Source organism: Euphorbia lathyris, chromosome 7 (assembly GCF_963576675.1).
Source record: "Euphorbia lathyris chromosome 7, ddEupLath1.1, whole genome shotgun sequence".
Classification (NCBI taxonomy): domain Eukaryota; kingdom Viridiplantae; phylum Streptophyta; class Magnoliopsida; order Malpighiales; family Euphorbiaceae; genus Euphorbia; species Euphorbia lathyris.
In genome coordinates, this window is record NC_088916.1 from 21,307,191 (window position 1) to 21,379,279 (window position 72,089).

Below are 72,089 nucleotides of genomic sequence, written 5' to 3' on the forward strand. Positions count from 1 at the left end.
ATTATATATATTTGAAATTAATATATATTTTTTTAATGATAATTCAAATTAAATTAATTTTAAAAATAATTGACTACTTTTTTTTATAGAATTTTAACTAAAGATGAATAATTTATTTATTTTTACAAAATTCAATGATTTGTACATTTTAGGAATTTTAATAGATTTTCATATTCCAAATATTCCGTGAAACAATAATAATAAAATAGCAAATTAATTAAGAAATATATTAGAATATAATAAAAAACCAAAAATTGAATTAAACTATAATTAAAATTAAATATTATATTTACGATACAAAAGAATTACAATATAGGTTAAACAAAAATTGAATTAAACTACAATTAAAATTAAATATTATATCTACGATACAAAAGAATTACAATCTATGTTAAAGTGGAAGCAACATCAATATATTATTCTATAAGTACAATCAATACTTTTCTAATGTTGCATATGAAGAAACTTTATCAATTCAATATGTTACATATAAAAAAATAAAATTCGTAAGAATTAGTCACAAATTCATCTTGATGATAATTATTTTGGTTGATGGAATTTCATGATCACCAAGTATTCGAATTCAATTATTCATTCTGCTATAATAACCCAATATATCTAATTGAATCAGTTTAAGATGATGATTTCTCATATTTTCATCTCGTAATATCTCATCAAGACATTCGATCAATTTGTTCTTCATTCTTTCACTATATAGAATATCAGCCATACTCGCAGATATCACTTATTTGACTTCATTAATATTTTCTAATAACTATATATTCTTGAATTTTATAAATAAGAAAAACAAACAAAAGAATTGAAAAAAAATGAAGGGATGAAAAAAATAATTAGGAGAGAACCATCTTCCTCTCGGGGGTTTTTTTTTTGAAAATAAGAGAGAATGTCGAGACATAAGCGTATAAAGAGGAGAGTGAAAATATTTTTTTCCCATTAATTAAACATTTTATTTTTTCTTAATGAAGTATTAAGTCCATAAATTAATTTTAGTTAAATAGAATTAAATCGCAATTGTAACCACTCAGTACAAAAAAAAACGTTTTATAATTAATATGTGAAATTAATTATATTAATTAGAATCATTATGCTCAACATTTGAGAATTTGAAGAGATTCAAATAATAATATTTTCTTAATTAATATTTTTCAATAATTTGTCCTATGATCATATTTCATTTTCATTTGTTAAAAACTTTTGAAATACTAACAATTTTGTACGAACCATAATATAATAGTTAAAAATTATATAAGCCAATGTTGCAAAAGCAATTATCTCAATATCCATAATTAATGTACATTTTTAGGATTTTAAGCATATTTACCTTGATTTTGAATTCGTATCTAGCATAATCCACATTCTTCAAGAATAAACATCTTATCATATTTTTCTCAGATGTACTATGGCTCGAGCTATTTGGACTATTTCGCCTATTGGGGATGTGGAAACCCAATTTCAAAACATTTTTTATTATTGGGGTTGGATCTTCTCTAAACCGGTGGAGCTTGTTGAGCTTGTAGCGGTTTTATGGTGGATTATTTGGGGTTATAGAAATGACATTGTGTGGAATCGGAAGGATTCACAAGCTTCGATCATGTATCATTCGGCCGGCTCATTTCTACAGGCCTGGAAGAAAGCGCAGGCGTCTGTTTCTCCTTCTGGAAGTCCGGCTGTGCCAAGCCTGACGGTGTGGCAGCGTCCTCCAATTGGTTTCCTAAAATTTAATGTGGATGGTGCGTCATTTGCAGACGAGAATGTGGCTGGGTTTGGTTGTATTGTTCGGGATGAGTTGGGCCGTTTTGTTGCGGCTAAAAATGGATCCTTGCAGAATTATCAAGATGCATCGTTCATTGAAGCGCTGTCGGTCCGTGAAGCTCTTAGTTGGATCAAAGACCGCGGATGGAAGGATGTAATCATTGAATCAGATTCTTTGATCGTGGTTCAGTCTATGGCCCGCCCGTTAGAGGTTTCATCTCCTTTTAACGCCTTAGCCAATGATTGTCATTTTTCTTTGAACGAGTCTTCTAATTGCTCTATTCGTTTTGTCTGTCGCTCTGCAAACTCTGTTGCTCATTTGTTAGCTAGAAGTAGTATTTTACCTTTACATCGGGGTGAGTGGTTTTCTGTACCCCCTGATTTTATTTGTAATATGCTTCTTCTAGATTCTTAATATATGCTTATTTGGTTGTCAAAAAAAAAACATCTTATCAAGCGTATTAGACGCTTACAATCCCCTTGTCTAGAAAATTGAAAAAAAATAACTTCTTGATAATAATAATAATATAACATAATTTATATTGAAATAAACTTCATTGTAAGTATAATATTCCAATATCTCTTTAATATTTTATTTAATATGTCTCAAACTTTAATGAACAACTATCGTGTGAAACTTTCTATTTATTTGTACCAAAATGCATAAAAATAAAAAAATACAATCCATATCAATTAGCTAAACTCAAACTAAAAAAATGAGCGGATTTCAACATGTTCCGAATTAGAAAAATTAATCTAACTTCAATTAAAACTAAAAATTGAGTTCATAAAAAGCCGAAAATCTAAATTTTAGTTAGAGTTAACAATCAAAACGATAACACCTAGGAACATATACTAAAAAAGAATGCAAATATACAAAATCTTTATTTTAGTCATTTTGAAAAATAAATAAATAAAAAAGAAAACATGGATAAGGTAGCGAGAGGTATGGAATCTGGATAACGACAGAAATGGAATTTCATCTTTGAAAGATGAAACTATAACAACAATTGTTTAATAAAAATAAAACAACAGCACAATTGAGAAAGCCAAAAATTGAGTTAATATGAAGTCGAAAATCTAAATTTTAGTTAAGAGTTAGCAATCGAAATGATAACATCTAGCAACATATACTAAAAAAGAATACAAATTTACAAAATCTTTATTTTAGTCATTTAAAAAAAAGACAAATAAAAAAGAAAACATGGATAAGGTAGCGAGAGGTATGGAACCTGGGTAACGACAGAAATGGAATTTCATCTCTGAAAAATGAAACTATAACAACTATTGTTTAATAAAAAGAAAACAACAACACAATTGAGAACAAAAATAACTACAACATATGAAAAAAAATCGAATAATTACCTTGAGAAACATAAGAATTTCTTGTAATTTTTGACACTTTTGTGTTTTACTGTTTTAGTTGTTCATGCATCTTCTATTTCTGTCGGATTTCTTCAATTGAAGCTATCAGTTTGGAAAAAAAAAGACAAATAAAAAAGAAAGCATGGATAAGATAGCGAGAGGTATAGAACCTGGGTAACAACAGAAATGGATCTGAAAGATGAAACTATAACAACTATTGTTTAATAAAAATAAAACAACAACATAATTGAGAACAAAATAACTACAACATATGAAAAAATCGAATATTTACCTTCAGAAATATAATACTATCTATCGTGACCAATGAATATAATGGTGGAATACTATCTATCATGCTTTATATAGAAGTTTATTTGTGACTTTTGGATTTCCTTTGCTTTGTGTTTTTTCATCTTCCCGTAACTCTTGTTTTCTTTTATTATTTTAATTAATAGGCTAGTAATTATTTAATATATTATAAATATAAATTTGTTATTTTTAATTAATTAAATATTTATTTTTAATTAACTAAATATTTTTAATCTGATTTTTTACTACGTTGACAACTCATCAAAAAGATCTCTAAAATACTTCTTCTCATTTCTCTCTGCTTCCGTAATTATATATATATATATATATATATAAGTTGGAAAAGTCTAACCGTAAAATTTGCAAGGTTTCACTTAGAAATGAGAGAAATGTAAAATTCCAACTACAATGGATGGAAACACATAAGTACGGAGAATAAATTTTCAAAATATTCATTTTACACTTGATAAATTTGATTTTCTGTAATGGGACAAAATGAAAAATTGGTACAAGTACATGGTCAACTGTGTGTTAGCCAACCTACTTGTTACATGCATGAACTAATCCTGTTACAAATTATTTGTAGCAAACCTAATATAAATAGTTTAGTCAATCTGATTTGACAGACTCTATGTAACGCGATTTCATGATGATTGATACAAATAATTGTTTCGTAATGGCGCGCTCTAAAGCACGTTATATATAGAGTGTTGCTAATAATGTTTTCAGCTAGTGTTAAAACCAAAATTCCACTCATTTTGTAGTTGATAACCCTATTTTCGTTAGTCGAGGTTTCTTTGTGATGGATTAGGATCATAATTTATTCCATTGAGATTGTTTTGTTATGTTTCTGCAATTGAGTGTATTTATTTCTTCATAAATGCGTTTTGCAATTAATCTATTTTAAGATGGAATATTGCTATTTGGTGTAGATTTGCAATGACTTTGAAGCTAGAGTTTGTGCAATTTGAGCTGAAAGTTCTTGAGATGCATTGAAACAGATGAAGTTTGTAGATCGGAATTCGAATTGTATGTAAGATTACTGGTTTTTTAGAGATTTGCAGTAAAAGGTTGCTTTACTACTTTATATAGTGTTTTATATTTTAAAAACAATATTTTAGGAATGTTAGGGATATTTTCGGTAATTTAGATTTTTTCATGTGTTTAGTATTTTAAGAATAAGTCATATTTTGGCGGTATTTAGATAAAGTCTCCAAATAAACATTTACTACCTCAATAAATCACATTTTTTATTTCTCTTTTTCTAGAGAGAAAATGAAGTTTTCATTAAAAAGGAATAAGCAAATCCTTGCAAAAAGAATACCCTAACTGACTAGGAATAACAAAAGAAATAAACTCAAAAGTATTGGAAAGAGATTGTCTAGAAACAATGTGAGCAACCTCATTTGATGTCCGAGGGATGAACAACACATAAACGTCTTGTCTGTCACATAGCAAATCCTTAGTAGCGGAATATTAAAGGTAAATTAATTATTTTAATAGTCTAATTGATGTTGCATTGGTTTTGATGAAAAATCTTAAACAACATGTAAAAAAGAACGGAGGGGGTATGGTTTAGCATAGGGGTGAGTACGGTTCGGTACAATTCGGGGATTTGAAAATCTCTAGAATTGTATCTAATAAAGTCAACGGTTCAATCTGGTTCTGGATCTATTTTTTCGGATATTCAGTCCGGTTCTAGAATCTCCAACATATTTACTCGGTAATGTTGGAAACAAATGAGGGTTATAGAAAAACCGAATTGAAATTAAGAACGGAAATCGGAAATCGAACTGTGTCGTGGCGGAGGCCACTGCCTTGAAAGCGATTTCGGCAGACCGAGGTGCAATCTGTAACTCCGGTCGCTCCCCAAGGTTAACACAGAAACCTTCGAACCTGTGCACTCAAAGTCGAAGATTGTAGAACAGCAAAAGAGTATTTTTAATTGCCCGGAAAAAGGATTGAAAGAAAAAGTATGTTTCCAAAGCTGGAAACTGGTTGTATTTATAGCCTTCAGAAATATGAACGTTAGAACGTTCATATATACGTTAGAACGTGGAGCAAGACCAGGAGAAAAATAAGGTTCGGTTTTTTACTAAATAAAAAGTTGAGGAAAAGTTCAAAGAAGTTAAACGGATAAAAAGAAAAATAAAATTCGGGCCCAGTCGGGCCGGTTCGGGTCGGACGTCGCGCGAACGAACGCGCGAGCGCGCGCGTGTGGTATATTTGCTAAAAACCACTTAACACAATTTAAAGGCTTCTAAATCCCAACTCTATATATACCCACTCAAAGAGTTATAAGTTTCCCATGTGTGGTTGTAAAAGTGCTCTTGAGAGCAAAGTGGTTAAAGACAAATATACCCCACACTTTCAAAGCCATTTTTATTCAACACACCAAAGTTTCAAAACCATTTTTCTAACAAGTAATATTAGGAATTTAAAAGTCTCCAGAATTGTACCTAATTAGGTCAACAGTACAATTCAGTTCAGTCCTATAGAAAAAGTCAGTGGTTCAATCCAATTCTGAATCTTTTTTTCGGGTATTTGGTCCGGTTCAAGAATCTCTGAAATCCACGTTCAGTCCTAGTTTAGCATAAGGGCATGTGTGATTTATCTGTTGTTTGTTGTTTATTTTTACAGTTTGTTGTTGGAAAAAAAATTGTTTCCAAAAGGCATAGATTTCATATTTTTTTAGAAAACTAATAGAAAATGTACTCCCTGAATCTGATTATGTTTGTAAACTGTTTTAACTCGATTTATTGTATACATTTCAGGCAAGTTTGAATTGATTAAGAATGCTTTTAAACTTTGCACAATTCAACCTAGGAAAGGGAAAAAATTACCATTTGGCTTGTCCCTGTACTTCGCTTAAAACTTCAATTGTTGTTCTAAATTTTAAAAAGTTTTAAATGATCCATATTTATTGTTTATTGCATCTAATAATTTTATTTTTTTGTCCAATGGAATTCAATAACTATAGCATTTCAATTTTTAAAAGTTGATAATTATTTGTTTATTTGTCATTTTTTAACATGTAAGGAGCATTTTAGTACTTACACAACATATCTTTTTTTAACCCAAAATAAGCATTTCATAAAAGAAAGGGATTTGCATCCTCAACAATAGTGTTTAACAGCCATTCCGGCACAACAGAAGACAAAAAAAATCGCTCGCATTGGAATAGACCTGCCTAGCTACCAAATGAGCAGTCCTATTCGCTAAACGACTAACAAAAGATACTGAAAAGTAGGATTAGAACTTAGGATAACTCGACAATTATTAATAAGCATACCAAACTCCGAGATATCCTGTTTGTTGGAGTGAATTGCATCAATAACAAGCTTAGCATCTGATTCATATTCAACGTTCGTGTAACGCATAAAAGCAAGTCATATCATACTCATTCGGAGTGCTAATGCCTCGACCACCTTAGGTTCTCTAATGCTTGCAACAGCACTGCTGCTACGGAATAGGAAAGTACCTGTGTCATCTCTGATCACCGCCCCCATCCCGCAGCTTCCTGCTTCCTTAAAGATGGCACTGTCGACATTACATTTTGATAACTCGGGGAAAAATCCTTGATCGGAGCACGTCCCTGTGGGGGCGTCGTTGGGTTCGACGGGGGGAAGCTCCGATGCCAAAGTCAGTAAGGAAGAACAAGAGAGCAAACTGAATTGACAAAGGGTAAGTAAAAGTGTACCTTGATAGCCTAGGGATGTAGGCTATATATAGCTAAGAAGTCGTAACTTTCAGCAACTAGAAGGTCTCCATTAATGCTCCATTAATGGCGGTTACTGGTTACCTTTAAGCTGGCAGTTACTGGTTACTTTTAACATGGCGGTTAGCTAATTGATAGCTCATTAATGGTCTTTATGGCCGAGTCGGCGGTTTGCCGTTACTGTGATGAATCAGGTGAAAGAGGAGATTCGCCTCATAGGTTCGCCAGCGGATCTCACTGAGCTGAACCGTGGAGATCCACCATCCGGTTCTTCTTGCGGCGTTCTCAAGGTGAATATCCCTTTTCGTATTCTTTGATCCGTCAAGGCGTATGTACGCTCTCCTTGAGAGCTATGGCGGGTCTCCGCTACTCGCTCTCATCGGGCGTATCTCGTTATGGCGTATCTCGCCATGGTCCATGTGGCGTGGCATAATGCTAGAGACTCCTTCCTTTTCCTCATTATTTGCATATTCTCCCATGCATTAATTATCATTAATTCCACATTAATCATGTATAAATATCTCTTTTAGAAGGAATAATGGTTTGCTATTATTTCTATTAATTTTCCCTTATTCCTTATTCAAGAATAATTTGGGTTGTTATCAGAAGCCCCCCCTAAAGGTATAAAAAGCTCTTTAGGGCTGTCTAAATGGTGTTTTATTTTTCTATCTTGGAGGAAAGTGGACCCGCCCTAGATGGGGGATCATATATGGAAATTATGCGCCTTTTGGGGCTTCCTTATACGGGATCTTATGAACAAGATCCGCCCTATATGGGATCATATATGGATATGATACGCTTTTAGGGGATTTTGCTTCTTCGTGGATAGGTGGCCAACCGTATCCATTGTTAGCCTCTAGGGGCTTCTTGAGAGTTATATTTCCTTTAGAAAGGAATAACCTGCCCTATATGGGACCTTTTGTTCCTACCCTATAGGATTATGATTCGCCTTTAGGGACTTATTTTCTTCAGTTCTGCCATATTGAGGAGAATGACCCGCCCTTAGGGATCAGTAAGAATGATCAGCCATTTAGGGACTTTTGTGCATTTTGTGGAGGCGAGACTTTGTTATTTCTATGATGAAGATGAGGATTCATTACTTTGATGAAAATGAGACTTCATTGTTTGGATAAAGACGAGGCTTCATTGATTGGATGAAGACGAGGCTTCATTGATTGGATGAAGACGAGGCTTCATTGTTTGGAGATGAAGACGAGGCTTCATTACTTGGAGATGAAGACGAGGCTTCATTATTTGGAGATGAAGACGAGGCTTCATTATTTGGAGATGAAGACGAGGCTTCATTATTTGGAGATGAAGACGAGGCTTCATTACTTGGAGATGAAGACGAGGCTTCATTACTTGGAGATGAAGATGAGGCTTCATTACTTGGAGATGAAGACGAGGCTTCATTACTTGGAGATGAAGACGAGGCTTCATTACTTGGATGAAGACGAGGCTTCATTAGTTGGAGATGAAGACGAGGCTTCATTAGTTGGAGATGAAGACGAGGCTTCATTACTTGGATGAAGACGAGGCTTCATTAGTTGGAGATGAAGACGAGGCTTCATTACTTGGATGAACCCTTTGCTTTCCAGAACTATTTTTACTAATGCATTATATCTTTTAGCAAGTAATTTTCTAGAATCTGGTTTAGGATTTCTCCGATTGTTTAGGGTAGGTGGCCAGCCGTACCCCAATGTGTGAACCTTTGTGAAGGTTTAGAAGCTGTTCTATTCCTTCTAGAGGAAGTAAAGCTGCCTAGGGGATCAACTTGCTACCTATCTTTGAGGTGAAGCGATCCGCCCGTAGGACTTGTGAACCCTTCTTTGGGAAGGGAGTGAGAGAGTGTAAAGTCCTTGCGTCCAAGGAATGTTTTAACTCTTTCTCGAATGGTGATCATCTAAAGATGGATCCGCCCATGAGAGTGTTCTCCTATCTTTGAGGAGAAAGTTGAGGGTGTAATGATCTCATGTTTGAGACGATTTTAACCCGCTTTTGATGGTGGTCAATCCTTTTCCTGTCTTTGAGGAGAGAGTTGAGCTCATTTGAAAGCTCCTGAGGATCTATGCTTCTTATCTTTGTGGAAAGGGGATCCGCCCGTGATGGGATCAATTGTCCTATCTTTGAGGTAATTGATCCGCCTGTGGAACTTTTCATTCGCCAGCCACTGGGCGTATATCAGCACTAAAAGCTAGGCAAATGAATATAAGAAGTATGGCGAGAAAGAATAAATTATAAAATATAGGATACTATAACAGTTTAATGCACATATAAGAATATGTAAAAATACTGATTTTTAGGCCCATGGTTCTGTCTTTTCTGAGCAACTAGAACCGCATCCTCAATGATGTTTAACTTATGAGTAATCACATCTGGGCTTACTCCTGTGGGGATCTCATTCTCCTATGTAAATACGCTTTCATACTCAATGAGAACTTTTTTAACATCCTCTTTGATCTCAAGTTTTAATCCTTTGGCGATCCGCACCCGCTTTCCATCAGCAATAAGGAGCGTTTCTGTGTCGCCCAAAGCTGTAGTGACAAGTTAATATTTCTCACCTTCGTCCTCTTTGGACTGTGGGCGGATTGATAGTGACGCCGAGTATAAGTCTCTTTAGCCACCTTTTGGTTCCCGCTAATCATTACTCCTCCTTTGCTGGTGAGAATGTACATTGTCAGACGACGGATGGAAATTAGGGCTGCAACCTCTGGCCCTTGGTCTGGATAGTGTGACCCGTCACTCCAATGATGTCAACAATGGTTGTTTTTATTTGGATCGGATCAACCTTTAGTTTGGCGAATGCACCTTTGGTGATGACATTGCGAGAACTTCCCGTGTCTTTACTCGCTTTATTTTATCTCCCATCCTTGAATCTCCATTGTTACTACCAATGCATCTGCATGTGGAGAGATTACTGGACCTGTTTCTGCAAAAGGAGCAATGGAGGGATGTTTTATCCAGAGCGGATATTTTTGCTTTTTCCACGGGTGGCTGATACACTGGTCCATCTACTATGACATTAATGACACTTTTGAATTTATTTTTGGGATCTGTCTTCTGCTTGTCATCTTGTTATTTGTTATTCTGGACAAAGCTATCTAGTTTGCCAGCTCCCAGCAAGCTTCAGTGTGGTGGCCAACCAATGTGGTGGCCAACCTGTAGTACGCTTTGGCGTTTCTTCCAACGGTTACATGCTCCCCTCCTTTGGGTTCGGGATATGTAATGTCCCGCTTATATTGAATCTTTTCTTTTATATTGTGGCAAGTTGGAAGCTTTAAACATTCTGTCCGCTTCATACCCCAGGATCCGTGCTGTGAATGGCGAATTCATGTTAACTTGATGGCGTACCTTTTTGCATTGTTCTCTTGTCTATATAGAGCGGCATGCACTCGCCTTTCAATCTCATCATTCGTGTGTTCAATGTTGAATCATGATGGTGAAGCCGGTTCTTGATCTTGATCTCGATCATATTGAGGTTATGCTTGGAGATATGGTTTAACGCGGATGGATGTTGTCACAACCGTGGGAGCCATTTTATCTAGCTTCTGATATCTTGTCTCTGCATTCTTCAACATTTTGCTAACATAATAGATGGAGAACTGCTGACCTTCTTCTTCTTGAATAACCACGGTGCACATAGCTTTATCCATGACAGATTGATACAAATGCAGGTCTCCCCTTCAGATTGGTCTGCTCATCAAGGGTGGTTCTGCTAGGAATTGTTTTATACCTTGATATGCTTGTTGACAATCTTTCTAGTATGATGATCCGCCCGTTCAACCTCTGGATCTTTCTCACCCATTGTGGGGTTTTCATTTAGGCGCTCTTTTCACCTTTTTCCTCGCATGACTTTTATTTTATCTGGATTTGCTCTAACTCCTTTTTGGCCAATGACATAGTCAAGGAATTTTTCTGAAGTGACTATGCATATACACTTCTTTGGATTGAGCTTTATTTTTCATATCAGTGTTTGCACTGGTTGTAGTATTAGCAACTCCCTTGTACCTGTGGGTTAGCACTGAAAGAACTCCAGAAGTGGGGCATACTCTGTCCATTATTAAAAGATTGTGGTAAGTCATAAAAGCTATATTCACTTACCTTGGGGATCAATGGCTTGATCCATGCAACATACTTCATAGAAAAAGAATGTTTGCATTTGCCTTGTTGGCAAATATCATGTATGATGCAATTCTCTTTATGGAATTTTTAATTCATCTTGGAATCAACTTAATAATTCCTTCGCGTTGGTCCCTGACTCTAGAATGAACTTAGTCAAAGGATAAAACCGAGTAAATATTATATGTCAAACAAATTCATAATAGAATTTTAATCGTGCTTGTTTTAATAATAATATCACGTATAACGGTCATAACCATAAAGATTGCTACTGCACATGAATATCATAATGAATTCTTAATAAATAACCATAATGAGAGTGGTTTAAGAATAATGTCCTTTTGTATTTCAATGCGCATTAATATCCAAGATAGCATATTTATTTTAAACGTCATAAAAGTTATGACATTCTATATTGGGTAAGATATCTTACATAGTTGCTATTTACTTGCAATTAATATTGTGCATCCATACATTAATGGCATTCAGAGATCATTAAAGCCTCATTTGAATGAGGTGTAATTAAAGAAAGGTAAGTGATGATTTAATAATATAGTTATATATAAAATTACTCTTATATTATTTCATTTGTACGAATAAAATAAAAGAGAAAGAGTAATTTTGGAAGAAAAATACATGTACCATGATTCTCCTCCAATTTGGAGTGTAAGGAAAATTACTCAAAATCCACTCTCACCTACCTTCACATACAATCCTCCAATCTTTAAGGAATTCTCATGTATATCTTAAGAATTTTGCATAAATTAATGTTCTGATCCGAAACCGACACTTGCACTATTTTGTAGTTAGCTCAGGACATGAAAGTTTTGTTTATCCAATTTGGTAATTCATCAGCCCATAATGGCCTTAATAGTTAGGGACAATTACAGGATAATTACAAATAGACTCAATATTTTCAAGTCTCTTGTGTTGGTAACAGAAATTCTAACAATGTCAAATAAACAATTTTTTATATGAATAGACACATCCTTGTAAAAAGGGAATGAAATAACTGTTTGACAAAACAATATTCAAAAATATGAATTTTTGATATTAAAAGTACTATATAGGAGAAAAACCATATATAGATGGTGGATTTACAAGGAAAAATCAAATATGATTTTTTTGTAATTTCTTCTAATAGTTATATGCATGTTCATCCAAAAGACCGACCAGATTTAAATCATCTGTAATTACATGAGCCCTTTTATGATATTTTAATATCAAATGACAAAATCACATTGAATGGATGATTTTTTTTTGTAAATCCCAAGATTACGGGTTTTATACATGCGTTTGTACTAATTCAATGATAATATCATATTACACTTGTCATGCATAAAAATATGAGGGCATAGTAAGCATGCAAGATTTAATGAAAGATTTGTGTTTATAACTTCATCTTTCACAGTTTATTAGATTTATCATAATAACATGTAATGATATTCATAGCACTTTATAAGAGTGAGGGATCTCAATTTTCTTTAATTAAAAATGGAATAAGAAAGGGGAGGAAACTTATCTTTTTCATCATAAAATTCCAGATTTAATGTAGAAAACTCTTTCCCACCAATATATGGAGAACTGTATCTTTGGATAGATTTGTTGTACTGATTGAGCCAAAGTTTGAGATTGTGATTTCTATTCTGTTGACTCCATTGTTTTGTTCTTTGTGAAACTCTATACAATCAAGATTTTGTGATCTTCTGTTTGTTAGAGATCCACGCTCACCGCACCAATTGATAACTCGGGGAAAAATCCTTGATCGGAGCACGTCCCTGTGGGGGCGTCGTTGGGTTCGACGGGGGGAAGCTCCGATGCCAAAGTCAGTAAGGAAGAACAAGAGAGCAAACTGAATTGACAAAGGGTAAGTAAAAGTGTACCTTGATAGCCTAGGGATGTAGGCTATATATAGCTAAGAAGTCGTAACCTTCAGCAACTAGAAGGTCTCCATTAATGCTCCATTAATGGCGGTTACTGGTTACCTTTAAGCTGGCGGTTACTGGTTACTTTTAACCTGGCGGTTAGCTAATTGATAGCTCATTAATGGTCTTTATGGCCGAGTCGGCGGTTTGCCGTTACTGTGATGAATCAGGTGAAAGAGGAGATTCGCCTCATAGGTTCGCCAGCGGATCTCACTGAGCTGAACCGTGGAGATCCGCCATCCGGTTCTTCTTGCGGCGTTCTCAAGGTGAATATCCCTTTTGGTCCTTGGGATAATATTCTGTCAGTAAGATGAATATCCCTTTTCGTATTCTTTGATCCGTCAATGCGTATGTACGCTCTCCTTGAGAGCTATGGCGGGTCTCCGCTACTCGCTCTCATCGGACGTATCTCGTTATGGCGTATCTCGCCATGGTCCACGTGGCGTGACATAATGCTAGAGACTCCTTCCTTTTCCTCATTATTTGCATATTCTCCCCTGCATTAATTATCATTAATTCCACATTAATCATGTATAAATATCTCTTTTAGAAGGAATAATGGTTTGCCATTATTTCTATTAATTTTCCCTTATTCCTTATTCAAGAATAATTTGGGTTGTTATCACATTTCACTGAGCCCCTTGCTGGTGGCTTCCACATTTCAATCTGCTTGGAGTTTCTGTTCGAACGTCCCTGATCGGTGTCGGGCGGCCCTGTTTCGGTTGACTCATAATTTCCGCCAACCGCTGGTTGTTGCTGCAGCCATGCAGGAGGCGTCGGAACAGACGCATCCATGTCCCCTTCCTGTTGCGGTAAACGGCGTCCGGCTGCTGAGCTCTGGGCAAGGACGTCGGCCTGTCTTGCTTGCTGGTGGCTGGATGATGGGTCAGCGGCAGGCCTGACCCTTCGTGAAGCAACTGAAGTTGCACCGGCTTCCTGAAACTTCCCCTGATAGTTAATTGACCATGCCGCAGAGTCTGCCTTTGACATAGCCTTCGATCCTTGTTGGTAAGCCTTCCAGTCCCGAAATTCGGCAGTTACGTGGCGCCAACTAGTGTCCATCGGCCACCAGGTCATATTCTATAGAACTTTGTTCCGGTGGTCCCAGATTGTCTTTAGAGTACAACACAGCCGGTCAATGATCTCCTGATTCGGGCCACATAAAGCCTGCATTAGCCACTCTGCAAAATTCATCCCATTAGTTTGTGCTATTGGAATTCCAGCTATTCGCCAAAGATCATCTGCAAAACAACATTCAACAAATAAATGGTTAACTGTTTCATCCTGATCCACACACACAGGGCATTCGATTATGATTGGAACTCGTCGTTGGGCTAATCTAGCCCGAGTTGGTAGGCTACCCGAGAAAATTCACCATATAAATAGCTTCAGTTTAGGGGGCATATTCCGGTTCCAGATCCTCCTCCAACCCTCATTCACCAATCTTTCCTCCTCCACCTCCCGCCCAACAATATAACCCGAATGCACATTATAAAATCCATCTTTTGACCAGTTCCATATTCTCCTATCCGCATTGGCAGTGAAGGGTAAAATAATGTCACAAATGGCACTCACTTCAGTTTCACTAAAATATCCTTTCAGTTTATTCGCATCCCAACCCCTACCATTTGTAAGCAACAAGTCAGCAACTCTCAAATCCTGCATCCCAGGGACCATAAAAGAATTTAAACAAAACCATTCAGTTTAAGTACTCATGCGTCCTTCCAAACTCTAATTGAACTCCCATCTCCCACCTTCCACAATACCCCTTTCCTAAGTATACTCAGGCCACTCCAAATACTTCTCCAAACCATACTAAGATTATTGCCTAATTCAGAGAAAAGTAAGTCTTCCCTTGAGAAATATTTTGCTTTGAACATTTGACTTACTAAGGTATTTGGATTATCCACTAATTTCCATCCCTGCTTTCCTAATAAGGCTAAATTGAACAAGTGAAGATCCTTAAAACCCATACCCCCTAGATCCTTAGATTGACATAACCTAGCCCAATCAAACCAGTGAATACTCTTTTTGCCATCAGGTTTCATATCCCACCAAAAAGAGTTCATCATTTTTTGCAATTCATCATAGATAGATAAAGGTAATAGGAACGTACTCATACAAAAGGTAGGAAGAGCCTGTGCCACTGACTTTAACAACACTTCATTGCCTGCCTGTGAAAGGAACCTGAAGCTCCATACTCCAAACTTTTTACGCAGCCTCTCAATTAGAAAATTAAAAATCCTTCTCTTAGAGCGCCCAATTAGTGAAGGCAACCCCAAGTAACGTCCCGTGTCCAAAGGTGCATTAACCCTCAAAATACCTTTAAGCTTAAGTTGCAACTCAGTTCTGACATTTGCACTAAAGAAAATTCCCGACTTACTCAGATTCACAGCCTGTCCCAAAGCCATCTCATACTCGGTCAATATGCTCAAAATCTTACTGGCTTCACTTGTAGATGCTCCAAAGAACAAGAAACTGTCATCAGCGAAGAATAAGTGTGTAACCGATGGAGCCCTTCGACAAATTCTGCATCCTGAAATCAAGCCCTCACTCTCGGCCTTCTTTATTAATTTGGATAGGACTTCAGCACACAAGATAAATAGGTAGGGAGCGGATCACCCTGTCGGAGGCCCATGCCAGGGATAATTTGTTCAGAATATTCTCCATTCACTGCCACCTTATACCTAAATGTTGTAATACAAAGCATCATCCATCTGATCCAGGTCTCATGAAAACCCATGCGAGTCATAACCAATTTCAGGAAGTTCCAATCCACCATATCATAGGCCTTACTAATGTCAATCTTCAAGGCAGCCTGCCCAGAATTCCCCCTATTCTGCCTTTTCATATAGTGAATACTTTCAAAGACAACCTGCACATTATCAATTATTGACCTTCCAGGGACAAAAGCAGATTGAGTATCCCCAATTATTTGTGGCAAAACACCTTTCAACCGGTTAGCCAAGGCCTTTGCAATGATTTTGTAGAGCACATTACAAAGGGAGATCGGATGAAAATCCTTGAGTAATCTAGGGCTGTCAAGCTTGGGGATAAGCACAATTGTGGTATCATTAAGGCCTGGTGGGACCTCCCCATCCCTAAGCCATTTCGTGCAGGCCGTACCCAGTTCTTGTCCCATTGTAGCCTAAAATGATTGGAAAAAACCTGGGTTCAATCCATCAGGGTCTGGAGATTTGTTTGGACTCATAGAAAACATATCTTTTACTTTTTACATCCAATAAATTATATTAAAAAATTGGGAAAAATATAAAAATAAACCTTGTGGTTACACCTATTTTCGATTGCAGTCTTGTGGTTTAAAAATTTACAAAATGGTACCTTGCGATTCATTCCGTTAGCAAACACATACCAAATTGACTAACGGTGTTAAAAGTCAAAGAGAAAAAAGTTAATTTGGCCCTTATATTTATTTATTTTATAAATTAACATCCCTTATTATTTAATTATCACAAACAAACCCCAAAATTAAAAATGAAAATCAAATACACATTCTTCTCCCTCTCCCTCTCATTTCTTATTTTTCTTCACCTTTCTCTCTCGACTTTGTTAATTTCTCTCTTTAAAATTACCAAATCAAATAAATCATATATTAAAACACAAACAGAAACATTGCACCGACAAACTAATTGAAGCCAAATCATGGTCTAATATGATCCAAGAGAAAATCCCCAAAATAATCCCCAGAGCTCCGATCAGAACGCCGCCGGATGAGCCTGAAACGATTAACACTTCAGAATTAATGGAAGGGCTTGAAGAAGATGATGGTTCTTTAAATTTGCCTCCCCATAGATTTCCCAGCTTCTCTTTTGATATCACAAATGATCCAAATCGAATTGCCGATAGTTCGAAACTACTGAATCATATCAAGCCAATTTGGCTTCAATTGGCTGAGGAAGAAGAAGAAAATCCTAATTCAATTATTTCAAAATTCGATTTGCATGTAATTTCCACATTTAGAAAAGTGAATTGCTTAATACCGCTCCCAAATTCCTAGTTACCGCCCCATTCGAACTTTTTTGCCCTTCTCATAATTTTGATAAAAAACTAAAAATTCTTTCTCTAAAATCATAAACTCGAACAATAATAATTGAAATTATGAAAATAATTGATATGCGACAATCTGAATCCCGAAAATGGATGATTATGAGTCGAAAACAATAAAATTTATATTTTTTTTCTCAAAAAAATCATGAACATAATGCATATTTTTTTGTGACGATTAGCATTTTTCGTCACAAAAAATTGAAGAATTTTGTATTTTTCGTCGCTAAAAAGTCTAGAATTGTGCCTAGGCCCAATTTTGGTCTAGGTGGGTGCCAGATCCACCCAGCCAATGGGCTGGGCGGATCCAGTACCCCCCCAGCCACTGGTCTGGGCAGATCCAGCATCCGTCCAGCCAATGGCTTGGGTGGATATACCACCCGCCCAAGCCATTGTTTGGGCGGATCTGGCACCCACCTAGACCAAAATTGGCGTTTTCTTTTCTAAAAGGGCAAAATTTCCCAAATGGGGGCGGTAAGAGGTAATTTAGGGGCGGTAAGTAGCAACACCCTTAGAAAATCACTATATCAACTCTCCCCAGATCACCCATTTCACTTCAAGCCATCATCCTCCAACGAAGCCGACAAACCGGATAGTTCAAAGGGGAGCAAAGAGAAGGCAATCATATACTCCACAAGTCTGCGAGGAGTTCGAAAAACTTACGAGGATTGCTGCCATGTGAGATTAATTCTAAAAGGATTAGGCCTTAGAGTCGACGAAAGAGATGTATCGATGCATTCAGGGTTTAAGGAGGAGCTTAAAAACTATTAGGAGAAGGTTTGAATGGAGGAGGATTGGGACTTCCGAGAGTTTTTATTGAAACAAAATACATTGGTGACGCCGATGAGATAAAACGAATGCATGAAGAAGGAAAATTAGATATGGTTTTCCGCTGCTGTGAAATGGATGAGGGATATGGTTTGATCTTAATGCAATGTTTCTGTTTGTCTTCTAATATGTGATTGTATTTTATTTTGTAATTTTAAAGACAGAAATTAATAAAGAGGAGGGAGAGAGAGAGAAGAGAGAAAGAAGAAGAAAAATAAGAAATTAGAGAGAGATGGAGAAGAAGGTGTATTTGATTTTTATTTTTATTTTGGGGTTTGTTTGTGATAATTAGATAATAAGGGGTGTTAATTTATAAAATAAATAAATATAAGGATCAAATTAACTCTTTTTTTTTACTTTTAACACCGTTAGTCAATTTGGTATATGTTTGCTAACGGAATGAACCTCAATGTACCATTTTGTAAATTTTTAAACCACAAGACTGCAATCGAAAATAGGTGTAACCACAAGTTTATTGTTGTACTTTTCCCTAAAAAGTTATGAGGTTATTTCATTTAAAAACCCAAAATTTTGGACCAATTACACGAGAAAACACAAACACATGTGTTAGGACTTACCATTTTCATCCAAAGCAATTCTATTACAGGAGAATTACAAAACTAGCACCTTTTAATGGTAGTTTACATTTCTAGCTTTTTTTTAAAAAACTAACCAAAACTAATACATTTCAACAAGTAACTTCCAAGTTTACCTTTGTCTTCTTCCTTAACATAACTGTGTGTTTTTTTCTTTCCCTCTCTCTCTTTCTCACGCTCTCTCTCTCTCTCTAAAGAACAGAACAATCTACAAAATGATTACGAATACTACAACAATCAATCCAACCCACAGTTCATACAATAAAATTTCTACAATCATATAAGTTTTTCATTGGTTTTTAGTTTCATTGAAAAGATTTAAAGCTTAGTCCATTCATCGTTAAGATCTAGCAGATTGTTTCTCTACAACCCAATGTATATTGTTTCTCTTCATTTTTCATGTTTTTACTGATCGTGCGAACCCCAAAAACAATGGCATTGTTGTCTGAAAATACATTTTGGTTGGAATATCAGTTTCAGACATTTTTCGCCGACAGTGTCGATATCTGTCGATTTCTGTCGATATCTGATCAATATCGACAGATATGACGATATTTGTTAAATTTCAGATATCGGATGGATATTGACAGGATATCGACAAATATCGACAAATACATATCGATAGATATCGACCAATACAATATCGATTGATATCGACATGATATCGACAAATATCGACACTGTCAGGGAAAAATGTCTGAAACTGATATTCCAACCAAAGTGTATTTTCAGACAATAATGTCACTGTTTTTGGGGTTCGCACGATCAGTAAAAACATGAAAAATGAAAAGAAACAATATACATTGGGGTGTAGAGAAACAACCTGCTAGATCTTAACGATGAATGGACTAAGCTTTAAATCTTTTCAATGAAACTAAAAACCAATGAAAAACTTATATGATTGCAGAAATTTTGTTATATGAACTGTGGGTTGGATTGATTGTTGTAGTATTCGTAGTCGTTCTGTAGATTGTTCTGTTCTTTAGAGAGAGAGCACGAGAAAGAGAGATGGGGAGAAAGACAAAGAAACACAGTTATGTTAAGAAAGAAGACGAGTGTAAACTTGAAAGTTACTTGTTGAAATGTGTTAATTTTGGTTAGTTTTTTAAAAGGAGCTAGAAATGTAAATTAACACCTTGAAAAGTGCTAGTTTTGTAATTCTCCCATTCTATTACCGATAGAGAATCACCTATGAAAATGACAAAGAATTTCCTAATCTAAATCGTTAGTATTATTACTAAGTTTAAACATTAATTAATCTCCTAAATTAGAATATTAATATGTTTCTTAAAGATAAACTTGATTAGTATGTGAAAAGAAGAAAGAAATTCCATCTTGATTGAAACATTCCCTCACACTTTCTATCTCTTACTATATTCTAATTAAAGAAAGAAAAAGCCACAAGATTCCTTAATCAAGATTAGCACGCTCTCTTCATCTCCGATTCAAAAGCCATAAGAAAGGAAGAAAAAAAAGAAAAAGGAGCAATTTTGAAATCGAAAGAAAGCCACCAACTTTATCATGCACAGTTATAGTCCACTCCAGTCCATTGTTTGGTTGTTGTAGTTGAAAAAACTGCTCTGGTTATGCGTTATTTTCTTCCAATCTCTCCAATTTCATCATAAAAATTGAATCTTTGGCCTCTCCATTGATAGACTCTCACCACCAGTAATGGCAGCTCACTATCCGTGAAACAAGGAGGCAGGCGTCTCCACCACTCTTCCTTCTCTTCTATGCTTAGCCTTTAATTCACCTGACACGTGACGCTTTTAATTTCTCTGTACCTCGGTACTTCCCATCTCTCCATTAACTGCTCCTCCTCCTCCTCCTCCACTTTCTCCCCCTTTCTGGTTTTGCTATTGGAAGTTACCCAATTCGTTTAATTTGATTTCAATTGCTTCAAAATGCATGCATTTTTTCTATGTACACATCATTTAATTGCAGATCTTCTTTCACATTGTTCAGTTCTGTGAGTTTCTTCTTTGGGGATTTTTCACATACATCTTGTCGGCATAATTCGTTCTTCGTCCCTATGCACGGCTACAGCCGCCTCGGTAACGGCCGGTCAGTGAGTGCCACTACTACTCCTTCGCCGCCATCGTCTCCTCGGCTACGTCACAGCCGAGGGAAGGGTAGCGCGAATGTCGGTGGTGGTTTTGGCGGCGGAGGTGGTGGTGGTGGTGGTAGAGGGTCGAAGCAGAATTTAGTGGAGAGGTTAATTTTTGTACTTGTATCAGTGATTTTTAGGCGAAGAGGCGTGCTTTTGTTTGCTCCTCTGTTGTATATTTCTGGGATGTTGTTGTATATGGGATCTTTGAACTTTGATGTTGATTTAAATTTGAAGAATGGCGGTGTTGTTGTAAGGAAGCGTCCTCCGCTTGGATCAGTGTATCGGAGTCCACAGGTGTTTAAGAAGCTATGGCCGCATATGGAGTCTGAGAGTGAGACCAATGGGAGCTATAATGCGGTACTCTTTGTTTCCTGCTTATATTAGTTCAATTGAAGTTGCTTTAGCTCTTCTTTTCATGATTATTTCCTGGCCCCAGAAAAAGAAATTGGAACTTCATAATCTTATGCTTCTCCTTTTACTATGTTCATTGGAATTTAGGATCTAACTTCAATACTTTTAATGGCATTACCAACAAGCTACTAGTTAGAGTCTTTAGGAGCTCCTTCCCTGTACTTAGGTTTTCTTTGTGAATGGCTGAAATAGTTGTTTGAGAAGCTTGAGCCTCTCTCAGTCTCCTTCTCTGCTCGAATCCAGATTCAAGTGGATGTTGAAAACCAGAAAGAAAGAAAAAACAATAAAAAAATTTTTTTCTCTTAATAGCATTGAAGTTTAGAGAATTTGTGTCGCTGACACGACTTGATTTCACGGTTTTATATGATGGTTCATGTTAGCCAACCCCGAATCATTTTGGGACTAAGGCTTTGTTGTTGTTGTAATAGCATTGAAGTTTAGCCGGGGTTAGGATAGGGATAGTGTTTCTATCAGTCATAGGAAAGGAAGAGAATAGTCTAGCGCAAGCTCTAAACTTTGGATATCCTCTAGATAATGTGCTAATGATAAATGTGTCTTCTTGGTGGTCCAAATATATGTGCATATGCCATTTTGAGTTTATTAAAGGATTCATTTGTTTGGCTATTGCATATTAGATGTAGGACATTCCTCTGTGTATATCTGTTATGATTTGGAAAATTAAGGCTATTGCATTTGAACTTGCAAAGTAGGGGATAATAAGGAAAGAAGATAATTTTGGAGATGAAGGAATGAAGGAGGATGGGAAGAAGAGAGTATTGGAAAAGATAGAAAAGAGTGGAGAAAGGACATATGATAGAGGGAAATAACAAAGAGAGAGAGAGAGAGAGAGAGAGAGAGGAGAAACATTGATAGAGGGAATGAAGGAGGATGGGAGGAATGAAGGAGGATGGGAAGAAGAGAGTATTGGAAAAGATAGAAAAGAGTGGAGAAAGGACATATGATAGAGGGAAATAACAGAGAGAGAGAGAGAGAGAGAGAGAGAAACATTGAGAATTAAAATCTGTAGTTCACAGATATGTAAGGTGATAAAAAGTAAACCAAGAATCTTCTTTCTGAAATATATTATGCTCCTTATTTGATCTCCTCTATGTAGAATTAGAATTATGCTTTAGGAAGCAACTTATAAGGTTGGAAATTTGCACTGAAACAATTTAATTTCAATCAGTTGCGTATAAGGTGATCTTGATCAAAATTGATTTTTGTTTGACTAGATGCCTTGTACAACTTTGATGTTTTTCCAGCTTGAGGGAAGGGTATCCTTGTAAACTTTGTAGTTGGGATTTTCACTAGGAGTAGTTATCGATGAGATTGGTTCAAGGATGACCCTGCTCTTTGATAGTGAAATGCCTAAAATACCTCCCAATTTATTCTTTTATAAAGAGGAGGTTTTGAATATTCTATCAACCAACTGATAAGTCTCTTCATTCAGATAACATAAATTTGTATTTAGGCACATATAAAGGGTGGCCCGGTCGCACTACGCGTCCCCGCTGAGCGAGGGTCCGGGGAGGGGTCCCACCACAAGGGTGTACTGGGGCAAGCCTTCCCCTGCCAATTTATTTGGCAAGAGCAGTGTTGTTAAAGGCGCGCCTCGGCTAAGGCTCCAGCCTTAGCGCCTCTGGTGACCAAAGGCGGGCGCGGGCAGTAAGGCGCGCGCCTTGGTGCGCCTTTGTGCGCCTCAAGCCAGGCACAAGGCGTGCGCCTTGGCGCGCCTTGGCTTCCTTATGGTATTTTAGGGTATTTTAGGGTCGAGTTGAGGGTATATTAGGTTTTTTAGGGTATTTTAGGGTTTTCTAACTTCAAAAAAGAAAAGAAAAGAAAAGTAGCAAACATAGTGAATGATTTAGTGTTTGTGAAGTATAACCGAGCACTAAAGTTTCGTCGTGAAACTCGTGACACTATTGATCCTATTTCTTTAAGAGATACAGATGACTCCAATGAATGGTTGATGGGTAGATTGGATGGAGGGGAGTCGGGTGATGATGATCTAGTACACCCAAATGAGGGATTGAGATGGGCTCATGTTGGTGATGCTATGGGAGCGGATGAAAGTGCTTATCAAACTAGAGTAGTAGTAAAAAATGCTGCAAATGCATCTAGTTCAAGTGTTAGGTCTAAGGCTAAGGAGAAAGATAAGGGTAAAATGCATCTTATAGATGATGAACCCGACTTTGTAGATGATGAGTACATTGATGAGGAAGGTGACAATGATGAGGAGATTGAGAACCTTATTCAAGAAAAGCATATGATGATGGAAGTGACGATGATGATGATGATGATGATGATGATTCTGATGAAGATTAGGAAGGAAGACTAGGAAGTTAAAGATTAGTAGTTTTCTAGAGTCAAGACTATTAGTTGTTTTAAGTTAGAATTATGAGTTTTAGATTATGTCTTAGTAGTTAACTAGAACTTAACTAGTGCATTTTATGGTTTATTGTTGGTTGTTGATTATTTATGACTAGTTTTATAAATTTATGATTTTTTTTTGGTGCGCCTCGAGTCGCTCGGGCGCGCGCCTTAAGTTGCGCCTTGCGCCAAGGCTCCAGGACCCCCCTTGCGCCTTAGTGCGCCTTGCGCCTTTAACAACACTGGGCAAGAGGCTGCTCCTAAGACTCGAACCCGTGACCTCTTGGTCACACAACAACAACGTTTACCGTTGCGCCAAGGCTTCCAAACTTTATGTATTTAGGCACATATAAGAAAATAAAATCCCATAAATAAAGGGGTAAATACCAAACGAAACATTTAACGGAAAATAAAATTCCTAATGAAAATTTATTTTAATCCTCTTGTCTAGGGACATCGACATTTATGAGCTATTCCGCCTTGAAAGATATAATTCTGTTATTATCATGATTTTAATAGTATTATATTTTTTCTTGCTTCCTCTTTTGTGCATTGCTCGTGAACTTCTAAATTTTTTGTGCTTTTGACATCCTCCTGTAACTGATTATGCCATGTACAACTGATACAAATCAATCATACAGTTGATGGCAGCATGGGATCCAAAACTGCATAAAGTTTGGAAGCCTTGTGGAAACAACATCCTTGAAAGAGGTACAGTTTTCTGTATTAAAAAAATTGGTCGACCTAGGATGATGTATTTTAAATATTGTTGAAAATGTAAATAACTTCTCCAATTGATTTGCTATAGTTTTAAAAACTGACGATTTTAGTATATGTTGAATTTATGGACTGTTAGGATGAGCTAGTTTCTTAAGTTCACTGCCTCAAAGTGTCAACAACAGCACAGTTTTATTCATGTTTGAAGCATGTGCTCTGTAGACTGTATATCATCTGGTCTTATGAATGCCCTTTTGCTGTCTTGAACTCTAAACAATTTGATTAGTAGTTGCAATTTTACATGTGACTGTTGCCAATTAGTTATATTATATTATGAATTTCCTTACGGTTGCTGAGTTTTTCTTTGTTTGTAATGGCTCTATTTCTTTCCCTATTTATGGTTCCCAGAATTGCCAAAATCTAATGGTTTCCTCATAATCGAAGCAAATGGCGGGCTGAATCAACAACGTTTATCAGTAAGTTTTGATCTCTAAAATTACATTTCTTAATTTTGACCATCATAAAGCTGGACCAGCATCCGCGGTATAATGCTAAAATTGTCAATAGATGTCATACTCAGGCTTAAATTAAACAAATCTAAGAGAACTTAAGTAAAAAACAATCTAAGTTAAGGTTTAAAAAAACTGTTTACAAGTACTTATTTCGTAAACCTTTTTTGGCATGTATAAATCTATCAGATATATTGAAATGACAACTTTATCTCTTTTACCACCTTATCTACTTTATGGTTTTCTGTCATACTTTTTTCGTACACCTTTTGCTATGTTTGATTTGAATACCATATGCTTGGTAAGAAGTTCCTTAAATATCTTCAGTGTTTGTGAAAGTGTTCTAAAATAAGGGCTTCATAAATTTGATGATTTCCAGTCCATTTCATAATTTACTGATGTCTTAATCTAAACTTATCTTTATTAAATTGAGCTATATAATACTATATTACTAGTTATATTAATAGATAGAGGAGGACCATATAAACACATGTACTTGCAGATTTCTGATATGAAATATCAATGTGGGACGCGTTATAGAATGCATATAATGTATTAGTATTTCATACTGCACTTCATTACTTTTCTGTTTATTTTAATTCTTGTTCGGATACAGATATGTGATGCAGTTGCTGTGGCAGGACTACTGAATGCTACTCTTGTCATTCCAATTTTTCATTTAAACAGTGTGTGGCAAGATTCCAGGTGACTATTATTAATACTGCTGATTTTTGTGTTCATTCTGTGGAAGTCAAGTAAAAGATTTGCACTGTTATCTCAATTTCCGGTTTGTATCTGAATTTGTTGAAATAATCATATTCATTTGTGTATTTTCTCATGTCTTAAGGTTTTGATGATAATAGATCCAGTAAAATCATTGATGGAATACAAGGGAAAAAAGGAATTCAAGTTTTTAAGATTTTAGATGTGATATAATCTCAACCAATTAACACCTTGACTTTCAAGAAATATGTTGGTAGCATTACTTCTTTAAAACACAACCTTTTTTCTTCTGAAAATTTCTCATTACTTGCATTCCATCATGTTATATATACAAGAATGATTCATTACGGTGCAAAATATTTAGCTGCCTCGCCTTTTTTCTTTCACCACAGCAAATTTGGAGATATTTTTGATGAAGATTTCTTCATACATTCACTCAAGAATGATGTTGCCGTAGTTCGAGAACTCCCAAAAGAAATACTTGAGCAGTTTGACAATAATATTAGCAGTATTGTAAATTTGAGAGTAAAAGCTTGGTCTAGTCCAACCTACTATCTTCAGAAGGTGTTGCCGAAGCTGATGCAGATGAGGTATGCAGTTCTATATTTCTTTTACCATCTGTACAAGGGGTTGTCTACATGGTCAAAGCAACAAGATATTTTATGATAAAATTTATTCAGATAACTTGTATTTCTTTCATTTGATTTGGGGTGTTTGTTGATCATTCTTATTCTGAATCGTATGTGTCCAGGGCATCAATTTTTTTCCTATACAGTCATGTTGCATATTTCCAAATTATCATCAAAACTATTGATGTGTTTTTTTAAGCCAAGTAGAGTCTTGTTGGAATATCATGCAGATATAGAACGTATGTAAAAACAATTCTAAGAAAATTCAGCCAAAAAGTTCAACTTATAGATGGATGCTCTATTCATTGTATGAGGCTACACAGAAATTTATACTGCAGATGAAATTTTCATGAAATTTTCTTTAGTGAGGGAATCTGTTGTCAATAGTTTTCTCATTCTGTTGCGCAGGGCAGTGCATATTGCTCCTTTCCCCAACATCTTTTCATGAAATTTTCTTTAGTGAGGGAATTTGTTGTCAGTAGTTATCTCATTCTGTTGTGCAGGGCAGTGCGTATTGCTCCTTTCTCCAACAGATTGGCTCATGCAGTACCTCCAGATGTGCAGAGGCTAAGATGCTTAGCCAATTTTGAAGCACTGAGGTTTTCAGAACCTATAAGAACACTTGCAGACAGAATGGTAGATAGGATGATTAAGAATAGCTCACAGAGTGGGGGGAAATATGTTTCTGTGCATCTTCGATTTGAAGTGGTATTTTATTCATGTCTTACTTTGAAGGACACGATTTTAATATGTTTCTATCCATATTCTAATTCATTTCTAAGTCATCAATTCTATGGCAGGATATGGTTGCATTTTCATGCTGTGAGTATGATGGAGGCGAGGAAGAGAAACATGAAATGGATATTGCTAGAGAAAAAGGCTGGAGAGGGAAGTTCAGGAGAAGAGGTAGAGTAATAAGGCCGGGAGCAAATCGTATAGATGGAAAGTGCCCTTTAACTCCAATTGAGGTAGTCCAACTATTATCTGTCATGGTGATTTTGGTGAATAGGTTTTCTGTCTTTATTATGTTCAATGGAGGCTCTGTCAAATAACTATCCGATACTCAAAATGAAGGTCTATTTAAATTCTGAATGGAAAAGAAGTTCCGTTTATGGATATTAAATTCATAAACGAGAGTTGGCTTGCGTGAGCTTAAACAAATGGCCACTTAATGATGAATATCAACCATTTGACTTGGATTTTTTTGCTGTTGTTGCAGTTCTTTTATTGATTTGAGTAGGCACAGTACTTTGAGATATGGTTTTGTGTAGGGACTATTTTAATTTTTAAGTGAGTTCGAGCTTCTCTTGGTGTCGAACATGAACCTATAATTTTCCATTATATTTCTTCTGAGTGAAGATTTTTTTTTTGTGAAATAGAAACACAACATTGATCTCGATGGTTGACTTTGCAGGTGGGAATGATGCTTAGGGGCATGGGTTTCAATAATAGTACCTCAGTATATGTTGCAGCAGGTAATATTTATAAAGCAGAAAAGTTTATGGCCCCACTTAAGCAGATGTTTCCACGCCTAGAAACAAAAGATACGCTAGCTACTGCTGAAGAACTTGCTCCATTTAAGGTATCAAAATGGTCATTTATTCGGTAATTCTCACATATGGGGAACCTGGCATATAATTCAAGTAGAAAGGCAAAATAGGATACTAGAAAATGTTTGTAACACCAAAGTATGTGATGCAGGGCCATTCATCTAGGTTGGCTGCATTGGACTACACTGTTTGTCTGCACAGTGAAGTGTTTGTCACCACTCAAGGTGGAAACTTTCCCCACTTCTTGACGGGTCATAGGCGTTATCTCTATGGTGGACATGCAAAGACAATCAAACCTGACAAGAGAAAATTGGCTGTTACATTTGATAAGCCTAGCATCAGGTACCAATGCCATACTTCCTTTGATTTTTCTTCTAAATTCCTTCAATTTTTTTTATTACTCCTTGTGCAACTGAAACAGAAACAAAAACAAATGATGTTTACTTTGTATGGTTTAGATCTAAGCATTATGGTTGCAATTAATTTGCATTGAAACAAGTGATTATTTCTAGCTATAACGATATTTGGTAGAACATGAAACAAGTGATGTTTTTGAACCATTGGTACTCGCCCTTGTTCATCTAAATTGCCACCAGAATTAGAGCTGGATCCTTCTACTATTGTGATTCCTGAAAAATTGTTGCTACGTGTACTATCCTGAGGCATGGAGATTCTGTCTCCCAATGGTTACTTTAGTGGCAATCGAAAGGGTTGGAAAAGGCTAATTGGGAGGCTGAGTTTGTGTTGAAGAGTGAATTTCCATAGCTGAGGGGGCAGTAATGATAGAGAATGGGCTAAAGAGGGAGAAATTATGCAGGAGAAGAGAATGCAAATGGGCCCAATGAATTTAGAGTATGTGTGAATAGGAACAAACAGTAGGTTAAATTAGGAATTTAAATAGCTGCATAGAGGCGCCTTTTATGCAAGGCTCAAGGGTCTGAGCCTTAATACTCCTAGGCGAGACTCAGTTTAAAAGGCTCTCGCTATGTGCGCCTCGCCTGGGCTTTGGAGGCTCCCTCCAGGCGAGCCTTGTTAACATCAAGGGGTTTTTTTTTTTTTTTTTTTTACTGTTTTCATTAAAATAAAAGGTGGATTAATCTCAATGACTGATCTAATCTGACTAGTGTAAAACTAAACAAGAATAAGAAGAGACGTAAATAGGAGGGAGGTTAAGAGACGTAAAAGAATCCATTCTCCACTGCGACACAAGAAACACAAGAAACCAGCAGAGAGCTACGAGGATAATGATTTAACTTGGAGCTAGTGGGATTGAGGATGGAATATATACAACTCAAAGCAAAAGTGTTGCTTCCACCTTAGGTGTTAAGGTAAGCAGCAAAAGGAAAAAGCAAAAACAACTCCTCGTGTGAAAGCTACGCCATCTATCTTACTTATACTCGAGGAGGATGAATATGAAAATGATAATGGAGTGGACTATTTTAATCTCGAGGATGATCTTGATGACGATGATTAGTTCTTTTGTGTTCTTTTGATTGAAAATGAATGCTTATTAGTTTATTAGCATTAGATAGGTTAAGTATCTTCGCAATCTGTTATTCGAGGATGATCATATTCATGCTTTTCATTTACTAAAGTTCATGTTCATGTGCAGATGGGAAGTGTTCAAGAGACAAATGCAAGATATGCTTCGACATAGCGATACGAAAGGGTGCGAAATGAGAAAACCAACTGCTTCACTTTACACATTCCCAATGCCTGACTGCATGTGTATACATTCTCCAGAATCAAAACATGAACCCAATAATCACACTGTAAACCAACTGCTTTTGAAGCTTTAAACACTGGATGGATCATATACCTCTTTTTGTTTTCTTATTTTTCTTTTTTCCTTCAAAAGTAAAAATTGTATCATTTCAATAGGAGGAGCCTTACATTTCAGTAATTCTTTTCTTTTACTTTGATGTTGCCTCAAACTATATCTACAATCTTGTATTCTAAATTCATTGTAAATATAAATGGTGATTGTTTTCATTTTATTTATGATATTAATAAACATCTTCTCATTCTTTTTGTCCATCCATTTCTATAACATTTTTTTTTAATGTTTAATGTTGTTTGTATTGTGAATTTATATGTTGTTCTAAGGGTAATTATGGGGGGAGAATCATGTAATATAGCTTCTTCTTTTTTTTTTGGATAAAAATACTATATATATCATTCCATTAGATGAAAAAGTACAAACATAGCGTGAAAATTAAAAGAAATAAAACCTCGGACCCACACAGGGGACAACCAGATCCACAAAGACAAAAAAAAAAGACTACAAAGAGCAATAAAAAAAGTACAAACACAATAAAGATATAAATTAAATACTTAGTAAGTGAATCTTGTTGAACAACCATTGTAATCCATTCTTCATCATTTAATCTCTTCCGACATTCGAACCTGAGTTGTTTTTTTTTCTTTTACAACCATTTAGATCTATAGACCTACGACAAGATGAAAACCGAAAAAAGAATAACCGAAAGAAGTTTACCTAACAGGTGTAGATTTAATGGAAAAATAAATTCGATAAGGTATATAGACTTCAATCCAACAAGAAAAATGTAAATATTAAGTTAAAAACCTTATTCCTCTAAGTAAATCTGATTAGAAGGCTAGAACGGAAAAAATAAGGAAAAATGAGAGAAAGGAGCAGTAGGGTGGCGGCGGCGGGTTGAGAAGAACTCAACATGGGAAGAAGAAAAGGTAGAGAGAACGAGGAGCCACTCTCTACTTTTCCGTGAAATTTTATGAAGTAAAATATAATAACACCCATATAAGTAGATAAACCACAACCATCCATAAAAGGAGAAAGACCACGACCACCTATATAGAGAGAAATGCAACTTTAAAAGAGTGACTACTGATACAATTAAGAAAGAGGTTGCTAAAATTCTGGGTTGAGGCAGTAAATTTTTTGGATGAATGTTTATAGTTCGGTTCATTATCTACTGTTACATTATACGTGAATATCAGTTGTTATATAGCATGATTATGACATATCTAATGGATAATATGTTGATAAATGGATAGATAGCAATATAATGAAAAAAACAAGACTTAACATCAACATTTTTTACCCCATGCCTAGTTTTCTTTTTGAGAAGTCTTAAATGTCTCCACCATAATGTAAACATATCTTAGATTAGAAAAAAAAATAATGTTAATAATAATTGTTGCTATTTTAAATGAAGTCACAATCTGTGGAACAAAGAAGAATCAAGCCCTTTATTAATTGACAGAGAAAGGAGATACTAATGGTGGAAGTTTATAAAATGAAAATAACAACTTAATTTTCGGAAAATGCGATCTAAGTGGTCTAGTGATCTACATATAAGATAAAATATTTCTGTTCATACTGGATCAAACAATAAATATAAATAAAAGAATCATAGAACCTAACAGGAATCTCATGACATAAATGGATTCCAACCAAAATACAAATATTAACAAGGAAAAAAAAGCATACAAAGTGTGATAAATAAATGAGAGGAGGAAGAAAGAATAGTAGTTAGGGTTTTTTTCGAAAAATAAAGAAACGGTCATTATGGGTCTATTTGATTCAGCTTTTAGCTAATAACTGTTGTTGTTGCTGTTAGCGGTTACAATGAACTATTTGTTGTTTGTTATTAGTTGTTTAATTATTAGCGTTTGATAAAATTATATTAAAATGTTACTGTTAATATTTAAAATGATTAATATGGACATGTTTTAAATTAATCAACAAATAAATTATAAAATAAAAAACATGTATTACACAAATTAATAAAAATAATCTAAATTAATATGGACATGTTCTAATGAAGATTGAGAGTTTTGAGATCTATCTCTTCTCTTTTATATCTTTCCCTCTCTTTTAGATCTATCTTCTCTTTTTCAGATCTGTCTTCTCTCTCTCAGATCTGTTGTCATGGTGAAGAATTTTTATGAAGATTGAGAGTTTTGAGATCTATCTCTTCTCTTTTAGATCTTTCTCTCTCTTTTAGATCTATCTTCTCTTTTTCAGATCTGGCTTCTCTCTCTCAGATCTGTTGTCATGGTGAAGAATTTTTATGAAGATGGAGAATTTTGAGATCTATCTTCTCTCTCTCAGATCTATTTCTCTCTTTTACATCTATCTCATCTCTTTCAGATCTCTCTTCTCTCTCTAAAACACAGGATCAATTTTATAACTCAATTTTTTCTCTCTCTCTCTCTCAATTAGTTATAACTAAATTAACTATAACTAATAGTAGAATTTAAGAAAAGTAAATCTCTCTCTCTCTCTCTCTCGGCGATGACCAAGGCGATCGTGAAGGTTAAGGGGGATGGGTCGGTGAAGGCAGGCGGCTGGCCTGTGTCGGATCTGGTGGTGGCGGGGCGCGGGCGGGGCAATGACTCCGGGATCGATGAGGCATGGGCGGCGGCGGATGATGGGAGATCCGAGGGATCTCCTCGGGGGAGGAGGCGGAGCAGCGGGATTCGGAGGGATCGGTCGAGGGATAGGAGTAGATCGGAGTGGGTGGATGGTGGGGAGGCGGATCCGGCGGTTTCGACGGGGGGTGCTAGGGGTGCGTCGGTGCCGTTGGGGGCTTCTAGGGATGCGGCGGCCGATCGGGGGCTGGAAGGTGTTGGTGTCGCGGCCGCGGCCCTGGACTCGTTTTTCGCGGAGGGACGCGCGCATGATTCCGGAGTTAGAGGGCCGCTTCCGGTGCTTGGACCACAGGGAGTACCGGCCGTCTCTCCCCAGCAGGATGAGCATGCCGTGCGACTTTTGTTGGCCGCGCTGGCTGCGCAGGCCGTGCTGGCCGCGCAAGCCGTGCAAGCCGCTCAAGCGGGAGTTTCCGTGGATTTGGGAGGCCCCTCCTGGAGGGATAAGTTGCTAGGGGTGTCAGAGGAGGATCCCATGATGGAGGTGGATGCTTTTGAGAATGATTCCGGGGATTTTCTCTCTGATTCCGATTCTGAGGATGGAGAGCCTGATAACCCGATGTGTCCTAGGATCCGGCTGTCCTCAGATGACAAGCGGGTCATGAGATCGAAGTGGAAATTGGCGTTAATCGTCACTGTGTTGGGGAAAAGGATCAGTTTCAATTATTTTGCCCAGAGGATCCAGGCTCAATGGGCAAAGAAAGGAAAGGTTACTATCACAGACCTTGAAAATGACTATTATGTCATTAAATTCACAAGGGCTGAGGATTTCAATGCTGTTGTGAATGGTGGTCTGTATATTATCTCCAATCATGTGTTGGCTCTGAGACCTTGGGTCCCAAATTTTGATCCCCATGATTGCTCTGTTAACAGGATCCTTACTTGGGTTAGGTTCCCGAGCCTACCTCTTGAATACTACAGTGATAGGTTCCTGAACAAGATTGGTAGCCTTGTTGGGAAATTCCACCATATTGATAAGACTACCATTGGGGCAGTGAGAGGCAAGTTTGCCAGGGTCTGTATCGATATTGATCTCGCTAAGCCTCTTCTTTCTCAGTTATGTACTCAAAACAAGGTCTATCATATTGAATATGAAGGTATACACAACATCTGCTATGAATGTGGTATGTTTGGCCATACCCTTGAGGGTTGTCCTAAGAGGAGGAAGGACATGGAGGAGTTGGTGCAACCTATCATAGGCGAAGCTGAGAAAAGTCAAGGGGAAGTAAGGAGCTTTGGCCCATGGATGCTTGCCAAGAGGCCAGTGAGAAGAAAGCCACGGGCTAATGTTAATGCTAATCATTCACCAGATATTAGTACAAAGATGACTACTCTCCAGATTGCTCCTGAGATCAAGCTCAGACCCCCGGATATTAAGAAGGGGATTGAGACTGGAGTGGACTCAGCTTCGGGTTCCGGTTCAAGGTTCGATGTTTTGTCTATGGAGGAAGATCAGGACTCGGATTCTTCTGATAAGCAGATTGATTTAAGCATGCCTGGTCTGGAGTCGGTAGAGCATGCCTCTAGTCTGGGTAATTCTATTAATCCTCTCTTTGTCTCTAATGCTTCTGCTAAAGGCAAAGAGATTCCCCAGTCTATCCTATCAGCTGGGAAGGGTATGAGTAGGGAGGCGAGTACTCTACATCCTCCTGTTGATGCTCCTATTGGTAAGACTATAGGAGTGAGTAAGTTAAACATGAAGAATCCCAAAGGGAAACCTAAAAAGAACCTTCATGGTTTGAATTCTTTGGATAAAAGGGGTCCTTCTGGGACCGCCTCTAGGCTCTCCGGAGCCCCGAACAAATACCTGATCTAGGGTTTGGGCCTGCGTCTGTAGTCTCCCCATCTGATGGACTTCTTCATTTGGAATGTTAGAGGTGCGGCGAGCAAGGCTACCCGCATTCATGTCAATGATCTCATTAAACAGTTTAACCCTTCCTGCTTTGTCCTTCTTGAGACCAAGGTTAGTGGAGCCAAAGCAGATGAGGTGGTTAGAAAGTTTAAGAATTGGAATTGCATCAGGTCGGAGGCTACTGGCCGGGCAGAGGGGATTTGGCTCTTTTGGAAGCCAGGTCAAGTCAATATTGATATTGTTACTATGGACAGTCAATTCATCCATAGTAAGGTGTGTTACCCGGGTAATAAACCCTTCTTTATTACCTTCGTCTATGCTGATCCTGTTTCGACTAACCGAAGAAGGCTGTGGGAGATCCTTCATTCTTTTAGCTCTAACATGGTGGAGGCATGGTTGGTTGCTGGGGATTTTAATGACATTGCCCTCTTGAGTGATCAGAGAGGAGGGGGTAATCATTATGTGAACCGGTGTCTTAATCATAAGCAAAGTATGGATATGTGCGGGCTTTCGGACCTGGGTGCTGCTGGCCACAAATTTACCTGGAAAAGGAATAGTGTGTTTGTTAGGTTGGATAAGGTGTACGCTAATGTTGCAGCGATTTATAGGTTTCCTGAGGTCAAGGTACTTAATCTCCCTTTCCGTCACTCAGACCATTGCCCTATCCTCATTAATTTGGTCAAAGGAAATCGGCTGAAAGGTAATAGACCTTTTAGGTATCTAGTGGCTTGGGAGTCTCACCCCGAGTTTAAGGATTTCGTTAAAAGCAATTGGCATCCCCACTCTGATGTTCTCCTCGCTACTGAGGAATTCATGAGGAATGTGGCTGTTTGGAATAAAAATACTTTTGGTCATATTATCAGGAGGAAGAACAAACTCTTGAGGAGAATGGAAGGTGTTCAGCGTTGCTTGGAGGTTCGTTTTGATCATAGCCTGAATGGTCACCTAAGAGCTCTTCAGAACGAGTTGGAAGCTGTGCTTAGACAGGAAGAGCTTCTGTGGTTCCAGAAATCTAGGAAGGCTTGGATTCAAGACGGGGACCGGAATACCAGGTTTTTCCACCTCTCAACGATCATTAGGAGACATCGAAATAGGATCGAGGCTATTAAAGACGCCAGTGGTGAGTGGATTTTTGAGGAGGAGGACATTCGGCGCCTTGCCCTTGATTTCTACAAGGACCTGTTCAGAGAGGAAGCTGTGGACCTAGAGAGTGCCCACTCTGGCATTTCCTTTCCTCGTTTGGGGGAGGATGCTATTAATAATGCTTTCCATCCCATTGAGCTTAAAGAGATTGATCTGGCCTTCTCCAGCATCGGTTCCACTAAGGCTCCTGGTATTGATGGTATCCCTGCTAGTTTCTATCATAAACACTGGGACACTGTTAAAGAGGGTATATACAGCTTTGTGTTAGGTGTCTTTGGTGGTTCGAACGATATCAGTTTGGTTAATAAAACCCTCCTTGTCTTGATTCCTAAGGTTGCCAAGCCTTCTTCCTTTCTCCAGATGAGATCCATCAGTCTTTGTAATGTCTTGTATAAAGCTATTACTAAGATTGTGGCTAATAGAATCCGGATATTATCAGCCAAAATCAAGGGAGCTTTATTCCTGGAAGACAATTGATGGATAACGTTGTTATTGCCCAGGAGGTTGTCCATTCTATGAAGATTAAGAAAGGCAAGAAAGGGATCGTGGCTCTCAAGCTGGATCTGGAGAAAGCCTATGATAGGTTGAACTGGAGCTTTCTTCTGGATAGTTTAGCCAAAGCTGGTATCCCGGAGAACTGGAGGAATTTGATTGGAAAGTGTATCTCCTCTCCTGTTTTCCAGGTTATGATCAATGGGGATATGTCGGATGAGTTCTCTCCATCCAGGGGTATTCGTCAAGGGGATCCTATGAGCCCCTTCCTTTTTGTTATTGCCATGGAAAGATTGTCTCACCTGATCCAAGAGGCGGTGAGCAAAGGGACTCTCCACCCTGTTTCCATCAACAGACATTGCCCCCCTGTTACCCATTTACTCTTTGCTGATGATGTCATGCTTTTTGTGGAGGGTAATGAGGAACAAATTAAGGCTGTGATGGATATCCTCGACTGCTTTTGTGAGGCTTCTGGCCAGAAGATTAACATCCATAAATCCCGTATGCTTTGTTCCAAGAATATGGATAATAGCTTGTGTAGAAGACTGAGTGAGATGTCTGGCATTCCCCTGACTCAATCGTTTGGGAAATACCTTGGGGTCCCTCTTCATAGTGACAGGGTGTCCAAAGCCTCTTTTAAAGACATTTTGGACAAATCTAACAGTTTGTGTGCTAGCTGGAAAGCTAATTCTCTTTCCCTTGCAAGTCGCCTTACTTTAATCCAGTCTATCAACTGCGCTGCTCCAAATCACATCATGCAAGCCTGTAAGCTCCCTGAGCCGGTCCTCAACGACCTTGATAAAATTAATCGGCGTTTTCTGTGGGGAGAGTCTGGGGATGGGAGGAAGATTCACCTGGTCCCTTGGAAGGAAGTCTGCCAGCCTAAGAGCAGGGGGGGTCTTGGTATAAGGCAAGCTAAGGACAATAATAAAGTCCTATTAATGAAGCTTCTTTGGAGAATGTGGCAATCCCCCTCCTCCCTTTGGGTTCGTCTTCTGTGCGGCAAGTATAGGAAAGATAGAATCTTTGGTGGCCCGAAGGAGAGGGTTGTCAGCTGTTCCTTCCTCTGGAAAGGGCTGAGTGCTGTTTTTGCTGAGTTCTGTACGGGGATTGGCTTGGAGGTGGGTAATGCGAGATCCATTAGTTTCTGGTATGACACCTGGATTGGTGACAAACCGTTGATTGAGGTGTGCATCGCCCCTCCGCCGAATGATCTCCTCTCTTGGAGAATTGCTGAGGTGGTGGACTCGGAGGGAGACTGGATCTGGTCTAAGTTCGACTCCTTTCTTAGCCTGGAGACCCTCCTTAATATTAGAGGTGTGAAGATTAGTAATCAGGAGGAGGATAAGGACAAACACTGCTGGGTCTTGACTAATAATGGTTCTTATTCTTGCAAATCGGCCTATGAAGCTTTTACCCCTAATAGGGCTGATCCTCCCTTGGAAATTTGGAAGTCCATTTGGGCCCTCAAAGTCCCCTACCGTATTAGGAGTTTCCTATGGCTGGGAGTCAAAGACAGGCTCCTCACGAATGCAGATAGACACAGAAGGCACTTGGTTGTATCTGGTGCCTGTAGCAGATGCAGCGGCCATGTGGAAACCTTGTGCCATGCTTTGAGGGATTGCCCGAATAGTAGAAGGTTTGGGAAGGGGTCCTTCCTCACCACATCCTTCCTTCCTTTATGGGGTTCTCTGATATTGACTGGTTCTCTGAAGGCGTTAATGGGAATTTGTTGGCCAGTATGGAGCACGGGGCTATTCTCTTCGCTATTATTTGTCACCAAATGTGGAAATGGAGGAATGAAGAGTTATTTGCTGAGAAGACTATCTTTATTCCTGACCTCCGGTTTTACTTCTCGAAAAAACTCTCTGTTATTACAAAGAGTTTTGAAGGAGAGCCCATGGTTCACCCCTCCCCGGTTAAAGAGGTCCAGTTAGTTGGTTGGAGGAAGCCCAGGGAAGGGGTTGTCAAGTTGAATACGGATGGCTCCTGCCTTAGTAATGGCAGAATTGCTGCTGGTGGAGTTCTTCGGGATGCTGGTGGCGCCTGGCTGGCTGAGTTTACCCATAACTTAGGTACGGGCTCCTCCTTTACTGCGGAGCTCTGGGGGATCTTGTCTGGCATTAAACTCGCCATTCGCATGGGTGTTAAAAGACTTTCGGTGGAGTCTGACAATTTGGAGGCTATCAACAGGATTTCGGATAGACATGCTGTTTGCCTTAAGAGTCAGAATCTCATTAAAGCCATCTTGAGGCTTCGTCCTGCCTTCGATTCTCTTACCTTCTCCCATATTTATAGGGAGCAAAACCGCGTGGCGGATCGCTTGGCAGCTGCTGGGCATGGGGGGATGTTAGGTGTTTCTACCCTTTCCGTTCCTCCTTCTTTTCTGTTACCTTCTCTTCTTGAGGATAGGATTGGAGTCAGTCTTCCTAGACTGATCCCGGGTTAGGTTTTTGTTTGTTTGTTTTTTTTCTTCCCTTCTTACCAAAAATAAAAATAAAAATAATCTAAATAAAAATAAAAATATTTTTTTATTGAACGCAACAAAATTTTGTTCTTTCGGTAATTTTTTTATACAATTAGAAATAATATTAAAGAATAAATATTTTTGTGGAAATAAGAAGGATAATTTTTTCAATAACAAATAACTACAAACATCTGCTCGTGAAAAGCTTCAAAAATAAACATTTTGTGAAAAGCTCTAAAATTCTGCAGTTTCCAAAAAAAAATCTTAAACGTTGCGGTTATATAAATCTAACTAAATGTTATATTTTCTGTAGTTTGGAGTGAAACACTAAACGCTGTTCCGAAAAGGTGAAACAAACACCCACTATATACTCAAACAAAGAGCCACTAGCGTTTGTTAGAGAAAAATCCTTAACTAACATTTTCAATTGGGACTTTATAATTTTTGAGAAATGCTTTTTAATAATAATGGTGTCACTTTTTTAATTAATAATCTCACTAAAACCCAATTTCCCCTCAAAAAATAATTAAAAAAAAGGCGTAATTGGGTGAGCAAAATGTGTAAGAAATAAGCATGATTAAATTACATACATCACATCACATCAAATATAATTGATTGACACACCAAATAATTAAATTAGATTTCCAGAATAATAATTTTATTACAATTCATGTAAGTTATTATTCTCCACTCATATATTATCCAACTCCACTCTAATTTAGGATATCTTTGCCACACGTCCCTTTGCTTTTTGTTGATACCAAACATCCTATTCTTTTTAATGAAAAATTAGTTGCTCTTTTCTATATTTGGGAAAACATGGAGGATATATGTACATCCATATAAAAGCTTCCAAAATAGCAATTTGAAAAAAAAAAAAAAAAAAAAACACTATGTACTCTAAGAATTTACATTAATAGATAGAGTTAAAAATTAATTTTTTCAATGTGCACACAAATATCTTTTAAATTATAACTTGAAGTATGTATAATTCTATAATGTATAGAATTTACATTCTTAATTTTTTAGTTTCAGGGTTTTTTATATAACGTGTCTTAAAGAATTTAAAAAAGAAAAAAAAAACTGATGTATTGATATTCATACAATCATGATATACAAGAGAACCAATAAACACAACATCTCTTGCCAAAAGTGGGACTAGCATAAAACTTAGCTTCTCGAGTAATAATATGGACGACCAAATTCGCTCTTTTCCTAGCAAAATAAATACTAATAAAACAATTATTTATTCAGAAAAAAGCTATCTTATTTGAAACAGATTAAGGTCGATCGATATTAAGTTCTTGAAAAGAATAAATCTCTATTATTTTCTAAGAATTGGAATAATTAGATTTTATTGATTCTTTTCATTGAATTTATTTAAATTTTGTAATGTTATATATATATATATATATATATACTTGGAGTTGATATACACTAAATGTATTTTAGGGTACGTAAAAAATAAAAGAAATCTTAAAATGAAAAAAAAAATCTAAATATAATAAAAATATTTTCCTAAAGATTGGAACTAATTGATTTTAATCATTTAATAAATGATTTGTTATAATGATATAAATTGATTAGTCATTAATCTATTTATTATTTATTTTGAGTATTTTGATCAAAATAATTGACGAATAAAATTAATAGAATGGTTAGATTTTTCATTATAATAAATAAAATTAATGAATAATTATTTAATTAAATCAATAATTAATTTGTCAATAAGGATATTAATTGATTATTTTTAATATTTTCCTCAAAATAGTGATTCACGTTTCTTATGATGAGTTAAACCTAATTTTAATAATTAATTAATCATTAACTATTAGATAAATTATATTTTACAGCGTCCCTCATAACACATCCAGCTTCTTGTATTTGGACTTCAATGAAACAAAAAAAAATTAAATTATGTTGAAGAAGATGGGTCGCAGCCCCTTTTCTTCAACATCTGCCATGGCCGGAGGGGCTCCGACTATGGCAGTAAACCTCCAAACCAGGGGTGGAAAACATCCATGGTGGTGGTTTTCGGCAAGCCGGAGGGTCAGGAGACCCTCCCCTACCCCCTGGCTCCGCCCCTGTCCTTGTGTACCATCCATTAGCTTGTTTTCTTTGATTTTGTTGTATGTTGGTTATGTAAATGGAGACACAATTGTCTTTAATGGTAAAAATCTTTCACATAATTTTTTTGGAGGTTCTGGTCCAGTTTTGCGAGGAATATTCGATAGCGCAAAGGGCTATTCCTATGGGTCATTCCTTGACTCCGCGCACTATCTGGATTACGAGATAGCCCCCCACCATTGTTTGGGTCAAAGTCAACACTGACGGTGCCTACAAAGGTAACTCTGGCATGGCCTCTACAGGTGGTTTGATTTGAGATGAAAATGGGTTCGGGGTGGTGGTTTTGGTGCAAACATTGGTTACTGTACTTCCTCTATTGTGGAGCTTTAGGGTATGTACTTTTGGCTCCATATTGCCTGGTAGACCTGTTTACGGACCCAGGTACCCGTCCGACTCATCTAGGTCCGTGTTCCCTAGGCCGAACTTGGACATGAAAATTTATCTTTAGGTCTAGTCCAGGCCTGCTAAAGCCCGCCTCCTTTTTAGACGGGCTTGGAATTTATAAAAATAACACAAGCCGGTCCAGCCCGGTCCGCCTATTAATATTAATTAATAAATTTATATATTAATATTTATTTTTAAGTATAAATTTAATTTTTTATTATTAAAAATTATACATATATATTTAGGTGGACTTATATGGGCTGGATTTGGAATTTGATTTTTGAGCCCGAGCCTGCCTAAATCAATAGCAAGCTGGGTTGGGTTTGGACTGAGCATTTTTAGACAAAAGTCCGATAGGTCCGGTCCGAGCCCAGCCTATGAACATGCCTATTGCCTAGGAAAAGGGGTTTAAAAAGGTGGTGGTGAACGTGGATCATATGGTTTTTCTGAGTTTCATGACTAGTACGGTGGAGATTCACCATCTTTTTTCTTGGCTTATTCATCGTTGTCTTCTGCTTCGGGATATGGATTGGAATCAGAATATTTTTTTTATTCACACATATAGAGAGGGTAACAGTATTGTTGATTGGTTGGCGAACTTCGCAAGTTCTTGTTCGTTGGGTCACCATGAGTTTAGTATGCCTCTTGTAGGCCTCCAAAAGATTCTCTCGGATGATTATGAAAGTTCTATTCTTACCAGAGTTGTTAGAATTTACTTTGTTGTTTATGTTTTTCACTGTGCGTTTAGCCCTTCCACTTTACCAAAAAATTATTCCGATTGAAAGGAGACAATTATATCTAGACTACAATTTTGAAATTTATGTTTTCGTATGCTATTTTTCTTCTAAATGAATAATTTGATTTAATAAACTTGAATTGAAATGTGTGATTATAGAAGTGGGACTACTATTATCCAGCCTAGCTTTTATACCACACTAGCTCCAATTTATATCGAAATTAATTGGCTTTCACATGTCAAACGCCTACTCTCTAAATCTACCCAACTTATTAACTCATTCCTTCTCAAACAAATCTCATCCCTTCTCTTTAATTAATGCTTCAAAAGAGTTCCGACATTCAAAACTACCTTACTTCATCTTCCACGGAAGTGTACACAAACTGCAACCGCACATGATTTTCAATAGTCTTGATCATATGTACTTTAATGAGTATGTAGAATTTGCTCATTCACCATTAGATCTACGTTTATTAGAATTCTAAGGTGGAGATTCAAAGCATCCTGAGACTTAGATTTAATAAGTCTAGATCTAATGGTGAATGAGCAAATTCACTTGTCTATTAAAGTGCATGTGAAAATTCATGTGATTCAAATAAGTACACAAGAAAATTATATAGATTAGTTTTATTATCTAAATATAATTCAAAAAAGTAACTGCTGTAGTGTAACGACCCGGTCCGGAATAGGTGGCGCCGGGGTAGAAGACATGAGCAAGGAGCGGCCCAAAGGGATGGCGATGGGGGCAGGAATGAACTGAATCCCACATCGGAAATGGAGAGGGAGTGATTGGGGCTTATTAGTAAGATGTGAATCCAATACATGTAGACGCGTTTTAAAGCCGTGAGGCCCAATGTGTTGGAATTGGGCCAGAGCGGACAATATCTACATGGTATTGGATCGGGATGTTACAATTGGTATCAGAGCCGACTCTCCACGTACGATGTGTGGTTCGGGGACGAACCAGGCGGAAGCTGGTGGGCCTGTAACGACCCGGTCCGGAATGGGTGGCGCCGGGGTAGAAGACCTGAGCAAGGAGCGGCCCAAAGCGATGTCGATGGGGGCAGGAATGAACTGAATCCCACATCGGAAATGGAGAGGGAGTGATTGGGGCTTATTAGTAAGATGTGAATCCAATACATGTAGACGCGTTTTAAAGCCGTGAGGCCCAATGTGTTGGAATTGGGCCAGAGCGGACAATATCTACATGGTATTGGATCGGGATGTTACATGTAGTTTTACCAATTTATAGATCTATGGTTTTTTTTATTGGAAAAAAATAGTACAGTAAAACCTTTATATAGGAATACATTTGGAACCAAGCTATTTGTATAACAATTGGGGGGTTATTACTGGATAGAGTTTTGTATAATAAAATTTCTCAACACATAAAATTTTAAATTTTTATCATAGGCATGCATGGTTTATATAGGCTTAATACATCATTTGCCCCCTGAACTTGTCCAAAAAGCTTGATTGGCCCCTGAACTTTTAAAGTGTCCCGATAGCCCCCTGAACTTGCATAAAATGTTCATTTAGCTCCCTAAACTTGCAAAAAATGTAATCAATTGATCACTCAGTTGCAAAAAAGTAAGTTAAATGCGGAAGATGTATTACACGAGTCTTAAAAAAAGTAAAACGACCAAAATCGGGGTATACGCTTTTTTTTTGGTAGGAAATGAAAGAAAAAACAAACAAAAACCAAAAAGAAGCCTAACCCGGGATTAGCCTAGGGAAGCTAACCCCCATCATATCATCCAAAAGGAGAGAAGACAGGAAGGAAGGAGGAGAAGAAAAGGTTGTGACTTCGAACATCTTCTCATGGCCCTCGGTTGCTAAGCGATCCGCCACCCTGTTTTGCTCTCTGTAAACATGGCTGAACTTGATTGAATCAAAGAAAGAACACATCCTTCTAATGTCTTTGATCAAAATTCGGCTATTCAAACAAATAGCATTATCATCTGATAACATATTGATAGCTTCAAAGTTATCAGATTCCACAAGCAACTTCTTCAAACCCAGACTCTTAGCAAGTTTAAGGCCAGAAAAGATCCCCCAAAGCTCAGCAGAGAATGAGGACCCCCTTCCTAAATTCTGAGCAAACCTAGACACCCAAACACCACCATCATCTCTCAGGACACCCCCAGCAGCAATATTCCCGTCCTTCAGACAAGATCCATTAGTGTTTAACTTTACAGTCCCTTCACAAGGCCTATACCACCCAAAGAGATAAACCGCCTTCTTCTGGAAAGATCTAGCAAGAGAGTCCTCCTTGAAGCTATCAATAATATTACATAATTTATTGGAGAAGAAATCAACCAAATTAGGAATAATAACCGTTTCTCCTCCAAAGATCTCCATATTCCTCCATTTCCAAATCTGGTGATAGACAACTGCAAAAATGATATCAGAGAAAACAAGTTTTATAGTTGAATAAGTAATAACTTCATTTTTAATCTATTTTTGAATTATGTAATAACATTCTAAGATGCGTGGAATAAATCTTCCGTATTTAACTTACTTTTTGTTGCGGCCGAGTGATCAATTGATTACATTTTTTGCAAGTTCAAGGGGCTAACCGAATATTTTATGCAAGTTCAGGGGGCTATCGAGATAATTTGAAAGTTCAGGGGGCAAATGATGTATTAAGCCGTTTATATATATAATGTATAACAATAGACATTAATATAACAAATTAAATATTTAGAATTTCAATTTACAGTTTAGGTTTTCAATATATAGATAATTGGAAGAGTTTTATAGAAAAAATGTAAACATCAATCAGAATACTAAATATTTATAATTTCAAGTTCTCATATATAATTTCAATATTTTTTTTAATATTTTATAATTTAGTTTGAATTCTTAATATATATATATATATATATATATATATATATATATATATATATATATAATTATTACTATATAGAGGCATGGTTTCTAAAGGTGAGACTTGAAAAATGTATAACAAATAACGTTTGGGAGGTTATTCCTATTTATAACTGGCCCAAGTTGGAACCGAGATTTTTCATAATAAAATAGAGGTTATTCCTATATAGAGTATTCCTATGTAGAGGTTTTACTGTATTTCTCGCATGTTAGCAAAACCAATAACTTTTAGATTGACACAGGGTTTGTTTGTTTTACATATTGTTTGTTGTTGCTATTTATTGTTTCCTATTACGATTTGCTGTTTGAAAATGTTGATTTTTCAAAAAGCAGAGATTCTTTGCTTTTATAAAAAAAACTACTACAAAAGGCAAACAGGAGATTTCTAACTAAACACCTTAAATTTTATTTTTCAAAGTGAAAATGCAAACAGGAGGTCAAAAAGCGGCAATCAAACACCTCACAGTCAATTTAACCATTGATGGCTTTAAAATAGAATTTTCAAGAATTGATGGCTTTAGTTTTGAAGTCATTTAGGTGTTATTTGGTTAGAAGAGAGAAATCATCAAAACTGTCGATTTTAGAATAAAAAACGTGATTTCATGGTAAATGGGTACTAAACAAATTTAATTCTTAAAGTTTTCTATTTTGAAGTCGCCAATAGTCAAATTTATATAGTCAATATAAAAGTCATTGGTTTTGCTAACGCCGGGGAACCTCAGTCCCCTTTTTACAACAAAAAGAAAAACCACAGACACTCATTAGCAAATCATTGAAACCATATGAGTTATTTTTGGAATTCTAATTTTTTTTTTTATATAGTTTGTTCAATTTTTCGATTCGAGGCTCGTCATGCGCCTTTTAAGTGGATTCTCTCCCAATTAAAGCTTTATGCGCATATTCGAACTCGGGATCTAGTTTAAGCGATTTGAGACTCTTAATCATTCAAGTCAACTTTAATTGTTCGACTTCCGATTAAACATTATTTGTTGAAAATATTGACTACAAAAATCTAATTAGTGTTTCTGCTTCAAAAAAATACAAAAAGGTAAAAAAACTATTTTTATTTTATTTTCTGTAATTAATTCTAAAATATTGTATTTTTCATTTCTGTAATTAACTCGAAATGTCACGATGGATCTTGCTCTACCATTGAGCATTCTGCTTCAACTCTATGACACAATATAATGCAATAAAAATAAATAAATATATAACCAAAAATATTAAAAAAATATTCCTTGGTAATTCAAATAATATAATTAATTAGAATTATAGCGTAATATAAAATTGGCGTATAGTGAAAATAAATAAATATATAACCAAAAATATTAAAAAAATATTCCTCGGTAATTCAAATAATATAATTAATTAGAATTATAGCGTAATATAAAATTGGCGTATAGTGCCGAAATCAATTATCCTCAATTTGTATAAAATGAATAAATGTGTTCTTAAACCATGTAAAATCCACCAATCAAAGCATAAACAAACAAAATTAAATATATATTAGTATATTTTAAATTACTGATATAATAAATTAAGATATTTTTATTATAATTCATCTTTTTACTTAAGTATAAAATTAATATTTTATCTTTTTTGAGATATCATTTTCATATTAATTTTTAATATATATATATATATAACTTGTTTGAAGTATAATGATATTTTTATAATTAATAAATTGTTCATAATTATTGGAAAAAAAATATTATATTCTTTTACAAATTTAATTATAACTTTTAATTTAATATATATTGGTAAATAAACATAAAAGTATTTAGTTTTTTTTTAACAGTAGGAAGGGTCTAAACCCCGAAAACAAAAGCAAAAAGACTTATGAAGGAGCCCGAGCTCTTCTAATAATGCCAGAACCGCAATTATCCGTATTGATGATGTCCATTAGGCCTGCAGAGGGATTGTCACACCCGTGATACCCTAAGCTCATTGTGCCTGCGAAATTTGCCAAAAAAATCCGCTGCTCTGTTTCCTTCGCGAAGGATATGAACAACTTTGACTTCCCAATCCGAACCAATGCATGTCCTACATTCTTCAATCAGCCAATCATAACGATAAGAGCGAGTACCTTTCTTTCTAATTACATCCACAACCACCTGCGAATCCATTTCAAACACGACTTTCCTCCAACCCATCTTCCGAGCTAGATCAATACCGTAAAACAGTCTCCATATTTCTGCTAAATCGGCCGAGCAGATGCCCAAATTGCAGCAGTACCCTTTAATCCAGTTTCCGCGATTATCACGAGCCAAGCCCCCACAAGTAGCCCAGCCCGGCTCCCTTCCCCTCGCACCATCGCTATTAATTTTGATCCAATCGTCCGCCGGAGGCGCCCACTGCACCAGCCGATCTGCAGAAAATGGTAACGCCATGCTACTATTTTGACAGCATCGCGTAGCCCTGGCTTGCTCCTTTGCTTGCTGGATAACCTCATCGATCCTCTCTACCAGTCCAGGCCCTAGCCTTCAAACATGAGCTCATTCCTCCATTTCCAGAATAGCCAACAACAGATACCAAAAACTGACGCCCAGGCTATCCCATTCCATCTCTCCTTAGATTTTGTGTTTCTCATCATCCACGCCCTCAACTCGCCGGAGAAGAACTCCAAATGCCAACTCACCGGGATTAGGAACAGCCAAATTCTACGAGCTTCAACATAATCTCTCAGCAAGTGTATCAGATCCTCATTCTCTCCGCAGCACCCACACTTATCATCTATACTAAAATGTCGTCGAACACGACTGGCGTTTGTAAGAACTGCTTCATGCCCAGCAGTCCATAGGAAGAATCTGATCCGCTCAGTTACCTGAACACCCCAGATCAATTTCCACTCCGCGTCAGACCAACTACTGGCCACAACGCTGGATTGATTCATTTGCAACTCGTATGCAGTTTTTGTCGAGAAGATCCCTGTGTTGTTCGGCTCCCAAGTCCAACCATCCCTATCAGTTTCCTCTCCAAATAGGACAGTAGCAGCGAGCCTGAATAGTTCATACTGAGGAAGTACGAGGCGCAGGCTATCCCAATCCCATCCTTGACCCTCTTGCCAGTAGTCCGCCAATCTTTTCCCCTTATCTTCATCTGTCAATATAACCAGTGCTTTCTCGCATAAGAGCCCGTCAAACAGCCACCTGTCCATCGAAAACTTCGTTTGCCGCCCCGTTTTGACTAGGCGGCTAATGCCTTGCTTTAGAATAACCGCCCCTTGAATAATACTCTTCCAAATGCTACTTTGAGGATTCTTCTTCCTGAACAGCTCCATGCCACTCCTATTACCCCCATAAATCCCTTTGAGAACCCTAACCCAAACACAATCCGGCTCCGTGAGAAGCCTCCAACCCAACTTCGCTACATTCGCGAGATTAGCCTTTCTGGTCTGCCTAATTCCTAGACCCCCTTTATCCTTTAGCCTACAAACTACATCCCACTTTACGAGGTGCGTCTTCTTCTTACTAGCTGAGCTTCCCCACATAAAGCTTCTATTAATGATGTCTAATCTCTTACTAACACTGACCGGGAAGACCACAGTCTGCATGGTGTAAACTGGGAGTGCCGACAAGACGGATTTTACCAACGTAGTACGCCCTGCAAAAGACAGGCTCTTCTCTTTCCATCCCGCAAGCCGGTTTCGAACCCTGTCAATCACGTAATCGAAGGAGTGCCTATTAATTTTCTCATGTGCAAGTTGAATGTCCAAATACTTCCCAAGGTTTCTGGTGCTTCTGATCCCCAATGTCTCAGTAATCTGGTTCTGGTCCTAAAGCGGGACATTAACAAAGAAGAAGCAGCATGATTTTTTAAGGCTCACCTTCTGACCAGAGCCATCACAGAAAACACCCAGGATTGTTTTGATCACCTCCACTTGCTCCCTTAACGCCTCTGACATTAACACCATATCATCAGCAAAAAAAACAATGGGAGATTTTGGGGCCATTCCTAGAGAGAGTAGCCGGTTTCCACTCCCCAGCTTCCACCGCATCCTGGATCAGGTGATTTAGTCTCTCCAGGCAAAGAACAAAGAGATAGGGAGACAAAGGGTCACCCTGCCTGAGCCCTCGTGTCGGTCTAAAGCCTTTCCCTTTTTCTCCATTCCACAAGACATGCATCACCGGAGTAGTCACACAGTTCATAATTGCAGTGATGAGTCCAGTGGGAATGCCAAGCAATCTAAGAGTATCCTATAAAAAATTCCAGTTTATCCAATCGTAGGCCTTTTCCAGATCAAGCTTCAACAACATATGCTTCTTCTTATTCTTATTGCGTTGAAAGGAGAAAATGGTTTCCTGTATCAGCACAACATTATCCGAGATCTGTCTTTCTAGCACAAAGCTACTCTGCATAGGCCCCACAATATTAGGAAGGATCAACTTCAGCCTATTTGTGATACATTTAGTGATTCGTTTGTAACTGACATTACAAAGACTAATTGGTCTGAACTGAGCGAGACTCTCGGGGTCCTTTACTTTCGGAATAAGGGAGATAAACGTATTATTCATACCTTCCTCAAGCTCCCCTGTATTAAGCCCTCGGAGAACACAGTCCCTGGTACTAGCTCCAACTGTATCCCAGAATTTCTGAAAAAATCTCGCCTGGAACCCATCAGGCCCTGGTGCCTTCCATGGCGCCATGCTCCGCAAAGCCTCCTTGACCTCCTCTGCTGTAAAAGGTTGATTCAACTCCGTGTAGCTAGAACTGTTCATCGCAGGAAATCCATGCGCAGTGTGGAGCTGGATCTTGTTTGGGAGGTCCTCAAAATAAAGTTGTTTGAAGAACTCACCAGCCATGCTACGAAGAATCTGCTCATCCCAAATCCAGTTTCCATCCATGTCCTGCAAGCCCATTTTACAGTTGCGTCTATTCCTGATAATGGTTGAGAGGTGGAAGAACTTTGTGTTTCTATCCCCCTCCTTAAGCCATTGAACCCGAGATCATTGAGCCCAGTACAATTCCTCTTGGCTCAGAATGGTCTCCAGCTCCTTTCTCACTTTGCTCTCCAGCCTTAACAGCCCGTTAGTGCACGGACTAGCCAGTCTTGCCTGAATGCCTCCCAGGCGAGCATAAGCTCTCTTCTTCCGGACGAATAAATTGCCGAACTCATTTTTGTACCAAACCAGAAGCCGATCAGCCAGGTTACTAAGTGCGCTGCCAAGTGTATCCGAGCCACTCCAGTTTTGAGTAATAATGTCATTCAATGAGTTACCCTCTAGCCATGCTGATATAAACCGAAAAGAACTCCTTGGTCTATTTTTTTTATTAAGAAAGTCCACAAGAATCGGGGTATGATCAGATTTGATTCTCTGTAGGTGACGAACAACAGCAGAAGGGAACTTAATCCGCCACTCGGAATTGCAAAGACCCCTATCCAACCTGCACGCCACACGGGTTCTCGGTGTTGAACCCCTATACAGGTATACTTCGGCCCCACATATCCCAAGTCGACTAACTCGAGCTTATTAATCTAGGAGGTAAAAGTCCCACACCTATTTAGCGTCCGAACTGACCCTCCTTGCTTCTCACTCCCCTCTTTAATGCAATTAAAATCCCCACAAAGAAGCTAAGGTCCCGTTGTGTTTCTTTGTAGCTGATCCGTATCCTCAAAAAATTTCCGTTTGTGTATTAGTTGAGGTCGAACATAAACCGCAGTAAGATCGAAAGTATGGTCCCTCCACTCGCCTTCCTTCAAAAATACAGTGCAATGAATGAATTGATAATTATTCTCCTTAACATTAATCTGAACCTGGGCTTCATCCCAGAAAAGCCAAATTCCACCACTAAAACCCTATGCCTCAACAATTTCACAATTTGCAAGTCCCATATGTTTACCAATTACAGGAGCCCTGGTTCCAAGAATCCGAGTCTCCAGAAGGCAGACAATCTGGGGTTTATGCACATTCACCATATGCCTCAAAGCTCTCTGAAAAGAAGTGCCACCGACACCAAAACAATTCCAGATGATGACCTTCATAATCAAAAGTGCAAAGAGAGTCATAACAGCAGACAGTAACTCAATTAGAGTTCAACCCTAGAGGCTGCTCCTCCATTCTAACCATTTTCCCCATGCTCAACCCCGCTGACCTCTCTTTCAATTTCTGGATCAGACGGTCATTTCCCTTCATAATCGGAGACTCAATCATCACATTGGAGTCCATCTCACTGAGAGGCATTCTGAAGTCCGGTTCAAATCGGGATCTTTTCCCTCTCCCATTCATGGTGCCAGTCGTATCCCCTACCTGGTCCCCTTCGTTAGGCATACGGCTACCTTCCTCTATCTCCATCGAATCTCGGTATAGGTTGGCAAACTTGTTTGAATGCACAATCTGCCCTTACTCCCTGTTCTCTTTTTGTTTAGATGTCAACTTTCCTGCTCCCTTACTTTTCTGTTTACGCGCTGTAATGCCTCCTGTGTTTCCACTTTCATTACAATCCTTTTCCATCACATTGAAGCCTTTGAATATCACCTTACTTGTACTGGCCTGGTCTCGTTCTGGACGGCTTGTGGAAGGGTTTAGATTTGGTTCTTTCCAGTACTCTTTTCCCCCTTTGCTGTTACTCCCTTGGTTGTTATTGCGAACCGGGTATTTCCTCCTAGGCACAAGCATCCAGGGGCCATAGTATTCTGAATTTTTCACTTGAGTCTCACTTATGGGCTTAGGTATCGAGGAGGCTTCGGTCACCTGCGCTTCACTGTCGACTCCTTTATCAGTTTCCTCTGTCACCATGTCATGAGTCACTAGGGGCGTCTTTGTCGGCATTGCACTTTGCCAACAACACTCTGTTCTAAGATGCCTATATCTACCACAGTTTGTGCAAGCATTATGGAGACCCTCATATTCCACTCCCATCCAACTCAAATTGTGCGATCAAGGGCTTCAGAAGATCAATCTCCACACAAACTCTAGCAAATCTCCCTCTGGCCTTCTTTGCCGTATTTTCATCCACACGAATAGGTTTCCCAATGGTAGCTGCAATTCCCAAGAGGACATCCTCATCATAGAATAAAAGAGGGAGTTGAGGAAAACGTACACAAACCATCGATTTAGTAAAAAAAAAGCTTTTAAGGGCCAATTTGAAACTATCCACATGTTTAGAACAATTATATTAAAAAAAAAAATTATAAATACATTTTGTGTAAAATACATTTATGATATATGAAATAATTTAATCTGATAAAATTAAATACATTCATTTCATATAATTTTATTGTATTGATTTGTGTTTGATTGGTAGACCTATTTATTAATTAGTGTATAATGGGTGCTAATTTAGTTTAGGAGCTCAAACGTGCTTTATACTTATAAAATTATATAAATTATGATTGGAGTTGTTATATTAAGCATCCAGTCTCTCATGTCATTTGAAGGATCCTCAATTCACATTTGAACACATGTATTGTGATTCCGTTTAATAATTAAAATAGTGAGGTAACATAAGGAAAAATATGTATGAAAGGTCCTCTGTTTAAGACGGAGAACCGAGTGCTTCTAATAATTTTTTTTATTAGATTACAACTTATTTGATCAGCTGGATTTAGCCCATTAATTTAGAAATAAAGTGAAGAAAGTGTAGGAAATAAAACATTTTCCCTACATAATTATATGTCTCATCAAATATCCAACCAAACAAAACATTACTAGAGACGGAAAAAATCTTCGTACATGTTTATTTCTTAACACCGTGTATGTTTATTTCTTAACATCAATTATCTCTCACAAATTAATATTTATCTCTCTTTTAAGACCATAATTGAAACTAACGGACAAGTTAAAATTATGACAAAACATGTAATCACCCTTCGCATCAAACTTAACTATAATATTCACATATTCAATACTGATTAAGGGGACGTTTGTTTACCTACTTTTCATCTCATGTTTGCCTTTTCACTTTAAAAGAAAGAGTTTTAAGTGTTCGGTTAGACACCTCATGTTTGTCTTTTACAGCTGAAAAGTAGTTTTTCACAAAAGCAGTCATTTCCAAAAGCAAACAGGAACAACAACCAGCAAACAGAAACAACAAACAACAAGTAGCCAAACGGAGCGTAAATAGAATTTGATAAGTCACTGATAGGGTAAAAAAATTATAACTTATTTAATTAGTTAATTTCCTCACACTAAATTTTTAGTCCAATAACAACTACTTATCAAATTCCATATAATTAGTTAAGTCTTTGTACATATTAATTTCTTCACCCTAAATTTTTAATCTATAAAACTGGCCTCATTAAATACAAGACTATCATGTATATGCACAGGGACACTTTGTATATATGAAATTACGAAGTAATCTATAAAGGCATGTTGAGTCATGACTTTGACCTTTCTGTCTTTGTGGCCGAAGGTAGTCCTTCAATGGAGTGGACTAATGTTGGATGTTCTGGCACATCTAAACTTATGCTTTCGTATGATGTTATTTGAGTAAAGACATGCCGTTCTTTTAAATGGAAGGAAATGAACATCATAGCACATGATTTTCTTAGTGTGAAACTATGGTTTTTCGATATGTTATCCTCAAGACCCTTAACTAGTTCTGAAAGTATAATTTAATGTGGCTATCTTAGAATGATTCTCTCATGAACTGGCTGATAATTCAGCCCAAAAAGAGATTGACTAGTTAAATTGTGATAGAAGAACATAGTAAGAGGGAAAAATTTCATATGTTCACATCTTCAACGTTCTATGTTTCACAGTCCAGAAAGTTATGTTCAGGAGCATAATTGTGAAAATAGAAAATTATATAGATAAAATTGATCACGGATGATGTGATGTGAAATCTAGCTAGGATAAAACATACAACTGTTCTATAACACATGTTCATAAAAAGATTATATATCTCTAACGAGTGTATACTACTTGTTTTGATACATGTTCTACGAGAGACTGTATATCTCTAATGAGTAGAGCTCTAAATAGTATGTCGGTCACGCGAACTATTTGCGGGTATAGACGAGATGAGGTGAGGAATATATTTCTGTTACATTTGAGTGAGAGATGTATGAATTAATTAATCGGGTTTGATGTGCCTAATTTATTATCCATCCCTAACCGTAATAGGTCAAGCATAGCTCTATTAGGATTAGGTTTAATCCTATAAATAGAACATTATGTTACATGTAAACCCTAAGAACCTAACATAATAAGTATAAGAGAAAACCCTATGATATGCCTCCCTATCCTCAAAAGTAGTGTGTCTGCTCCCCTCACGTGCGTGTTTAGTTCACGAATCAATCACAACTCCTACTGAATTTGCTTAATGTAACTGTTATGGGGTTGATAATACGGAATCCGGTTCATATCCTTCCGTTGTATTCACTCTTGTCGTGACTAAACATAATCAATTTTATGTTTAATTGGCATTTAACATGAAAATAAGAATGCTTATACGATAAATAAGTAGCAAGTGTTTATTATTATTATTATATTGATTAATAGATAGAACAAAACAGTCTCTGTGCATATACTTTTCTGTTTGACAACAAAAAGGAAAAAAAGATAAATTCAACTTTTGCATGACTATGATGGAAGAATAAGGCTGGTGGTCCACTCGATAATTACAATTGGTTTTTTTTTTACAATACCAATAATTATATATTGTCCATTTTAGGGTTTAGAGTTAAATTTAAATATGATAAATTGGGGTGGTTTTATTTTATTAATAATTATTAGGGTTTTAGGTTCTAAATTTTGAAGTTAGGTTTTACTCAAGTCATAGAAAGGGAATCAATTCTAAAAAGGTTAGTTGTCATCCTTTTTGCTTGGATGCTTTTTTTATTGGAATAATACCCATTTGACTCCCTAAATTAAGGTTTCAAAATCAGTTAGGACCTTAAACTATCAAAATTATCAATCAGGTCCCCGAACTAATAAAAAATCATCAATTGAATCCTCATTCTAAACAAAAATAATCGATTGAGGCTTCATCGAAAATCATCCGGTTGAATAGTTTTAGACTTTCTTCTCCAAACTCGTTTTGAACCAATACATAGATTTTTACAGTCCATATCAAACAGTCACAGTTTCTGATTTTAGAATAAGATGAGGACTCAATTGATGATATTTTCTTAGTTTAGGGACCTATTTGATGATTTTGATAGTTTAGGGTCCTAATTGATTTTGAAACTTTAGTTTGAGGACTCATATGGATGTAATGCCTTTTTATTTTTATTATTTATATTTAATATTTTTTTTTATTTATATTTAATATTGGAATTGCTAACCACATGAATTGAATTGCATTGATACTCAAAGTGATGTTGAAGTGATTGATGAGTGTGTGTATGTCAGATTTTTGGGGTTTTGGTAAGTTTGGGGTTCAATTTATATGTGGTGTGGTGTGGTGACCTTTAAATAGTTATTCTTATCCTCATATCATATTTATTTACTCTTGAAATTATTTAAATAAAAATATTATGTTGAGGTTGTTGTGGAAGCTATGAGATCAAAATCTAAAGTAATATCCAAAGATGAATCTTTGCTTAAAAGATTATTTATTATAATAAATCTTTACTTTATTAAAAGTTTAAAATAGTGTTATGATTGAAACACATTGATTTGAGTTATTTTGTCGTTATTTATTCTAATTTAATAGTTGTTCATTATGCTAGTTAAAGTAACAAATATGTTCACACAAGAAATTGAGTTTGAGAAAACATAAAAATGAAATATATATATATGGCCACACAAGAATTTAATAGTTGTTCATCATCATGCTAAATTCATGGATATTTGTAACTTTCTTAGATAGTGTATCTTCCCATTATTTGTTGAATTTTTGTAATTAAGTTATTGATATCATATCCATGTTGGATTCTCTTTTACTTTCCATGCTTCTCGGATACACATAATATTTTAAGTGACTGTAATATTAGGCGAAATCCTAACAAAACATAAATAATAAATATTATGTGAAAGTGAGTGAAAGTGTATGAAAGTGACTGAATGGATATTAAAGCGGTTGAAAAGTGGGTGAAAATGAGTTAAGGTGAAATTGGTAGAAACAAAAAAAAATGGAAATGAAAAAATAGGAAAGATAGAACCAATTAGATATAATTAAATGAAGAAAAAAAGTGGATGAAATTAGATGAAATAAAATGAAATCGGGTAAAATTGTCTGAAAAAAAAAGGCAATATATGAGGAATTAATAAATTAAATGAAGAAAAAAAAAAGATGATAAAGAAGAGCAACAATGGTGTAAGAAAATAAAACATATTGAGATTATTCTGGAATATTTTATCCTAATGTTTCATAAAATTATATTTAACATGTTTAAATGTAATTTCATACTATCCAATTTAACCTCATGTAAAAATAGAGGTAATTGTTTGAAATTGAGTGGAAGTGTTTGAAATTGGGTGAAATAGGGTGAAATAGGGTGAATTAATTGAATAGTTTATTTTTTAACAAAATAGTTTTACCACAATTAAAATCAAACACTGCTGATTCCGATCAGTTTTTTTTATTAAATTGACGATAAGCGTAACATATAAGAATTACATATAAAAATATTTGTCTCTTTTTTTCTTTCATAAATTACGATAATTTATATTATGTCTTTCTCGTTTCACCTTTGGGTAAGCCCCGGACATCATTACTTCATCTTTCTCATTTCGTGCCACAAATTTCGCTACACACAACCTATTGTTTTTAGTGACTGAGGTGATACAGATTAATGACGAGTGAGTTAGTTTTAATCGTAAACTAATAAAGAGGTTCTTCTCTAACTAAACTAGAAGGAGTGAATCTCAAGATTTACGAGCTAAATGGATGAACACTAGTACTTCTTCAAGAGAAATATAATAATTTGATTGATAAAAGCTCAACATTACAAATGAAAGAGATAAATTTATATCATCTCTGAACCTAAAAATGAAATTACATAAAAGGACAAATGCATACAATTAAAATAGATGAAGCTTAAAGGGTAAAATGGGATAGAGGTAAAAGGGTGGCATGAGTTGTAAATAAGGGGTGACATGGATTGTAAATAAGGGGTAGCAAAGTCGTAATTAGTGGAAAGCTGGAGTGAGGGGAAAGATTGCTCTTGCAAGGCATTTTAAAAGTCCACACGACATGTGGGAATAGCCACACGGCGTGTGGGCTTTTAAGTCAAAATTTAACTAGTTGAATTCATAGTCCACACGGTGTATGGGATTCCCACACGGTGTGTGGATAACCAAAATGAGAAGCATGAGCCCATCATTGGATCCACATGACGTGTGGCCCTGTTTTTCAGCAAATGGGTCTTCTCTTTGCCTTGGTGTGTTGCCCATTTGACCCAACTTCATCCACCACTCGTCCCATCACATGTTGTCAACAGGATGCCCGCATCATGAGGCATCACAATTGAGCTTCATTATGCCTATAGATGGAGTTGTCCATCTATTTTTTTGTGGCTGGAGTGGCATGCACACTGTTGATAGTGGACTTAGTTGCAGAAGCAACTGATCTTGCACTTCTTAGTATAATGTCATTAACCATTGATTTCTCTCCATGCCATACACTATTGTGGTCGAACCATAACATCCACATCACTGCACAGAAAAGACAGAATTCATATCTGGACGTTTCCGGATGAATGTTATTGATTCCATCTTTGTCTCGATTTTCTACAATCCTGAAGATGTAGATTAAGATGTTATTGTCTGTCATGCATGAAACAAACCTATTAGTTGTCTGAAGCTTCAACCGGTGAAGGTTGTTCAAGCACGACAGTGTATTATGGTAGCAAGCCCAAATAAAATGTATAATTTTGCACAGGAGCTCTACTTTCCACATAATTTTCCGTATTGATACGGGTTAGCTCGTCGTGCTTGTTGCATCAGTTATGACTTCGTTAGTTCTTAGAGCCGTTTTGTACCTCAATTTGACTGTATAGTCGGTTGACCTAGATTCTGACCAAAACACTTTGTCTTGCCCCATATTTTGATGGATGGGAAGGCTGAAGATAATCAATGCATCATCGGGAAAGAAGTAGTTATTGATGGTGGCATGGTCCCAATCAAGTGTCTCGTTATCAACGAGGGACGAAAGATACTCATTAAGTGGAGGGTTCTTTATAACTAGTGGCCGACATTCGGGGATACTATGGATCCATCTAAAGGACATGATCCGAACATTTTCATCGGTAGCAACCCTCCACACATCACCTTTAGTTAGGATGTGACAGATGCTAATCAGACTCCTCCAAACATAGTTGTCATGTCCCTTTCATGCAATATCGTAAATGGACTTATTTTTTAATATTTGGAGTAGAAGACTTGGGAGTAGAGAAAGTGTGGACGAATAATAAGCCGCCAGACTTGTTTTGCAATGAGGGCTTAGTTAAAGGAGAGGAGATGTCAAAAACTTAAACCGCATTCGCCTTTGGTTCTACATAGTTTTCCCCATTTCTACTAGTGAATGTTTTTTCTCATTATGTTTGCCTTACCAAAAAATAAGCCATTAGTGCTTGAAGTTCATTACATAAAGTTTTGGGAAGTTGGAAATAACTCATCATGTATTGGGCCATCGTTTGGGCCACTGCTTTAATCAGGATCTCTTTCTCGTCCCGTGATAGGAACTTCTCATTCCATCCCCATACTCGCTTAACTAATCGATCCTGTAAGAAGTTAAATACTACTTTTTTAGATTGTCTACTGATGGTGGGAATTTCGAGATACTTATGTAAATGTTCTACCTCTTTGACCCTTGAGAAGAGGCGTATTCCTGATTTGAGGTCGTTCTTTACCTTTGTACTAAAGCTGACCTCCAACTTTTCAAAATTAACATATTACCCGAAAGATGGTTCGTATGGAGAGATATCTTCTATCATGAGACATTCTTTAAAAGTCCCATTAACGAACATCTGTGAGTCGTCTATAGAGAATAGGTAAGACACTATAAGCCCTAATGATCCCACTTGAATACAATACAATGTACCATCCCATTTCACCTTCCTTATCATACCTGATAACGCTTTCGCACAAATAAGAAACAAATAAGGTGAAATTGGAGGTGTGGGTTAAGCCCAGGGTTATCAAACTTCACCGGCTCAGCTTGACATGGCCTTTTGGAATCCCATTTGTAAGAATTGGAAAAAGAAGTAGATGTAATACATTGCATAATAAGACTGATGAAATGTGTTGGAAAGCCCATCTATCTCATCGCATTCTCCACAAAGGACCACCCCAATCTGTCATACTTTTACTCCGATCAAATTTCAGGGTATAATATCCATTTTTATCTTGACATCTGCATTTCATAGTATGGAACATTTCAAAAGCTATTAGGGCATTATTTGTAATGAGACGTCCTGGAATAAAGGCACGTTCGTTTTGGCTGATGATTGTATATTAAACTGGTTTCATCTAATTAATAAGTACTTTGGAGATTATCTTTAAACAAAATTGCACAAACTAATGGGCATAAGTCCTTCATAGTGCAAGGAGAGTTGATCTTTGGAATTAGAATAATGAACATGTGTTAAGATCATCAGGGAACTTGTTACCATGTAAGATAGATAGCACAAAGTCAGAGACCTCATTTTTGAAAATGTCCTAGAAGATTGAATAAAATAAGGTAGACATTCCATCAGATCCTAGGGCTTTAAGTGGGTGCATCTGATCAAGAGCATATTTGATTTCCTCATTGTTAAATAGGGTGGATATTTCCTTTACCTCCTCAGTCGAGAGTGTCATGTAATTTGTTTATAAGATATTGCAGAGTGGCTCCAATTGGACGTTCTTAATAGAGACTCGTAGTAGCTTACTACAATGTTTTCAATGTCCTCACTTTTTTCACACCAAGCGCCTGTATGGCCCTTAAGCATCGTGAGGTTATTGTTTTTACGATGGGTACTTGTTTTGCCGTGAAAAAATGTAGTGTTCATATCACCACCCTTAATCCACTCCACTTTTGACAGTTGTTGCCACATAGGTTCTTCTTTCTCTTGCAATACCAAAATCCTTCATTCCAATCGTCTCACCTCGGTTTTAACTAGTGGGCATCCAACTCGTACCTGTAATGATTCCAGTATATCAGTTAGTTCTCGAATTTGGTTTTCCACGCAGTCAACCACCTTCTTGTTCCATTTTTAAGCTTTTTGGCATAGTTTGTCAGCTTTCCCATTATTGATCCCATTCTGTTGTTGTTTGTCTCTTTCCATGCCGACTCTATGATCTGTTTATACATGTCCTCTTTAATCCATATAGCCTAAAATCGAAAAGGTCGAGCACCCTCTTTATTGATGCCCTTAGTATCCAGTAATAGTGGAGCATGATCTGAACTAACCCTAGCAAGATGATAGACAGTAGAGTATGAAAAGAGCACATCCTACTCCACAGACTTCATAAATCGATCTAGTGTCTCCCATATAGCTTATGTACCTTTTCTTCCATTGGTTCAGGTAAATGGGGCTGTTTTAAAACTTATGTCGAACAAGTCACAGTCATTTGTGCACTCTCTAAAAGCTTGTTTGCACTTGTAGCTTGGTTTTCGGCCCTTTTCTTCTCAGTTGAGTAAATTGTCACATTGAAGTCTCCGAAGCAGACCCATGGGAGCATCTCTCTCTCTCTCTCTCGCTCTCTCTCTCTCTCTCTCTCTCTCTCTCTCTCCCTTAGATCACGTAGCATACTCCATGTTTTATGCTTGTTACCCGTCTCTAGCCACCCATACACCCATGTCCCTTTTATATCATTTCTCGGTTACCATCTTGAACCCCAAAAATGTATACAATGAGTTGCAAAGCCTAGTATTTTGGAGGTTAACATTCTTATCCCACAACAAAATGAGCCCTCTCAACCTTCCTACTACATCGACTTAGAAAATGTTGAACTTTCCAAATCTCCATTTCACACCTTCAATCTCCTTTTTATTCAGTCTAGACTCCATAACAAAGAATGAGCTTGGGCAGTTCATTCTCATTATTCGAGTGAGGGTACGAATGGTTCAAGGGTTGTCCAGCCCTCCAACGTTTTATATTAGTATCTTCATAATTCATGAGAGGGCTGCATATACGATTTTCCTCAAACGTTTTGTAACAAAAAAAAGGTGCTACTTGATTCAAGAACATTTCATAGTGAACTCGTTTTTATGAGATTTTTATGTAAGCAATTTTTTTCGTCTATTTTTATAAGTTTTTTTAAAAAAAAATTATTTTACAAACTTTTTTTTATGTCTCTCAAACAAATTTTATATCATGAAATCTTAGAATATTTAAAATGTATTTTTCAAATGTCGTTTGAAGAAGATAATAATGGCTGTAAGTCTGTAACATCTGTTTTGAGTTCGACAATGCTAGGGTGAGATTGGTTCAGTTGTATTCGGGATTTAAAACTCTCTAGAATATTACCTAATCAAAGTTAATGACGTAATTTGGTTCAGTTTTTTTTAAATCAATTGTTCAATTCAGAGTTAATGGTACAATTAGGTTTGATCCTAAAAAAAAAGTCAACGATACAATTTGATTGGTCCTAAAAAAATCAAGGATACAATCTGGTTCTCGATATATTTTTATTTACGATCAAGTACAAAAATCTTCAACATATATGCTGAGCAGTAGTCGGAATTTGAAAATCTCCATAATAAATTTATCAACAATACAGTTCAATTCGATCCTAAAGAAAAAGTCAATAATTCAATCGAAATCTGTATTTTTTATTTGGATATTTGGTCCGGTTCTAGAATCTCCAAGATTTGTACTCAGCCTACGCAATCCTCCATGTTGTCTACTGTTTTTTTTTTTTGTCAATTGTAACCTTTAAACAAAGGTCTAACTTATCTAAAAAAATGTATCTCAAAATCATGATTGCCCCTCATTAAGGAATGTTGAACGTTTAACACACTCCCTCACACTCAATTCATTTGAAGCGTGAAGTTAATATTAATGGGTGACCAACATTAAACCATGACTTTCATACCATACAAATAAATGTCCAACTCACTCCAAAAGGTAGATAGAATCAGATTGCCCCTCATTAAGCAATGTAGATATTTAACACGCCCAAATTTGGGACGTGAACCAAATATCAATGAAAACTCAACATTAAATACTAGACTCTAATGCTATATAAATAAATGTCTAACTCATCCAAAATGTACTATATTTTCTCAATAATTTATCAATAATGATCAATTTTTTTATGCTCTTTTTTCTTATTATTCCTCTAGCAAATTGTTGGGTTTTGGTTTGTTTTGTTTTGTTAAATGGTGGTTCTTTTTCTATATATGCATCATAGTTTTTTGACTTTTGTATTTTATCACTTTCTATGAATTTCCGGTTGATTTTCACTTATGAAGTAAGGTCCTTTTTTTCATCCTTATGCTTTGAAAAGAAAAGATAATAATAATAATAATAATAATAATAATAATAATAATAATAATAATAATAATAATTCTTTCAATAATAATAATAATAATAATAATAATAATAATAATAATAAGAATAAGAATAATAATAATAATAATAATAATAGATCTATCTACTCATGCTATATATCTACCTTCACCTCTAATTAGGTTGGGGATGATTTTTATGAAGTAGGATAGCTAAAAACCACACATCTATTGTTCATAAATTCACTACGTAGGCCTTTAAAGAAAAAATAATAATAAAAAAATTATGAAGCAAAGAAACTAAGCTAGAACTAAAAAAAAAAAAATTCTTGGAACTCATTTATCAGTTTGGAATATTGGATCTCAAAGGGTAAATAATTAAGTCTTTAAATAATTCTTGGAACTCATTTATCAGCTTCTCCGTTTTCGCAAATCAGCCTCTGCTCTTACTTGGTGGCACTCCGCTCCTCATTTTTGTCAATCGTTTGTTTTTGACAATTTATATAATGTTGCACATGTTCGTTTTCCTTAATTTTCTGTGTTTGGCCTTTTTATTTTCCTTCTCCTCCCTTTGTAATTTTCATTTTTTTATTAATAATATTTCGGGTTGATTTGGTGTGTTAGGGGTATCAACCTAGTTGGGATTGTTGGTCCCGTGTAATTAGTTCCAAAGGGGGGGTTAGGAACTAATTTAACTTTTTCGCTTAATTATGCTGACTTAATTTAATTCTTTAAATTACTTTACTCAGTTTTGGTCTGCAAGGCCGAGTGAGATGTAAGACAGCTTTAGTCAGAGGCTGACTAGAACCGTTTTACTTGTGAGTTGAGAATTAACACTTGAGGTCAGCTTCCAACTCAGCACTCTGATTACTCAGTGTCAGCTTATACAATTTATATCCTGAGTAATTTAAGCAAGCAACACATACATATATATATTGAGAGAAAGAGTTAGAAATTACTCAACAGACTTATCCTGGTTCGGCCTCACCGCCTACGTCTAGTCCCCAGAATCCTTCCGGGCTTTTTCAATCCACTACTGAGCTCTTTAAAGGTAGAGCACAAACCGTTTACAAAGCAATTGAGTATGCAAAAGTACCGTCCCTCTATTCGTCTACTCAACCCTACTGAGCGCTATAACCAAACACTCAGATTTTCTCTACCACTGAGTACTAAAACCGAGTACTCAGCACCACTCTCTCAATCTTTACAATTGATACAAATTTGTTCTTTCTAGATGAAGAACACTTTAGATGAATACAAATTCAATCTAGACTTTTACACAGAAATAGGATTTGGGTGTAAGTATTTGCTTTTCTTGTTTGTATGTGCTTGTATGTATGTTTTTTTCTTTTGTATTTTCGGCCAAGGATCCAAGAGATGAACTTGTCCTTTTATAGTGAATTCTAAGGGTTCAATCATTTGAATTCGGATGTATCCGTTGGATTCAAACGGTCTTCTTGCGTCATTCACTGGTCAGCATACAGTTTTGCAGGTCAATCCTGTCGTTTGAATTTAGCAGGCGTCAGGCTTGTCTTCTTCCGCCAGATTCATCTTTTTGCGCCAGTTTCGTCTTTTAGCCAAATGCCAGTTGACCCATGCATCTCAAAACTGTCTCCTTGCATAATTCCAAAGCTTCTGTATTGGCGCAGACTCATGTCGGATCTTGTCTTTTAGTAAACGGATCATTCGCGGTGTCCTGACGAACACTCAGCTTGACTTAATTGACGTTGCCCTTGTTCTTTATTTATATCGGAGACTGAGTACCATTCTACTCAGCGTCTTCGGGCAGCTTCGTCTTCAAGCATTTGTTCTGAAAAAGACTTTTCTTCTATAATGCTGAGTTACACTTCTACTCAGCTTGTGCTATGTTCCCATGCTGACTTCGTCATGTCTTACTTTTTATTTCTGTTTTCATTTATAATTATACTCAACATTGAACAAACTCATTAGTACAATTAAATCAAAGCACTTAAATTTAATTGTCTTAATCATAGGATTAACTTAAATAATTTTGTCAAATCAAAATCATGTGGAAAAGTGTTTCAACAGGGATGTCTAGCCACTTAATCGCGTCCCAATCCTTCATGCAAAAAAAAATTAGGAATTTAAAATTTGAGCTTCTGGTCATTTATTTTTTTCAAATTAAATTCGTAAAATTTTAGAATTTTAAGAATTAAGTTATTTATTTTTAATTTTTACACACATTGAACCATTCGTTAACAACTCTATTAGCTAAGATGTTAATGAATGATTCAATGTGTGTTGGGCGAATTCTGCAAGTGCACGGTTTCGCTTATAGTAATAAAAAGATAATGATCCTACAGAGAACGTCTGATAATTTGATTGCAAATTATTGTTTTGATTAAATTCGTTTTCTCGAGGTTTATAGAAAATCGTTAATGGTTTAAAAGGATTTTTAATTCTAATTTTGGTTATAGTTAAGATTACAAATTATAGAAATTAGGTTTAGGTTAAAGTAGAATTCAAGACTTGTTTACACAAAGCAAGAAAACAACTTTATAACTTTGATCTGATTATTAATGTGTAACAATTTATCGATTAATTCAACTTATTAGACTTTAAACTGCAGACAATCTTTCCTTGATCGGCCTAAGACTGAAAACCTTAATCAAATTTGGTGTTTTATATTCGATCAATCGAGTTCTCCCAAATAACCAAATATAAATCCAAATTTGCTTAAGTGTTCAACAAAATTTTCATGGAAATAAGATTTGTGTAAAAAGGTTTTTATGAAAACACCGAATAAATTACTTTAAGAATATCGCTAGATCAGACTTAAAATAACAACAGTAGAAATGGATAGCATTTTAACTAATTGAGTTCCGGGTTGTCAATTCTTTCCTCAACTTCATAGGCTTGTCAGACCTTGGGGTGCCTCCTACACTGGTTCCTCTCAATGAATCCTCGTAATAGAACCTACTCGGTCTCTACCAAAGTGTAAACTTGTCTTCGAACAAAACTCTAACTTAAACTATAAGAGCTACATATTGTATTTCTAACTATTTGCACAACTTGTAACTTTATAACAAGTTTGTGTAACTACAACCAACATGAATTAGAACAACTTTGAATTCTGAATTTCTTTCTCTATTTATAATATTCCAAGAGGTGTGTTTGAAGGGATGCATCCGTTGGTGAAGAGTCGCCTCTATTCTGATGAAAGGATGTGTGGTTTGGAATTTAACACATGTAAAATGTGTCTTAACATCTTGCTGTTTCTGTAGAGATTTTAGGAATCTCTGTCGCGGCTTAGGAGTGAAGGAGAAAGCGGCTGGAATTCGCGTTTCTAAAACATCAGAACGCGTGTCGCGATCGAGATTATGGGAATCTCGGTCGCGACAGAGGCTTTCCCTGTCTTCCGTAATTTTTTCGCTGAGTCTCTGACGCGGCTTCTGAATCTCGTACACGTCTTTCACTGAAAACATGATTTCTTACTCATTTTTGCTCTGTTTTAGCTCCTATTTGGATTTTTCCAAATAATTAACACCTTGCACATAAGTAACAAATACCAACGTAAAATCTTATCAAAATAATATAATTAATATATATTTTACATGAAATTGAATATATTTATGCATGCTAATTTAGGTATATTTTGGGCTTATCAATGTGTAAAAATTAAAATGAAAATTTTAATTAAAAAAAGTTATAAAAATAAGAGGTTCAAATATGAATTTTATCTATAATAGTAAAAAAAAAAAAAGCAATAAAGAGACCTAGCTAATAAAGATATTTGTATATGACACAGTTAATATAATCAATTTTATTAATATATTTTTTTATATATTAATTTGGAAGTGGAGTTCTAAATTCATTTAATTCAAATGGTATACCATTTGAAATTATAAATACATTATTTTAATCATTACACGTATAATTAGATATATATGTATTCAAAATTAGAAAGAAAAAAAACAGAAAGTATTAATTATTTATTTATCTTTTAAAAATAATAAAATAATTAAGTGAAAATATCAAAAAACACGTGATTAATTTCTTTTAAGGAAAATTATAAAATTAGGTCAAATGGGAGACCCATTTATATATTTAACTCATTTACTCAATCTACTACATATCTAGACTATTTTTGTGTAACTTTCCCAAAATACCTCAATCTTTCATCTTCCCCCCTTCTCCTTTCCGGTTACGAGAACCCGTTGCTCTTCCCCAAATGATTTCCAGACCTTTGATCTTCCTCTCTTCCTTTAAATTGTGCGAAATCTGCACCATTTCTCCACATCACAATGTATTTCTCTTCTTCCTCTCTTCATCTCTTAATTCTTCATCTTCCCAATCCTAGAAAACGAAGTCATGGTTCTTCATCTTCATGTTCCTGCTCGTTCCTTTGTTTATTTCTTCTTGTTACCATCAAAGAAATGGTTATTCTACGTTATTTCCATCGTTTTTTCCAGTTTATCATATTGTTAGTGTCGCTTTTAAGGGTGAAAGACGAGAAAAATGTAAGTATCTACTGTTTTCTATGCGTTTTTCTATAAAATCACTTGGCGTAGTCGATGATTTTGCGAAGATCTGCAATGGAAAAGAGCCTGAAACGTGACGATCTACTTAGCGAATCGATTATTTCGCGAAGTCTGCGAGTAGAAAAGTTCATGATTTCACTCGCAGACTTCGCGAAAGCATCGATATACGACGTAGATCGTCACGTTTCAGACCTCGCAGACTTCACGAAAGCATCGATTCGCTAAGTAAAATCATCCTCTTTCCTGCACATTTACATTCGCATGCTTCGCTAATCCTCATTTCGTGAAGCCAAATTGTCCTTTTTTCTGCCTAACACGATTAATTTTTTCTGAAGGTGGTTGAACGCATAACATCCCTTTCTGGAAGACGGCGTACTAGGGTGTAGAGGAGATGACTTTCCTTGCTGTATAAGGATTAATTTCCCTCAAGATTGGTACATTCACTTTAAAATGATTCGTTAGGAGAGATTGTGCCAATCTTGGTGTGCACCATGGGAAACGTCCATCCCAAAAAGTCTGGACTTCCATTTATCATCCCAAAAAGTCTGGACTTCCTGTAAAGAGAGAAATTTCCCTCCAGATTCACCACGTTTAATTTGAAATGATTTGTAAGGAGTTTATTGTGACAATCTTGTTGTAAATTTTGATAATGTTATGATTTTAATGTTGAATTATTGTGGCAATCTTGTTGTAAATTTTGATAATTTTATTATTTTAATGTTAGAATCCTTTATTGTTTGGCCTTTTTTGTTATATACCACTTTGCAAATACTCTTAAAAACACGTTCAGATTTCGTATATGCGGATCAAAATCATCAACTAAACCAAACAATAGCTTCGCATACGTCGCGAAAGTATCGATTCACGAAGTCAGACGGGAAGGAGACGACCGCGCCGTAAAATTACAAGCATATTGAGGGTATTTTAAGAAAGTCACATAAAAATAGTCTAGATATGTAGCAGATTGAGTAAATGTGTTAAATATATAAATGTATCTCCCATTTAACCCAATTTTATAATTTTTCCTTAATTTTAACACACCAGTAACCATTCCCTTATGGCTTAGCTAAAGAGTCATTAGTGAGGATTTAACATAAAAATTATTAGTTTAATCCTTAAAAATGTGAAAATTTAGAGATTTAAATATGGAAAATAAATTATCATTAGTTTAATCCTTAAATTAAACTTTACATCTGTTAAGTATTTTTTTTATAGAAACGTTTAAATATTTAATAGATGAACAAGCAAGTACAACAACAACATAAGAAATAAAACTTTACAAGATTCATAAAGGCATAAAAGCGACTACAAAGAGCAAAAATAACCATAAAAGATATTAAAAATATAAAATAACAATAAAATATATACTTCTCATAAATCCAAATCCGTAGAAAATCATCTGCAATCCAATCATCATCATTTAAGCTGATAACATCCAGATATTATTTACGGGACCAAAAGGGTAATTAACCAAATGATCGCGTATAAGGATGATCGTGAAAGCTATGGCGTATCAAGTAAGCCACCTGGATGGCGGATCATATAGATTCCTCAATACGCCATCAATAGTCAAACACTTGGGAGACCCGCCATCTCGCCTCGATACGCCCACTGAACGGCAGAGCCGATTCCCAATAAAGGCAACTAATAACTCATTAATGAGCTAACGGTCATACTTGAATAAGACCAGTAACCGTCATTAATGAGGTATTAATGGAGACTTCCTAGTTATCCAGAGTTACAACTACACGAGTATAAATAGCTTGCATCCCAAGCTATTGAGGTATACACACCCTCTCTCCTAAACCCTACTTCGTGCTTACAGTTTATTCTTCTATACTTTACTGACTTTAGCATCGGAGCTTCCCCACGCCGATCCCAACGGCGCCCCACAGGGAAGAGCGCTGATCAAGAATTTATCACCAGTCATCATAAGCCGATCTGAACATTCGGATATGAATCTTTTCTTTTGTTGCAACCACGTAGATCCATTGATCTACGAACAAGATAAATTGTTTCTACTCGTACAGTGGCGGAACTTGAATATAAAATTAGGGGGGGCCATATCAAACAATGAAATATAAAAAACAAAAATTCTATTTAAATAATTAAACAAAAATTTAGAAAGGGTAAACTATCCATACACCATTCAAAATAATAATGCGTTTTTAAGATTAAAGTGATGCTCGGCGGTTTTTCAAAGATTTGAATTCATCTATAATGGTGTCAGAATCAAATTTTTCAGCAATCTCTCTCTCAATATGAACGACCAAACTATGCTCATCTCGAATTGTTTCTGAAGGTGTTATGTTCTCGGACTCATCAATTCTTTTTCTCTTGAAAAATGCATCAATTGTCTTAGGTTTACCCATAGTCAATAAAGAATACCCCTAACAACAACAAATTTTCTTTCCATAGATTAGAATTAGCACAAAAAAACTCAAGTAAAATCATGACAATAGAAAAAATTGAATCAACTCCTAAATAACAATAGCATATTCAATTTAGGTTTTATATTGATTTACCCCTCAATTTCAGATTATACAAAATTGATAATAATAAAAAAGAATGGAAGTAGAACAATTAAAAAAAGAAACCTGTTGAGAAGAAGAACTGAAGAACCAAAACTGCTTACATCTCGCACAGGCGGTCCAGAGAGGCGGAAGATTCAAGAGGCACACTTCTTGTTGTACTCCGAAGGAAGAGAATTCAAAATTAGAAAGCAAAAGTAAGAAAAAGGTAAAATAGAGGTGATTAGGTAAATAAACTATAAATATATATTTTAATTTTTTTGGAGTCTTTAGGTGTTTGTTTGCGGCTGATAAAAGGGTGGGACCCTATATTAGTGTTAAATCATTACTAGATACAATATATAAATGGTTTGACTTATAAATTAAATATAAATAAATGACTAATTGTATAAATTCCAAATACATTAATAGAAATATATAATATATATATATATATAAGCTGATTTTTTATGACATTTTTTTTTTCAGGGAGGGCCATGGCCCTCCCTTGCCTCTTGAATCTTCCGCCATTGTACTCGTACTAAATTCGAAAAAGGTATAAACGAAAGAATAATAGAAAACAGATACAATTCAGATGAATAAGGAAATCAGATGAAGTATATGAACACAAATAAAAAAACACAAAACAATAAAAAAAATATAGAAAGTCTAAATCGGTAGGAGGAGTAAGAAGGAAGACAAACTTCCCTCTTCTTTTTCAAAGTAGATTAACAAAATAAAAAAGATTGCGTATTTAATAGATGATGAGGTTTTGAGAAAAAATGAATGAGATGAGAAGAAATTAAATGAGGTTGGATAGTTTTTTTTTTTGAAATAATTTTGAATGATAGAAGAGACTAAATTATTAAATAGTAAAAATTAAAATATTTATTCATTAAAAAAATTAAAATATTTAATAATATATTGTTATAAATATGATGATAAAATAATGTATTAAATAAAGGCCTAATATACAAATAATCCCTGAACTTGTTCAAATGTTGCAACTGTCTTTTTGAACTTTCAATTGTAACAACTTATCCTTCAAACTTGTCCAATTGTAAAACATAACCCCTCAAACTTGTCCAATTGTAAAATATAACCCTAAATTGCTGACATGGACTGCAATTGCAATTGAAGAAACACATGAAATACAAAAGTTGCAACGCTCGTGGAGTGTGATAATCAGATCTTTAGCGTGATACGAATCCGTGAAAACATTTTTACGGTTGCTTCAAGTACGGGGCAAAAAAATTTCTAATTTGAGATTATGTTTTACAATTTGACAAATTTAAAGAGTAAGTTATTACAATTGAAAGTTTGAGGGGTAGTTGCAACATTTTTGTGTATTAGGCCTTAAATAAAAAACGAGAAACTAATAAAGGATCTTCCTATTAACAAGCAAAACAAAACATATACAGTAGTATATTAAGGACTCAATCTATTAATCCAATCCAATATCTTTTTCGGAAAAACATCCCATCCAATATCTTAACTATTAATTAACAATTAATAACTATTAATCAAAAGTATAAAACAGAAGAGCATAATAAAACAAAATAACTCAGAAATACCATTAATTTAATTTATATAATATGAAAAAAAATATTAAAAGCGCGGGGAGCAGGACAGTTATGCTAATCAGCTTCTAACTTTCGCAGTAACCTTTTTATGGAAATTCTTTACATTACATATTTATTAAATAAAAATAAATACTTTCTTTCTGTGTTAAAAAGTTAGTCTGAAATGCTGGACAGTGACTCGACTGCCATGGTTGGCCCATTTGTTTCAGTGGTCTCCGCATCTCATAAAATCAAAAAAACATTTCATTTTCAACACAACACCCAAAACCAGAATCAACCCAACCGGAACTTTATTCAGGAAGAAGAAGAAGCAGCCGCAGAAGCAGCCGAAGCAGAAGAAGAGCATAGTCGGTTGCGCGCCATGTGTTTGCTTAAATGCCACAGTCAAGGTCCCACTTCCAAACAACCAGACAAAACAACCCCTTTCTTTCTCTGTACCTCTATTTCCCCATTAAATAATTCTAAAAGTTGTTGAAGTTTACACTCCTTGGAATTTTTTTAATTATCTTTCCATGTCCGCCACACCACCAAATCTTCCCTGATTACCCAGATACTTATATATATCTTCTTCTTTCTAAGCTTTTTCCCCCTTCTTTTTATTTTTTTTGCTCGCCGGCGATGCCAACGCCGGTCGGCGTAGCCCGGCAATGCTTAACGGACGAGGCGGCGCGTGCTCTTGACGATGCTGTTGCTGTGGCGCGTCGGAGGAGTCATACTCAGACTACTTCTCTTCATGCTGTTTCTGCTTTACTTGCGCTGCCGTCTTCCACTCTCCGTGACGCCTGTGCACGCGCGAGGAGTAGTCCGTGTTCTTCGCGGCTTCAGTTTCGTGCGTTGGAGCTTTGTGTTGGGGTTTCTCTTGATCGATTGCCGTCTTCCAAAACCCTAGATGAGCCTCCTCCTATATCTAATTCACTTATGGCTGCGATTAAACGGTCTCAGGCGAATCAACGGAGGCATCCTGATAATTTCCATTTGATGCAAATTCACTGTAATCAGCAAACTGCTTCGGTTTTGAAGGTTGAGCTTAAGCATTTTATTCTCTCCATTTTGGATGATCCGATTGTGAGTCGGGTACTCGGAGACGCCGGTTTTAGAAGTTGTGATATTAAGTTAGCCATTATTCACCCGCCGCTGACGCAAACTCCGAAATTTTCTAGTAGATGCCCGCCAATTTTCCTTTGTAATTTGCCAGGGTCGGATCTGGGTCGATCTGGTTTTAGCTTCCCGTTTAGTGGGATCGAGGATGGAGATGAGAACTCGAAGAGAATTGCTGAGGCGTTAGTGAGAAAAAATGACAAGGGGAAAAACCTTTTGCTTCTTGGTGTTTGTGCTACTGATGCTTTAGGTAAATTTGTGGATTGTGTAAACAGAGATGAAGCAGGAGTTTTGCCTAGCGAGATTGCTGGGGTAAACCTGGTTTCCATTGATAAAGAGGTAACTGAATTCGTAAGTGAAGGAGAAAATGATAAAGAAAAGATGGATTTGAAGCTTGAGGAGTTGAGAAATAAAATGGAGCAGTGTTCAGGGCCGGGAATTGTGTTGAATATTGGAGAATTGAAGGCTTTGGTCGATGAAAATGCTTGCTTTCGTTCTGTGAGTTATTTGGTTTCAAAGTTGACTGCTTTATTGGAGGGTTTTAGAGAGAAATTGTGGTTGATTGGAGCTGCAGCAAGATATGAAACGTATTCCAAGTTTTTGGGGCAATTTCCAGCTATAGAAAAGGATTGGGATCTTCATCTACTGCCCATAACTTCTAAAAGTCCTATTGATGGTTTGGGCTCCAAATCTGGGTGAGTACTAGTATTGTCCCTCTTATATTACATATGGAGATGAACATTTACTAGATTTATGAGCATCTGTTAACTTATTTGTAAGGATTTCTAATTAGGGAAAGAGACCCTAGCTTCTCCTCCATTATTCATTCTAAAAAGACTCTTTGGATT

General features: G+C 36.4%; 2 protein-coding genes and 1 pseudogene across 3 annotated transcripts in view; all 3 read left to right on the top strand.

The window, feature by feature from the left end:
- The first annotated feature begins 16,858 nt into the window (after positions 1–16,858).
- LOC136236034 (uncharacterized protein At3g28850-like) lies at positions 16,859–18,236 on the top strand (annotated as a pseudogene).
- A 1,837-nt stretch (positions 18,237–20,073) lies between these two features.
- Positions 20,074–29,752, top strand: LOC136235449 (O-fucosyltransferase 9). Of its 2 annotated transcripts, XM_066025122.1 has the most exons (11): positions 20,078–20,486; positions 21,043–21,165; positions 24,231–24,300; positions 24,715–24,782; positions 25,432–25,520; positions 25,931–26,128; positions 26,671–26,875; positions 26,968–27,135; positions 27,582–27,749; positions 27,869–28,059; positions 29,330–29,752. In XM_066025122.1, exons 2-11 carry the CDS (start codon positions 21,127–21,129, stop codon positions 29,514–29,516), a joined length of 1,383 nt encoding a protein of 460 aa, XP_065881194.1. In that variant the 5' UTR covers positions 20,078–20,486; positions 21,043–21,126; the 3' UTR covers positions 29,517–29,752. The 2 variants fall into 2 exon arrangements, with proteins under 2 accessions (XP_065881193.1, XP_065881194.1); XM_066025121.1 differs by having other exon boundaries at positions 20,074–21,165.
- Positions 29,753–70,381: 40,629 nt separating this feature from the next.
- Positions 70,382–72,089, top strand: part of LOC136235239 (protein SMAX1-LIKE 6-like) — a 4,584-nt gene continuing 2,876 nt past the window's right edge. Inside the window, exon 1 of the mRNA XM_066024828.1 lies at positions 70,382–71,936. Within this exon, the coding sequence (XP_065880900.1) occupies positions 70,762–71,936 (1,175 nt within the window). The 5' untranslated portion in view covers positions 70,382–70,761. The remainder of the gene's footprint in view (positions 71,937–72,089) is intronic.

Coding starts and splice junctions, on each gene's coding strand:
- LOC136235449 (XM_066025121.1), top strand. CDS start 20,620: ATGTACACATCATTTAATTGCAGATCTTCTTTCACATTGTTCAGTTCT. Junction 25,521..25,930: donor AGTGTGTGGCAAGATTCCAG/GTGACTATTATT, acceptor CTTTCACCACAG/CAAATTTGGAGATATTTTTG. Junction 27,750..27,868: donor AAGAACTTGCTCCATTTAAG/GTATCAAAATGG, acceptor TATGTGATGCAG/GGCCATTCATCTAGGTTGGC.